Genomic DNA, 71,293 nt, shown 5'->3' with positions numbered 1-71,293 from the left:
TAGTTTCTTCATCTCTTTCTCCAGTTCTCTTCTTCTTCTTTTACTTCTTAAAAAAGGTAATACAATGACAACACCAAATGTTGGTGGGGAAGTGGAGCAACAGGAGCTCTCATTCACTGCCTGAGGGAATGCGGATTGGTACAGCTATTCTGGAAAACAGTTTAGCAGTTTCTTATCAAGGTAAACGTAGTCTTACAGTATGATCCACCAATTGTGTTTCTTGGTATTTATGCAAAGGAGCTGAAAACACATCTACATGAAATCTGCACATGATGTTCATGGCATTTTCATTCATAGTTGCCCAAATTTGAAAGCAATCAAGATTTCCTTCAGTAGGTCAATGGATAAAGAAACTGTGGTACCTTGAGACAATGGAGTATAGTTCTAACATTCTATGCAATTGATCTTTTAAAGAAGAGTTATAAGCCATGCAAAGGCATGAAAGAACCTTACATAAATATTACCAAATAAGAGAAGCCAACCTGAAGAGCTGCGTAGTGTAGGATTACAAGTCTATGACATCCTGGGAAGGCAAAATTATGGAGACAATAAAATATCAGTGGTTTCTGTTGGTTGGGGAGGAAATAAGGATGTATGTGCAGAGTGCAGAGGATTTGCAGGCTGGCAACACTACTCTGTATGAGACTATGATGTTGGATTCACGATCTATTTGTCAAAACCCATCCGATGTACGACCTGAGTGAAATCTAATGTAAATTCCTGACCTTGAGTGATAAGGTTGTGTCAGGATAGGTTCAGCAATTTTGAGAAATGTATCATCAGGTGTGGCATGATATTGGTAAGGGGGACTGTGCACATGTGGGGGTGAGGGACACATTGGAACTCTGTATGTTCTGCTTGATTTTTCTGTTAACCTAATACTTCCCTAAAACAATAAGGGCTATTAAAAAAAAAAGAAAACATCTTGTTAAAACATTCTCTTTCAGCAAGAGACAATCAGAAAAACATGAATCAAAGGAATTGTCACCACATATAGATAATTGATCAAGGCAAGAAAATATGATCTACTGAAAAAGTATTAGAACTGACAAAAGTTCATTATGGAGCTGAATATAAGATCAGCTTGTAAACACCAATGACTTTCCTATAAACCTGCTCATACCATTCAACATCATGGAAAAAATGATGCCGTTGGCAACAGAATAACAGCAACAAAAACAGGTTGGAATAACCTCAGTGGAAATATGCAAAATCTTATGAATCGAATCATGAAATTTTACTTGCAGATATAAAAAGGAAACTTAAAAACCAGAGGCACACACTTGGCTCTTGAAGGAAATAGTAGAACATTTAAGGTAGTCTACTCTTCTCAAAGTAGAGTTTACATGTCCAACCCAGCCCACATCAGAATCCTCATTGGGTAGTTTTACACTGCGTGTTGAACTCTGAAGTGCTGGATCTGTCAAAGGAGAATGTGTTTGTTCATTGAGCAGTGTGAGCAGTGTGTAAGGGCCCACCTGTAGGGCTGGACTACTGGGTTCAAGCTCAGCTGTTGCACTTTCTACCTGTGGGCACATCGGCGAGATGCTGACCCTCTTAGCCTGGTGCCTCACCTGCAAAATAAAGTGATAACAGTAGTGCTTACGTCATAGGATTTGTGTTAGGATAAATGAATTAATACAGGAAAAATGCTCAGCACAGATTCTGGCAGTAATGTCCGCTATCACGCTTAGATAACAGAAAGGAAAATATACAAGTACAATGTCAAACAAAATAAATCCACTCGCTCCCAAGTCAAATCTCAACCCGAATGTAATTGACTCCACCAACGAGGAATGTTTATTTATCCTAAATGTGAACGAAGTGTGCTTTAGAATTTGGCTTTGGTTCCTTTGGGATTTCTCTCACATTAAAATGGGGTTTCTCTCAGTTAAAGTTTTTCCTATAGTACTTTTCCATCACTTAGTTTGTTGCATATGATCACACTGAAATAGCTGTTGTGATTTTAAATTCCTAAACACTGAGTACAGAACTGAAGGTATAGGAGAGTGGTGTGTAGGGATAGATATTAGTTATCCCCAAGCCACACAGGGTCTCTGGGCTCCTGTTCACAGCAGGAGACACTGGTCACACATGTCCTTTTGGGTGAAGTTGAAATCCCAGGGTTTCTCTAAGGCTTAACATATACATGGGGCATGGAAAGATTAAGAGAGGACTTCTGGATCATAAGGTCCACAAATAGCGTTACAAAGTTTACATCACGTGGTCACGCTGGCTGTCATGTCCCATTTCCACTGCAATGAACATTCTTGTTCCAATTTATAAACACGGAGGCATGCATGTCACCCATCAGATATTACACAGTGTTGACCCTGTGTACAAATATCCTGACTCAAAAAAGAATAATTGAATGTTATATTTCGTGGTACACACATTTTTTTCACAAGAATGGTTTCTGATTCCTTGCTTTGGATAGCATCAAAGGGCCTAATTTAGCTGGGGATGACAAATCAACTTGAAGTGACAGATCACTATGTCATTTTTAGCTGTTACCTAAGGGAATTCAAAGAATCGAGTCACATTGCTGCCATAGACTCACTCTTTTCCCAACTGTACATTCATGTGACCAGGATTTTCAGGGTTTACATCTATAGAGATGCAGAATATGAATAAACCTGCCCCATTGTAGCAATAAATGATATTCATGGACATATAAAACCAAAAAGGGCCTCATTCAGCTCTTTAAGAAATGTATTTATCAATAACATTTTACATCATAGATTTAAAAAGTATCAAAAATTGAAATATATCTGTCTTTTATCCAAAGCTGCAAGAATGTTTGATGGCACCCAAATCACCACTGGACCTTATCTTACGCACTCCACAAAGCCATTTTATGATTTCCCAATTTGTCATTGTACACTCTTGAGCCTCAGATTTGTACCCTGAGGTTCCTCAGGGAAATGTGTGAGCTGACCAATCCATCTACTACTCCCACAGATCATCTGCCACAACCCTCAAACGCCTAAGGCATGCTCAAACTATCTTGCTACAAGCTGTGAGTGGCTAAAGGAGCACTTGTCATGGCAAAGGTCATTGGGCATTAGAGATTGTTTCCTTCACCTGTTTGCCAACTCCTGCCATAACACAATGGTACTATGGTGTCTAAATCTCTTTCCTGTGTCATACACAGGGAAAAGAATGAAGAAAAATTCAGAAATACTTGGTTGCTCCAGAACTTTCCATAACAGTTTCTCATGGTGTTCACTGCTCTACTTGTGCGTTTGATAATGCAGGGAATCCAGTCCAGGTGCTATTTCAGTCACAACCTGGAGTTTGAGGAGCCTTCATCTAACAGCACATTGAGTCATACGCCTGGGGTCTTCCCATGGCCCTGCTGTATCAGATACTTCCTTCCTGGGAAGGTGAAGTTTGTTTACACCATTTTGTTTGAGCAATACTGTTGTTAACTTTGTATTTGAAAATAACTAAACACTTATAGGAATTATGCAATGTTAAATACCCTAGAAGAACATATGTTCACGTTTACCCAGATCCACCTATTATTGATGAGTTATCCATTTGCTCTTCGATAGACTCTTTTTGGGAATTCTGTTCAGAAAAAAAAATTAGACAAAGAATCTCAATTTATGAGACAAATTTTCCCACAGATTTGCATGGGTTTAAACACTAAATTACAGCCACATCTTATACTCTAATCGTAGAGCTCTGGCAAGGTTGTATGTAAATCAGTGACAAACTACAGACCACATAAATCACAAGTAAAAAGCCTACAGTCGCCTGAAGCCCTCTCGATGATACAAAAAACATACAGTGTGCATTTAAATGAGCTGCTGAGCACTGCACATATGAAATTGTCATGGGCCCAGGAGATTTCCAGGTAGAGCTCCAGCCGTTTTCTTCTGCCGTAAGAACACACTTGAATGTCATTCCAAGCTCCTTTTAAATTGGAGTCATGGCTACCAGACCAAGGCGAGACTCTGTCACAATTGATGGGTTCTGTCCGAGTAACATGTTACAGAGAGCAATTCCAGAGGGGCTGCCAGGTGCTAACAACTCCTCTTGACCATCTCTACACTCTGGCAGGTGTGCAGCTCCATCCCTGAGGTACATGCTCCTTATTATAAGTTGGCCTTACGTGCGAACGAGAACCTTGAGGACAGCAAGTCACAAGCTCATCAGAGGTTCCTCCCAAACAGGGGGAGTTTTTGTGCTTCACAAACACATAAGGAAATGGCACTCAGATGCCACTTTGATTTTCTCCATCTTTAGCCTAGCGAGGAAAGCAGTTACACTGTGGCATCAACAACAGGTTGAGTAAAGTTGTTTCTAGTTTTGGAAGAGCTGCATAAGGAAGAGGCCAAATAACCTCAAGACTTGTGAGATGTGCCAGGAAACGGATGAACTAATATTCGCTAGAGGATTCTGAAGACCTTTTAGTTGTTGATATTTATACTTTGCTTACCACAAAGACCTTTCTTCTTGAATGGTCTTTTGTAGTGAAGTGGACAATAAAGGTTACTTATGCCTTGTGGGTATTGAGCCTCTTTAATCTCCATTCTGCCCTAATATTTATGTACATGTACTTTAGGATCTTCCCTAATCTCTCATCATAGATCTGATGATGAGCATAAAACATAAGACCTCAAGGGACCTTTCTTATCCCAGCATTACCTAGTACACGGGTATTGTCCAATAAAGCTTATAGGTGCATTACCTGATGTATGTATTATGCAAATAGTTGTGTTTATGATGTTGTAGGGAACAAATTTACCACCTTTTAACTTTTCTACAGGTCAGACAATTTGTCTCCATCAGGCTGAAAAATAACACCCAGGCTCTGTAGATTAAATCACTGTGTGCCAGATAGGCTCTATGTTTTCTCAGCTCCAGAGTTGCTTTGTCCTACTCATGTCTCTATTTCTAGAACTGAGGGCCTGAGAGTTACATATCCCAGACTTTCTTGCCAGTGCTGCCTTGTGTGCTGTTCCAATGGAATTCACTGATGGGAGTTTAAAGGTGGGAAGAAGGCAGAAGTCATGTTTTCTCAGCTTTTGATGTCACCCCTTGCAGCGGTTGTAAAAGTAGTGTCTCCAGGACCCACAGAAGCCCAGCAAGGGCAGCGCTTTAAGAATTATGGGAACATGGATGATGACCCCCTAACCAGGGGACATTCAGGGAGGCTTCTTGGAGGCTATGACATGAAGATAGAGAAAGAACCCATGCTAGAGTAACAGTCAACCTTCAACAACTTTGCACAGGGTCAAAACAGAGGAAGACCTTGTCTCACTGCATGCTGGAAACCGAGCAACATGAACAACATGGACTTCTGGGCAGGGGGTGAAATTGCAACCAGGAGAAATCCAGGACGGCTGAAGCTATTTGCAGGTGCTCTGGACCAGTTCCTTCCACTCCAACCCCTGGTTCCTTCAACCCATGAATAGGAATCCGCTCTGGAAGTGACCTCAAAGTGTCTTTCGGCATTTTTTATTCCACTCCTCACTTATCTCATTCCCTGGGTAGGAGATGCAGGGATCAGAGTCCCAGTTTTTATTGAATGTCTAGGAACAAGCAGTCAGTGAGAGAGATGAGCTATCCCCTCCTCAGTTTGTACTAACAGAACTGGTTCTGCAAATTGAGTCTATTAATTTATCATGATTGAGCACATAATTTATGTTGACTTCGGTCAATTAAAAAAATGTATGAAAATATTAAGCATCCTACACTCAAGGTGTGCAGAGTGGGATGATTGAGAGAGACAAACAGACAGAAGCTTGTGAGAACTAGATCCATTTTAGTAACATAAATGAGATTTAATCCAGCACTAAGTCATTTGTTTGGAAGGGACGGCTAACAGGGCCTCAAAAAATGTCTTCCTTCTCAGCTGGGCAAACACACTGTGAATGGGAGACAATGATCGATGAATGCTTTGCTGAGGTTTGAATGTGGTGATGTTTTAGGTGTTTTCTTTGGTCCATTCAGTTTCTGCAAACACAGCCTTGGAACATCTCCCACGAACACTTAGGGTTTATATAAACATTGTGAGAGCCAACATAACTCTCCTTATTTAACCTCCTGTTGCTTCATTTCTTGGGGGCTTTGAAACCAAAATTGTGTCTGCATCCTTCTTCACCTGTCACATTTTCTAGTAAACACCATGATTCAGCAAGGAGAGAGAGTTGGAGAGAGAGAGTGACTTTACTAATGTTTGTAAGAAGGTCAATCCTGGGTTCCTAAACAATGTGTCAGGTGATCAATTGAACTTTAAGGATCAACAGGAGTTGTCAGTGTGATCAAGGTGGATGCAATTATCCAGAAAAAGAATGTGGAGCTTAGGTCATTGTCACTGGAAGGGAGACATCTTTTGGTCCTCTCTAGGAATCACACCCATTCCATGAAAGCCGAGCATCCACCTCTGTCTTACTCCTCTGTGCCCATAACCCTAAACCTGAGGAAAACACTTGCTTGTCTGTGTTCCCATCAGTATGCTCATTTATGTGCCAACTGATGAACAGGACTCTCTTCATCGATTGGTAGAAGCATCTATTTCATCCCTTTGATATCCCCACCTCTATCACATCTCCACCCATGTTGTCTTTTAAGTGAAATTTCATAATTCCTTTATCATAAGCCCTGGAGAATCTCCATCCCCAGTGGGACACAGGTTCTTCTTGGAGTGATATTGCTAAGAGTCTCGGGTGCAGTGGGATTGTTAGGTCCCGTCAGAAAGAGGGCTTGCTTCTCCATTGAGGGGAATCATTTACATGCTTCCAGCCTCAGTGTTTCTGATTGCCACCCCACCCCCACATTTCACAGTAATCTTCTTAACCCAAGAGAGTAAGTAAATGATGCAATGCAAGTCAGATCATGCTGGAGACTCCATTTCTTTGCCAATCACCATGAATGAGCTAGTTTTTCTAGACAATATCACAGATAACATACCTCTCCTTGCTGGACATTTTAAATAATTGTTACATTATCTGGGAGCAGTGCTCTCCAGTGGCCTGTTCATGACACATCCTGACCACATCCAGTCATTCAGGAGCCCAGGCTTCTCCCATTGAGTTGTCTGGTGTCTAAAAGAGGCTTAGGGCTCTACTGGATCTCTGCATTCAGTAGCAGACATTCTGGAAAAGTTAAAACTATGGGGACATTGAAAAGAATAATTGTTGTCAGGGGTTGCAGAGAGGAAGGAACCAATAGATAGAGCTCAGATAATTTTTTTTAATTTTTTTTAAAGATTTTGTTTATTCATTTGACAGAAAGAGAGACAGCCAGCGAGAGAGGGAACACAAGCAGGGGGAGTGGGAGAGGAAGAAGCAGGCTCATAGCGGAGGAGCCTGACGTGGGGCTTGATCCCATGACCCTGGGATCACGCCCCAAGCCGAAGGCAGATGCTTAACGACTGACCACCCAGGCGCCCCGAGCTCAGATAATTTCAAGGGTGTGAAACTTTTCTGTACTATGAGTTGGGTGGGGGCACATCACAAAGATTTCACAAAAGGCATAAACTATACAAATGCAAGAACAAAACCTAATGTGAACGATGGACTTTGGGTGATAAGGATATGTCCATAGAGGTTCATCAAAGGTAACAAATGTACCACTTGGTGGGCGACGTTAATAGTGGGGGAGGCTGTGCATGTGTGTGAGGGGATATATGGGGACTCTCTGCACTTTCTGCTCAATTTTCCTGTGACCTTAAAACTAATCTTAAAAAAAAAAAAACCTCTAACAAAAAGAAGGAAAACTCCTTGAGAATATTTTCCTGGACACCATAAAAATCAAATAATCCTATTAAAAGTTGGACAGTAGACGTGCTGGCCAGCAGACACATGAAAAGATGTTCAACAACACTTATCATCAGGGACATGAATAAAGAGGCTGTGTTCAGCACAAACCCTTTTTGCCTCAAGAATACAGATTTTAACTTTGTACTTGGTAATGCCTTCGCAGTCACAGAAATGGATGGAAATAGGGGATATTATGCTAAGCAAAATAAGTCAATTAGAGAAAGACAAATACCATATGATTTCACCCATGAGTTCTTAACATGTAAATGTGTGTGTGTGTGTGTGTGTGTGTGTGTGTGTGTGTGTGTGTGTGATAGGGGGGAACTTTTAAGATGTGGGTCCTGCGCAAGAGTCATTTTGCTTGGGCCTAATGGTGTCACAGACCCTAAGGTGTTTGGGAGAAGGTAAGTGGGGAACTCCTTATGACTGCTGTGAGTCTTAGGAATTGGGGGCCAGTTTCTATAAAAAAAATATTAAATACCATATCTTATACTGTATCGGTATAAGATGAATATACTCCACTCTGGTTCATTGGCATGTATTCACTATTACTATAGTCATTTTTGATTAATATTTTTAAGGAAATTATAATATTTGTGGAATCCTGAAAGTATTGTCAGCCTAATTCCGTGTATGTGTTTTGCCTGGTGGAAGTCAGCCCTGGCTCAAGTGAGAAACAGTCCTGAGGAAGGGTCCAGGGTCTCCTGGGACGACAGGATAGCCCATGAAGGAAGAGGGATATCATGAGTTGTGAGTAGAAGGGGTGGGAATAACTTATCCTTGGGGACAGGAATGTGGGGACAGGTAGAAGTAAGAAGAGCTATGGTTCAGTGTAAAAACTGCTGGCTTTGCCTTATTCCTACAGAACACACACATTTCTCTCAACCTACCTGGCCTTTTAGGTCATCGTGGTGGAGAGCCTGGACCACATGGCCACTTGCAGACACAGGACTAGGGGCACCCATAGAATTTCAGGGGGGCCACCCCAATCTCAGTAATTAGGGTAAATCACATTTTAATGAAATGTTTCAAAAATCAAAATGAATGTCTCATATTAAAATTTAAAATGAAGACAGGACTCGCCCTTGTTTGTAAGACTCACGTCTCTCCCTGGCTCTAGGCCTGGACCTGCTCTCTCGGTCAGGGGCAGCAGCTGAGACAGGCCGAGCCATGGCGAGCTGGGCTCACAGCACAGACAAAGACTGACTGCAGTGTCTCAGGGACCTGCACGTGTCCCAAACACTAGAACCGCAGTCTCGAGATCTTCCCACATGGTACCAAGGGAAATGGGGGCCAGGAGTGTGGAAGAGCTCATTTTCAGAGGGGACCCTGTTGGGCTACAGATGGGGAGGAGCAAAGTGCTTTTCACATTCCTAAGTCCTTCACCCACCTGCTGTCCAATGAAGAATTACATATGGGTGTGTGTGTGCCTGTGCGTGCGCGTGCGCACAGGGGCACAACCACCTGTGGGAGAAGAGGCTCTCTAAAGCGTCCATTTTGAATAGGTAACGTAAGAACTTTCCATTTGCAGATACTTTATTGAAATGAAAATGTACTTAATGTTTCAACAATTAATTGTCCTGCAGTTAATAGATCAAAAGACAAAAAGGAAAGGAAACTTGTGGTTCATATTAATCAGCAGTCAGTTTCTGTCCATTCTTTGTAGTCTTCAGTGCCCCAAGTCATGTGGAATGTTAAAACGCAGCGCATGACCTACTTTCATATAACATGGGCTGGAAAACAAAGACAGAGACATCACTCAGATTTTCAGCTCTCTGTTAGAAAGGAAAGTGTTGAAAAATAAACATTTCTTCTCCTTGGCTTCCTGGATTTGTCCACAGACATCTGTTTTCCAAGAAAGTCGGTGTTTGAATTAAGATCAGAATTATCTTGTCTCTCATTCAAAGGATCAGGAGACTTTATTAATGCCAGAGAGGTGCTGGTGTGTCTAGATCTCTTCCTTATCAGGGATCCCTGTACTAATGTTTTCTCAAAGTTTCCTGTTCCTAAACATAGCGTATCCCATAAATAGGCTGTGTGTATTATCAGTTTTCAACAAAGAGTTGTTAAGTCTCAGCTCAAATACAAGGAAGTGTGAAGTTTTTGAGCTCTGGCGTGTCCTTATGTGTTAGAAATACCGAAAATAAGGAATCATGGAACATTACATCAAAAACTAAGGATATACTGTATGGTGACTAACATAACATAATAAAAAATTATTATTAAAAAAAAAAGAAATACCGAAAACAGTCTGAAACAGAAACTATTAAAAGAATGGAGATGTGCACTCCAAGTGATCAGTCTAATCAAGGTTTTTAAAGAAATATTCCATTATTTTTGGTTGCAGGCATTTTCAGGCTTTAAAATGTTTACTGACGGTAGATACACAGAAGATCAAATTGACCATTTTCATCTTCTTAAGTATACAGTTCAGCAGTGTTAAGTATGTTCAGATTGTGGTGCAACCAATCTCCAGAACATTTTCATCTTGCTATGGTGAAAGTCTATAGCCACTGAACAATCCCCGTTTCCCATACCGCCCAACCCCTAGGAAGCACTCTTCTACCTTCTGTTACTAGGAGATTGGCTGCTCTAGAAAATGGATGTCAATGACCTCATGCCATAGTTGTCTTTTTTCCTGGCTTGTTTCCTTTGTCATGTTGTGCTCAAAGTTCATCCATGTTGTACCCTGTGTCAGCAGCTTCTCAGTGAAGGGCACGTTTACCTTTTGCTTTGGCAATATCTCTACATTGTCTACCCTGGAAGGCTTTCAATGGCATATTAGGATAGGGAATAAAATATAGAGAACAAACACACTACTGATTGGGCTTTATGCAATTCTAGCCCCCCATGGCAGATTCATACCCGTGATCTCTACTTGTCATCCATGGGTTCTATAATTAATGGTCAAGGTATGCAATCATTTATACTAACATACTGGGATTGCTTGAAAGTGCATTTTAAATTCTATTAATAAGATACAGAGAATCTTCTTCGAGTGGGTGCTTCGGATAGACTGTGGAGGAAGGGAGCCTCTGTCAGCAGGCTACTGGCAAGTAACAGAGCAGGGGAGCACAAAATCCAAACTTTTAGAAGTCTGCTCTGGTGAGAAATGCGGCTCAGGGAGCTAAGCGGGGATGAAACCTAGCTGGCGCAGTGTGGTCTCAGATCCCTGGGGTCACAGAAAGACTGGGGGTGCCTGAATGCAGCAGAACTCCCAGGTATCAGAGCCATGAAGCAGGCTGCAAAGAGTGAGCCCAGGAGTGGGCTCTCAGCTCAGGGTTGCCATTTACCATGATCCGAGGCATAGTCGGGCCACTGCTCTTCGAACAGGGGCCCAACAGGTGACAGAACCAGGGAAACCCCCTCCTTCCTCCCCCGGGGAGAAGTGCTGAGGGAGTGCACTGCAGGAGTCTACTGGGTTTGGATCCTGTAAAGGGCGTCGCATGCCTGAAATAGAAACGTTCAGTAGGTCACAGGCCCAGTGAGCACAGAGTGCGGCGGCTGGAGACCAGGGAGACAGGAATGATTGACTGACAGGGCTCACTGAGGAGTGGGGCCCTGAGCTTTAGGCTCTGGGGAGGAGATTTCCAGGGAAGCCACCATTTCCATTCTCATCCTCTAAAGCTGCTAGGAAAGCCTTCAGGGACCAAAAGCCACAAAGAGCAACTGGGAGATTACTTAGCCTGGCCCCTGGTAGGGGAGGTGCAATTCCACCTGAGCCAAAGACCTTTGAGAATCAATGCAATAGGCCCCTCCCCCAGAAGATTAGCAAAAAAATCCAGCCAAGACTAACTTTACCAATCAAGGAGAACTGCAGAACTCCAGCGGTAGGGGTATAGAGCAAATAGAACTTTAGCCCCATGATTCTTTCGTCTTCCGTCTTCCAACTTTAATTTTTTAAATTTTCTTTATGTTTTTTCTTTTTTAAAAAATTGTTTTCTTCCTTCCTTTTTCAACCACCTTCTTATTTCATCAAGTCCTTTTTTAAAATGTTTTTTTAATTTTCATTTTTACAGTCGCATCCTATCCCTTCATAGTATTTAATCTTATTTTTGTATGTATATAAGTTTTTCTTTCTTAAAAATTTTGGGATGGAGTTTCTTCTAACAGACCAAAATACACCCAACGTCTATTCACCTGCCTAATCATATTCTCTTTTTGTTGTTGTTGTTTTGTTTTGTATTTTGTTTTGTTAAAGTCTTTTTTAATTTTCATCTTTACATCTTTCAATGTATTTAATTTTATTTTTGTATGTGTAAGTCTTTCTTCCTTTACAATTTTGAGGTGTAGTTTCCTCCAATAAACTGACCAAAATACACTCAGGAGATAGTGTATTGCTCTGTTCTGTTCACCTGTCTGTTTATATCCCTTACTTCTTTCGTTGTTGTTTTTCTTTCTCTTTTGTTTTTTCTCGTCTTTTAAAAAATTCTTATGAACATTTTCCTCTTTGTTTCAATGAAGAAGGGATCTTTTTTGTTGACCACTTCTACAAGTGAAGGACTTCTTAAGAATCAGATGTTTTATACCTTGATAGAAAGTGTGTGGTGTGTGTGTGTATGTGTGTGGGTGTGTGTATTCTTTTCCCTCTTTGGCCTTTTTAAGTTACATTCCCTAAAGATTCCACAAAGTGAAGAGTCAAGTCAGCACTGGGACCTTGGCTGGCTCTCTGGATATCAAAAGATTCACATGCACCCACAATTAAATTCACTGAAATAAAATAAGTCATGTGTAACCCCTGCTGTGGCACAATGAGTGACAAACTTAGAGCCTGCTTGTCCTTGTCCAGTGGTTTGAGAGCTCAACATAAGAAACCATAGTTACCATCATTGCTGCAGCATTGCGCAGAGTTTCATTTGACTGGCTGAGAAAACACTGCTTCAGTTCTGCTATGGCCTGCTCAGATTCAGGACCAGATGAGAAAGGTTTAAGGAAGTTTTGGTATTCATCCATGCTCACTTGAGGATCAATTGTTTTGTTAACCACTTCTTCTAGAAATGAGCATCCAGAACCTGGAAGAAAACATACGGAAGTGGTCTCAATTATGTAGGTATGAAGCCCTTTTTGGGAGTCCCTAGGATATGGTCATCTTCTTACATCCCAGTAGACACATACATTCAGAGAGATTATGATGAATGGTCTTGAGTTCTCCATTCTAACAGAGTAAGCTCGGGATCTAGGATTTCCTATAAGCCTGAAAACATGTGTGCCCCCTCCACACCCCCACACTACCCCCATAGCCCAGAGAAGCCAAACGCTAGTAACCAGGAAACACGAAGACACTGGAGAAATGAAATGCTCTGCACTGGAGTTTGGGGAACAGGAGGTCTTCCAGAGGGACCTGACATGACCCAAAGGCCATCTTCCCCACACAGAACTCACCTGCAAAGCAGGAAAGGGGGAGGGCAACCAGCACAAGAATTCTCAGCAGCTTCATGGTTGAGGGCAGCTCTGGTTGTCTGATCTGCCGGGGAGGAAGGAACTCACTTTGGAGGTGAGTGCCTAGGAGTCCTCCTTTTATTCTCCTGTTCACCATTTTAATCCCTCCCATAAATGAGAGAATGAGTCACATGACGAAGCTGGCTTTGGACCAGGAAGTGACAGCAAGAGTCAACTGCAACCCAGCCAGCCTGTGCTCTGTTTTTAGAAACCAAGGAGACAGAGCTTGTTGGATCCAAAACAATTTTGGAACTGCAATAATCATGCATGACTTTAGATGAAATTAATGCAAAAGTGCTTGCTAACTAATCAGATTACAGCAAAGTGAGCCTGTGTTATCATCCTCGTTGTTTTATTACTAGTGTGGTCTTCATATCCTCTTGCACCCCACCCTCCTCCTTCTTCAAGGTCCATACAGCTTCCTATCTTGTGTGTCTGCTCAGTTGGTTTACCACCCATTTGGGTTCAGTGCAATACCACATACTTTCTCTTGGGGGCAGACTGCCCTGGCCCATAGACACTTTAGTAAGGTACTTGATATTTGGGAAATAATCACAATGTCTCATTCTCTCTGAAGGCTCTTTTACAAAGAATATATCATTTAACTAACTCAATATCATTAATTCAGTCTATTATAAATCTGAATTTTTTTTTAGCTGTTTAGGATTTTTTCTCCACTGATTCAGAGGATGGCGTGAAGCAGTAGAGCAAGTGGTTGCTCAGAAGAGGCAGGTGCTGAGTGGAGGAATGGTGACCAGGTCTGGGCTCAAGCAGATATGGATTTAAATCTCGGATGCAACACCTAGTCACGGAGTGTCCTTGGGCAAGTGAAACTGTTGGTCATTTCAAGCTTCCTTTTCCTCATTTCTAAAATGAGCAAGAATAAATCCAGGCCTGGTTTTGCAAGGACGACAGACACTCTTTGAAGAGCTTATCCAAGGCTTCAAACAAGGTAATCACGAATAAATGGGTCATTCCATCTATCCACCCATCCATCCATCCATCCACTGTTCAACGGTAACCATGGACCTCCCCCATGACTGGGGCCTGTGCTGTGTGACCAGGATTCAGTTGTTCCACCAGGACTTCAACCTTGAAAAGCTTACTTGTCACAAGGAAGACAACAAACATGCCCAAAGGGTTGGGAGGCATCAGAAAGTGATTGCTACAGAACCACAAAACAATCATGTGGGGCAGCGTCCTGTACAGAGGTACAGGCAAGCTACAGGAGGATGGACTTTAAATCCTGGACAACTAGACAATGATATCAAAGGGAAGCGTGTTCTTGGCAGAGGGAATACCGCATACAGAGGCTCTGGAGCGTTTGGTATTTGGCAAGACAAGGAAAGCAAACATATTGTGCTTCTTGGTATCAAGAGAGACAAGGACAGCCTCATTCTATACAAATAGAAAAACCACATCGGTTTAAGCAGGGACAATACGAAGGTAATAGGAAAAAGAGAAACAGTGTTGGCTCAAGTTAAGCAAATGAAAATGAAATTGATGGGAGAGCCAGGGACATGAGTTAATTACTCACGAATGCAGCATTTGCTCTTTGGATTATTTAGGTCATTTATTCCCATCATTCAGCTCCAGCATAAGTAACCAAGATCAAAACTAATTTAGGGAGAGGCTAGAAATAAGGAAGAAGGTGATGTCCTTATTTGTGTACTTTCCCTCAGTTTACCATTGCTGCCAATCTCCATTTCAAAGGCAAATGAAGGACTTTAGTGATGAAATGAGAGACTTTTTGGCTAGGTGTTGATGGGGAGTCCCCCTGGTGCCCAGAATATTATGGAATTGCCCTGTTACCTGCTGGGAAACAGGTCCCTGTAGAGGTTTCTTACTCAGTAAAAAATAAAATTAAATGATATAAAATAAATAAAGTATAATACAATGAAATAAATGAATTAAAATAAAGTCCCACATCATGTACATGGTGCCCACAGTAAGAGGTATATTATTTTTTTTTTTACTTTCATGTTTTCTCCATTGAGGATGATGATCATTTTCAGGTGAATTAACAAACAATAAACTCAGTCCACAGAGGACACACTGGCAAGCCAGTGTTGACAAGGAGAAATAGAAGAAACCAAAAGGTCAGAATGCATGTGTACCTAGCCTTTTGTTTTCCCTTCTAAAAAAGGGCTTTAAGTCAGGTCCCCAAATGATGGTAAGAAACTAGATGAATGAAGGAGACTTCAGTTTGGGTATTTGTAAGACAGATACTCATTTGCTATTAAGACAAACCATGGTGTATGGGTGAATTTGTATAGGTACAGATTTTGCCCTGAATACTTTTTTCATGTAAGAGGAAGAAAGTATGAGGCAAAAGAGAGTTATATTTGGCCTGTCCTCTGGCTCATGCAAGACCTATGATAAACCCGCACCATTATTTTGGTCATATCAGACCTTGCCACACTTCATAAAAGTAATAATATTCAGTGAGAGCCACCTTTTCTCATTGTTTCATGCATTAGCGCAAAAGCCTATGAAGAAATTACTTTAAAATTTAGATGATCTTTAAATGGTTTTAAATTATAAGTTACTGGTATGAATCAAATTTGCAGTATTTGAGGAGAAGATATCTCACATTTTTTTCACTCATTCTATAAAACCGGTTCTGCCCCTCACCTGCAGGGCTGTTGGGACATAACCTCAGGCATGTTCTTTGGAAGTGAACCTCTTCCTCATTATGATCATGTCAATGTCTAGAAATTAGCGAGAGAGGGACATACCTAGACCAGAAATGATAGGAGAGGCCATGGCCTTGGAGACATCTTGAAGGCAGTGAGAGGTTTGTTTTTCACAGTATCTAGGCCATTCCTAGACCAGGAAAGTCCCTTGCTGTGTGCCAAGCCTGGTATGGAGATTTCACGGCTGCGTCTCTATGTACACTAGGAATAGTCCTGGGATTTTCATAAGTCTTCAAAACAGGGCTGGGGACAGAGCAGATGCTATGAACATGTCAGCTGCCAGTGATTCATTTTACAAAATTGAGAAAGCTCTTATAATAAACCTTGAAGGACTACTAGGACAGTCAGAGACCACTATCAAGTTGGTTGAACTTCACATTCTCTGAAAGACCTAGAGAAGGTCATGTTGAGATCCGAGGTAAAAGTCCTGTGTTTGAATAAAAAGCACTGTATTTTGATCCATGCTATGTGGTACTGCTTTGACTTCTTTTGGAAGAGTTTTACTGATATAATTTACACAGAACTTCTCTGTCAAACATATCCCACATACTGTTGGTTTTATTAATCTTCTCAAAACCCAGCAGCAGTGGGTGTTTACCTATTTTCAAAATTCAATAAAACGTGAATGGCAAACAATAACAGAGTGTTCACTCAAGGCAAAGCACTAAAGCAAACCTTCTTTAATCTTGACAACAACAAATGAATGTGAAGGATGGTGATGACATTTATTGGCCCAAAGAGGGTACTTTAGAGCGTGAGAGAGATCACAAAATGGATGGCGTGCCAGGAGAGCAGTATAAACCATGATTCTTCTGAGAAAACTGAGATGTGTGGTCACCCCCCTTGGTTGGCAACTTCCTCTGCATCATCCTGATGTAATCTGAAGGCAGCCCCTATACATAGAGGATAGGGAGAAACCAAAGAAAAGACCAGCCACTCCAGATTGGTATGTGACAGGTTTCATGAGCAAGGGAGCTTGTATACAAGGCTTGTCTTGGGTAGCTGCAAGATGGGTCGATTTCTATACTGATGCCAGAATCAGAAAGTTTACAGAGAGACTTTAAGCGGGTTCAGTCACATACCCAGTTCAGATGGTCTCAACACCACATCACTCTCTCACAGCATTGTGCTTGGGGCAGCATCTGGGAGTAGAGCAGGGAAGTGGAACTTACCTTCCAAGGACAGGAGAGGTGGGTGAGGAGACTCCAATTGCCTGGGTCCAGCTATGGGTCAACTGGGGGTCATGTCCTCTCCTGCAACACCTCCCCATGAGGTGGGCATATCATTTCTTCCCATCTTCAGACAATGCAAGAGAGGTCAAGTAAGTTGACCATCACCCTACACTTGTGGGTGGCAGCCAGGATAAGGGCCCAATTGTTCTGTCTGAGAAACAGTTCTCAACACTATTGACCTCCCTACTTTGAGCCTTATGGACTTTCATCTTATGACTCAAATGGATTCTTGTGATCTCGACTCACATGACTGCCCTATATGAACTCCAGGTCGATTTCTATGTAGGCCCACCAGTTTTCTGTTGAGGACTTTGCTCCCTGTGGACTCCCCTCACCACCGTCCTTGCCTCAGTTCCACTGGGTTGAAATCCTATTCCTTCCCAATGTCACAGCAAAGACAGCCTTCTTCATGTGCCCTTCCCTGGCTCCAAATCTCTAAGGATCTCCCTTGCCAAGACTCCTTGGCTCTGTGTGTGCAGCTCTCTCCTGACATCTTCAGGCTCCTGATCCCATGGTCCTTCCTCCCTGTTATGCTCCTACAAGGTACTGCCTGTTCATCTCTGGTCTTTGTGTGATGGCAGTGGCACAGTAGGTGCTTAATTAATTATTGTGTAACTTTTTTGGGACAGATTTTGTATTTATACAAAGATTTTAGTGATTATATTGCATGTTTTATTATTAGGTCTATTTATAAAGTGAAGCGCATTTAAATTTGAATCTTTAGTGAAATCGGGGATCAAACACCACACAAAAAAACAGGTCACACCCTGTCATTGTGGTGTTAACATCACCTTGTTTATGTTTCTGGATGAGGACTTTAGTGTCGCAACAGGGAGAGGGCTAGCGGAAGTAACCATTACCTTGAGCCAGTGTAACTTTAATCCAATCTCTCCCGGATCCATCTGATGACTTGGGGCACAAGACAGATTTGGAAGCCACGCCAGGATCAGGTTTTGCCTCCAGTGAATTCTCATTGGCTTATTCACCAAAATTGTGAACTTTATCCAATGTAGCAGTGCCACAAAATTTGCATTTAGGTATTTAATCCCCATAGACATGTGACAGTTTCTTATGATCATTAGATATCTGCACCATTATCTTCTATATTTAGTTAGTCATTTTCCCTCCACTATGTGCCCAAATTTTTCTGCTACCTGTAGGCATACACAGTTGTCAACCTCTGGTCCTCAAGGGTATTACAAGGAGTATATGGGAGAACTGATATAAAGTAATTGCACTGTGAGATTAGTGATTTTCTACTGAAGCTGACTGACTCCTTCCACCTATACCTGTAGGCACTTGTCACTGTCTATTAGCAATAAGTGGTGTGCTATTAGCAATAAGTGGGTAGAGACTAGGGCTGTTCTTAAACAACCTGAAATGATTAAGACATCTACTCAAAAACGACTTTTCAACCTCAAATGTCAATAAAGGCTTGTTTGAGAAACTCAGGCTAGAGAAATCACTAAAATCATTTGCCCTGTGGCAAAAGATCAGTAGTGCTAGGTAGCCTCCCACTAAGTGAACAGCGAGTGGAGCCCCAGTGCAGACAGATGCAGGCAGGAGTGTGGGCATCTGTGTCATTTGGTGCACAGAGCTCATCTTGTTTTTGTTCACAGAGGGCCTTGGTTGCTCCGTTCTGTCATCCACATCCTCTTTGTCCTTCAAAACCCAACTCAGTCATCGTGTCCTCCCAAAGTCTTCCTTCAAAGAGAATGCACAGCTCATAAGCCTTTGTTCTTGGTCAAATGTCTTATGGCCTTTGAATTCTATGGTAGAATCTCATTCTCAGGGATATATTGATATCTTTTTCACTTCTCTTATGTCCTGTAATTTGACATGATTCCACTATATTAGTATGTTCACAGTGTTACTGTGGTTACCCATTTCCAGAACAGATTCTCTTCACCCAGTAACCAATCACTCTATAAACTTCTCTCCTCCCAGCCCCTACTTTTACAGTCCTGCTTTATGTTCCCTCCCACTCTCTAGCGCAGCTCATGAAGGAAAATGGTCCCATATGAGACCCTGAGTTTATTAGTTTTACAGTGGTGAACCTCATGAATATCCCTGACAAAACCAGGCTTGAGGGTTTACAGAAGTAGCTAAGAAAAGGCCTCAAGGCAGGAGGTGGCTGGCCAGCTGAGTGGGAGGGAATGGGACTCTTGATCCCAGGGTCATGAATTCAAGGACCATGTTCTGTATAGAGATTACTTAAATAATAATAAAACTTAAATAAAAACCAAAAGGTCTCAAGGCGACTAGCATGATGATGCTGGAGGTTCTCTATCATGAAGATTCTTGTCCTTCTCCCCCATCAATAGGTGGCATCTGCCTCCCCAGTCACTGGACCACTGGAACCTAAAGGAGATGGAGATGAAGAAATGAGGACTTCATGGGTTCTACCTACAGAGATGTCTATATGTTGGTCCTGGCAGGGAAGGGAGCAGTCTGGGCATCAGTTGCTTTTGAAATCTTCGCAGTTGATTCCAACACAGAGCCAGAGTTGAGGAACACTTGAGGAAGACATTCTTCATCTCCACATTCAGTGGTGGTAATAATCTTTTACCTTCCTGACTACTAGTAGGTAGTAAATGAGACAGAACATGTTAATCTACCAGGATGATGACTAGCCCTTAAGAGTGCTCAAAGAATGTAAGTGCTTAGTATTTTAGAAACCACAATAGTGAGAGATATAAGTCAATTAGAGAAATACAATTATCATATGTTTTCACTCATATGTGGAACATAAGAAACAGTGCAGAAGATCATAGGGGAAGGGAGGGAAAACTGAGTCAGAAATCATCAGAGAGGGAGACAAACCATGAGAGATTCTTAAGCACAGGAAAAAAACTGAGGGTTGCTGGAGGAGAGGTAGGTGGGCTAATGAGGTAGTTGGGTGATGGACACTAAGGAGGGTATGTAATGTGATGACCTCTGCGTGTTATTTGCAACTGATGAATTACTGAACTCTACATCTGAAATTAATGATGTATGATATATTGGCTCATTGAATTAAAAAAAAACAATAGTGATTGATAAAATCTCTTGTTTTATTATATTAATTTACCCAAAACAACTCTGGGTGTGATATGAATATTCTATCACAGAAAGGCAAAATGATAATGGACGGATGTGTGTGTGTATGTGTGAGAGTGTGATGTGTGTTTCTGGGTTTGTCTGTGTGTGATTGTAAAACTGTGTATCTGTGTGTGTGTTGTTGAGTGTGAAATGTGTGTCTGTGTATAAAGATTTGTTTTAGGGTGTGTAACTCAGAGAGAATTTCACAGAGGAGGAGACGTGAAATGGACCTTACAGGTGAGGTTGTAGTCTGTCCTATTCAGAGAGGATATAGAGGCAAAGACAACCCCACCTGCCCTGGTAAAATGGTGTGACTCAGCACGATACGTAAGTGAATGGTATGTAGACACTTATGACTGAGCATATTGTCCTGGCTTATCAGGGATAGAGGCTAAGGGGTACCCAGGGATGGAGCCATGCATGTCCTCCTGTGCAGTGCAGATGGTGGGCACTGATTCCCCCCCCCCAACAGTGTGTCTGCAGTCTGGGTATCTCAGAGTTTGCAAGAGCTCCATAATCCTTGAGTCCACTGAGCATAAGTGTATAAGATGAATATGAAATGTATTTCACAAAAGGGGACCAATTTGAGTGTACATATTTCCTGATGTGTTAAAAATACACATTTGTTATAAAGGTATTGCTAACAATTGATAATAGTACATAGCTGTTACTTTCTATTTCTCAGTTGAGAGGTAGTATCAATTGCCGACTATAATTTGAGGGTTGGGTTTAATATTCAAAAAGTCTTCTTATTCAAAAGTATGGACGCACATAACATTTAGTAATTCATGGTGCTAGGAGTGAGATAAGATTTACAGTTTAGTGGGAGGGTCACTTTGGCATGGATGAGGAGGATATGTTGCAGGTAAGGTATCACAGAGCCCAGGAAACCACATAGGAGACATTGACGCAAGCCGGGCAGGATGAGACTGGACTGTGATGTTGCCTGTGGGGATGGCAAGGAGTGGAAGCTCAGAAGTGAGACTGTGGGAGCAGAGGGGACAATTTCACTCAGTGAAATTTGGGATGCTGGGGAGGGGGTGAATGTAGTAAACTTATAAAACTCTCCAAAAGATACCCACACCTTAATCCCTGCAACTTGCAATGTTACCCTTCGTGGTAGAAAAGGACTTTGTCAATGTGATAAAACTAGATTCTGATATGGGCAGATTGTCCTGAATTTTTGGGATTGTCCTCTAAATACAACCCCATATATTTTGAAGATTTTTTAATTAATTAAAAAGGGAGAAGATATTTGCAAATGACACTACAGATAAAGGGCTGGTATCCAAGATCTACAAAGAACTTCTCAAACTCAATACCCAAAAAACAAATAATCCAGTCAAGAGATGGGCAGAAGACATGAACAGACACTTCTCCCAAGAAGACATATGAGTGGCTAACAGACACATGAAGAAATGTTCAACATCACCAGCCATCAGGGAAATACAAATCAAAACCACAATGAGATACCACTTTATACCAGCTAGAAAGGCAAAAATTAACAAGACAAGAAACAACAATTCTTGGCAAGGATGTGGAGACAGGGGAACCCTCTTATACTGTTGGTGGGAATGCAAGCTGGTACAGCCACTCTTGAAAACAGTATGGAGATTCCTCAAGACATTAAAAATAGAGCTACCCTAGGACCCAGTAACTGCCCTACTGGGTATTTACCCCAAAGACACAGATGTAGTGAAAAGAAGGGGCACATGTACCCCCAATGTTCATAGCAACTATGTCCACAATAGCCAAACTGTGGAAGGAGTCAAGATGCTCTTCAACCGATGAATGGATAAAGAAGATGTGGTTCATATATATAATGGAATATTACTCAGCCATCAGAAAGGTTGAATACCCATCATTTGCATCAACATGGGTGGAACTGGAGGGGATTATGCTAAGTGAAATAAGTCAAACAGAGAAAGACCATTATCATATGGTTTCACTCATATGTGGAACACAACGATTAGAGCAGAAGAACATAGGGAAGGGAGGAAAAACTGAATAGGAAGAAATCAGAGAGGGAAACAAACCATGAAAGACTCTGGACTCAGGGAAACAAACTGAGGGTTACAGAAGGGAGGGGAATTGGGAGATGGGGTAATAGGGTGATGGGTATTAATGAGGGCACGTGTGGTGATGAGCACTGGCTGTTACGCGCAACTAACAAATCATTGAACATACATCAAAAACTAATGATATACTATATGTGGGCTAATTGAACATAATAAAAAGAAAGAAAGAAAGAGACAAACGGAGAGGAGCTTGTGAAAATTAGATCCACTTTAGTAAGATAAATGAGGTTTAAACCAGCACTAGGTGATTTTTTTGAAATGGAGGGCTGACAGGGCCTTTAAAAAAACATTTTCCCTGTCAGCTGTGCAAACACACATGGAATGAGAGAGAATGTTTGACAAATGTTTTGCTGAGGTTCAAATGTGGTGATGTTTTTAGGTGTTTTCTTTGGTCCATTCAATTTCTCCAAGCACAGCCTTGGAGCATCTCCCATGGACCCTTAAAGCTTAGAGTAAACACTGTGAAAGTAACCATAACTCTCCTCATTTAACCTCCCGTTGCTTCATCTTGAGGGCTTTGATACCAAAATTGTGTCTGCATCCTCCTCTACCTGTCACATTCTCTAGTAAACACAGGATTCAGCAAGGAGAGGGAGCTGGAGAGAGAGAGTGACTTTACTAATGTTTGCAGGAAGGTGGATCCCAGGTTCCTAAACAAGGTGTCAGGTGATAGATTGAGTCTTGAAGGATCAGCAGGAGTTGCCCAGGTGATCAAACTGGATGCAGTTATCCAGAGCAAGGATGTGGAGCTTAGATCATTGCCACTGGAAGGGAGACATCTTGTGGTCCTCTCTAGAAATCGCATCTATTCCAGGAAAGCCGAGCATCCGTATCTGCCCTACTCTTCTTGTCCATAACCCTAAACCTGAGGAAAACACTTGCTTGTCTGTGTTCCCATCAGTATGCTCATTTATGTGCCAACCAATAAACAGGGTTAATAAGCATCTGTTTCATCCCTTTGACATCCTCACATATCACATCTCCACTCATGTTGTCTTTTAAGTGAAATTCCATAATTCTTCTATCATAAGCCCTGGAGAATCTCCATCCCCAGTGGGACACAGGTTCTTCTTGGAGTGATATTGCTTAGAGCTCGGGTGCAGTGGGATTGTTAGGTCCCTTCAGAAAGAGGGCTTGCTGCTCCATTGAGGGGAATCATTTACATGCCTCCAGCCTCGGTGTTTGATTGCCACCCCACCCCCACATTTCACAGTAATCTCCTTAACCCAAGACGGTAAGTAAATGATGCAATGCAAGTCAGATCATGCTGGAGACTCCATTTCTTTGCTGGTGGTTCTTTTTTGTACTGTTGTCTGGAGTGGTCTTTTCTTCAATTCCATTGCGACTTTCTCATCCTTCTCAGAGCTGAATTTGCCTGGCACCCGTTTCTCTCATGATCATCCCTTGACTGAGTCCTTCCACTGACTGATTCTTACATCAGGGTCATTCACTCAGAAACCTCTTGTTGAACTTGCCTTTTGTAGAGACCAAGGGCAGGCTGCCCCCAAATGTGCCGCTTTGGCTTGTGGATGATGTTCAATAAAATTGATTTAAGAAGCAATCAGTTTATAAGGACACTCAGACCATCTTCTGTTGCCTATGAAAGCAGGAAATAAATCTCCTCATATAAGTTACCCTTCCTCTATCAGGAGGTAGGTTTCCTTATCACAAGAGACAGAAAATGCCAAACCATAAAGGCTGTATAAACAATCCTTGTTACTTTTTACTAATTTACTACCCCAGATCAATTAGAATTCCTTTCTAATTATAGCCCCCAAAGTTAAGTTTTCTTTGTCCTGTCAATTCCTCAGTGATTTATTGTCTTTTTGTCTAAAAAGTATAAAAACTGCCTGTCTTGGTCTTCTCTTTAGGTCTCAATTTAATATTAGGTGCTGTTTATTATGCATATATTATAAAACTTTGTGTTTTCACTCTTGTTAAGCTCTCTTAAGTAAATTTAATTATCAGCTAAAAGACCTTGAAGGATAGAGGAAAAATTTTTCCTTCCCTTCAGTTTCATGTCAAGACAGTTTCTGGCACTGGGGAAATTTCAGTGAAGAAAATAAGCAATAATCTGTGCTGTGATTAAGCTTATATTTTATCAAGGGGAGAGAAGGATAAGTAAAATATGGAGGCAAAATCGTTGCTATATTAGAAAGCAGTAAGTGCCATGGAATAAGATTAAAGTCCATGGAGAAAAACTAAAGGGGTTGATGATTTTAAGTAGGGTGGACAGGAAAGGATTCACTGATGAGATAACCTTACAGTCCAGCTCTGAAGAGGGGAGGGAGAGAGGGTGAGGTGTCTAGGAGATGAGCATTTCTGGCGGAATTACTCCCCAGTGTCTGGCCAGACCATTCTCTTGGATATTATGTAAACAGGAATTGTTCTTAATAATTCTAGGGAACAATAACCCAGGAAACAACACAACTGTTCTGCTCTGTTGATCAACGTATGGAAAAACTATCACAAGACCCTGGGGAGTGACTGTTCATTTTTTTACCTTCTATTCACTCCTCATCCAGAAGCAATCTGGCTTCCACTCCAAGGATTTAGCTGAAGTTCCTAAGTTCTTACATTTTAATTTTAAAGCCAGTTTCAATTTTCAAAATATCATTAGATGTAGAAGTCATGTTTTCTTTCTTCCAGATGCTTATTAGCAATGTCTGCCCAAAAAACAGTTTCTTTAACTACTGAATGCAATTGTTTATGCTATATATTCTCTTCCTGATACACATGGGTCCATTTTGTTTGTACATTGATCAAACTATAAATCAGTGGGTTGACATTCTACCTAAATTGGTTTTCATATTTGATGAAATGACACAAAGTTCCTCAAGAAGAATATGGAAGTGAAAAATGCCATGGCATTTTGCAAAAAGTAGAATGCATGAAATAAAAGCAGCCTTATCTAGTATAAAAACCACTAATGGAACTGCATTCACTAAAACAGCTTAAAAATAGAGAACCAATAGCTTATAAGAGGACGTCCCCAAATTCTCCAGATCAGAAATAATGGTGACATTTAAATCATTGGCAAAAGAGAGCTTATTCACTAGGTGATGTTGGGTTATGTAGATCCATTTTTGAGCTCTCCATTATGTTCCACGTTATGGTTGTCTATTTCTGTGCCAACACTAATCTGGATTGAGGTGAATTATTTTTCAGTAAGTTTCAGTATCAGAGCAAGTCACCATTCAGTGTTCTTTTTAATCTACTTGGCCATTTTCGGACGTGAATTCTTCCATATGAATGTTAAAATATTTTGTCTAGTTCTTACTATTGTTCCAAGGGGATCCAGCCTTAAAGTCCATTACATTTATATATCAGTTTTTGAAAGCTTGGCATCTGTATACTACTGTCCAGAGACATGGTATGTATCTTACTTATTAGATTTGTTCTTAGGTATTTTATGATTTTGTTACTTTTGCAAATGGGGTATCTTTACTCATGTACAAATCTCGCTGGCTCTCCCATACAGCATATAAACTGTTGTATTCGTATCAATGCAGCAAGTATCCGGCCACCTACGAAGTATCTCATCTTATTATTTTAGTACTTCCAGTGGTACTTGGTGAGCATGTCTCATGTCTCCTGGTGAAAGAATTGCACTGTCTGCAAATGAAAGTATTTTATCTCCTTGGAAATATTTATTGATCATTTCATCTTCTTATTTTAAGGTGACACATAGGACTTACAATCAATGTTAACTAACAATGAATAGATCAGGCATTTTTGTTTCCCTGATTTTCATGGAAGTATCTTTCACACTCATTATTTTGAAGTGATGTTTGCTGTTGACTTTGAAAATGGCTTTTTTTTTGTTCTAAATGGTTTTATTCTTTCTTTACCTAGAATTTTTACTAAGAGTTATTACCAGATTTTATCAAATAACTTTATTCATGTAACTATGAGGTTTTCTCTATTCATTTGCTGAGGTAATAATAATAATGTTAATGCAATAATTTTTGATGTTCTTTCTGGTAACCCCTAGATGTGCTTAACCCTTGAAAGTAAGAGTCCTCTCTGGCTTTCATCTTTCTGATATGCAGAGGAGAAATTTTACTATATATGCAGACATGTTTACATACTGCAGTGCCTCCAGGGACTGCTGAGGGGACTCCAACTCTTCCAGGGGTCCTGGGAGGGAAAAAGATTTTAATAATAACATTAAGATTTCTTTTTTTTTAAAGATTTTATTTATTTATTTGACAGAGATAGACAGCCAGCGAGAGAAGGAACACAAGCAGGGGAAGTTGGAGAGGAAGAAGCAGGCTCATAGTGGAGGAGCCTGATGTGGGGCTCGATCCCATAACGCCGGGATCACGCCCTGAGCCGAAGGCAGACGCTTAACCGCTGTGCCACCCAGGCGCCCCAGCATTAAGATTTCTTAATTACTCTCAGATTACTCTCATTCTCTCACAAATGTACAGTGGAATTTTTCAAAGGCTATATGACGTGTGATGTTGCAACATATAAGACTGAAACAGCACACATTGCATGGTACGCTGGGTGTTATATGCAAATAATGAATCATGGAACATTACATCAAAAACTAAGGATATACTGTATGGTGACTAACATAACACAATAAAAAATTACTATGAAAAAATAAATACCATATGTCATAATTAAAAACAAACAAACAAACAAAAGAAACAAATACGTAACACCAGTTGTCTTCCATTGAGTCAGACATTGAGACTTGGAAAAACCTAAAAACTCTACTCTTCTCAGTGAGAAAGAAACCCTTTGAGTAGAGACCCAAGAGGTGAGAGAAACTGGAGAGAGAGGAAAACAGGATTTAAGAATTGCCGCACACTGCATATGCCTATATGTTAAAAATGCAATAAAAAATAATACTTTGAGAACCATTATTCAGTTGGAGGACTGTGCATTTTTGGAAAATACTGCTCAGAGATAGGGCCAAGTGGCAAATCTATTCCATTTGGTTGCAGAAGTCATTTCGGAGACTCTGATCTTCTCCCTTTACCTTCAAAACACACATATATCTTTAATTTTCTTCTATATCTATATCTTTATTTTTCATTATTTCAGTGGATTAAAAAATAATGGCTTATTATTAGTATATCTCAGTGCAATGGAGTTGGCCAGGACAGGAGAGATGCTCCTTAATGTGCTGGAAGTTGAGGGGGCTGGTGTACGGCTGGGGGCGGGGGGTGCAGGGTGTGTTCCCACGGAGTATGGGCAATGAATGGGCCTGTTTGTGGAGGATTTAAAAATGACAACAAAATGAAATAAAGTATTTCAACACAATGAAAAAAATCAACTGCTTTGATCACCATGAGCTAGTTTTTCTAGACAATATCATAGATAACATGCCCCTCCTTCCTGGATATTTTTAAAAAATTGTTACATTGACCTGGAGCAGGGTGCTCCCAGTGGCCTGTCCATGACACATCCTGACCACATCCAGTCATTCAGGAGCCCAGGCTTCTCCCATTGAGTGGTTCAGCAACTCGAAGGGACTTGGGGCTCTACTGGATCTTTACATTCTGTGGCAAGCATTCTGGAAAAGTCAAAATAATGAGGACATTAAAAAGAGCATTGGTTGTTGACAAAACCGAAAGACAACCAACACAATAAGAGAAGATATTTGCAAATGACATATCAGATAAAGGGCTAGTATCCAAAATTTATAAAGAACTTATCAAACTCAACACCCAAAGAACAAATAATCCAATCAAAAAATGGGCAGAAGACATGAACAGACATTTCTCCAAAGAGGGCAGCCAAATACCCCTCTCAAAATCAATAAAACTAGGTCAACTCCCCGAATGTAATAGTGAAACTTGCAAATCTCAGAGACAAAGAGAAAGTCCTGAAAGCAGCTCAGGACAAGAGGTCTGTAACCTACAAGGGTAAAACATTAGATTGTCAGAAGACCTATCCATGGAGACCTGGAAGGCCAAAAATAACTGACAAGATATATTCAAGGTGATAAAGAAGAAAAATATGCAGCCCTGAATACTTTATCCAGCTAGGATGTCATTCAAAATAGATGGAGTGATAAAAAGCTTCCAGGAAAAACAGCAACTAAAAGAATTTGTGATCACCAAACCAGCCCTACAAGAAATATTAAAAGGGGTCCTCTAAGCAAAGAGAGAGCCCAAAAGTAACATAGACGAGAAATGAACAGAGATAATATACAGTAACAGTCACTTTACAAGCAATACAGTGGCACTAAATTTGTATCTTTCAATAGTTACTCTGAATGTAAATGGGCTAAATGGCCCAATCGAAAGACACAGGGTATCAGATTGGATTAAAAAAAAAAAAAAAGCAAGATCCATGGATATGTTGTCTGCAAGAGACTCATTTTAGACCCAACTCGATTGTCAACTAATCTTCAACAAAGCATGAAAGGATAGCCAATTGGAAAAAGAGAGTCTCTTCAAAAAATGGTGTTGAGAAAATTGGACAGCCACATGCAGAAGGATGAAACTGGTCCATTTCCTTATACCATACACAAAAATAGACTCAGAATGGATGAAAGACCTCAATATGAGACAGGAATCCATCAAAATCCTAGTGGAGAATACAGGCAGCAACCTCTTTGACTTTGGCCACAGAAACTTCTTGCTAGATACATCTCCAAAGGCAAGGGAAACAAAGGCAAAAAAAGAGCTATTGGATCTGGATTGAGATAAAAAGCTTCTACACAGCAAAGGAAATAGTCTGCAAAACCAAAAGACAACCAACAGAATGGGAGAAGATACTTGCAACCGACATATCAGATAAAGGGCTAGTATCCAAAATCTATAAAGAACTTATCAAACTCAACACCCAAAGAAAAATAATCCAATCAAGAAATGGGCAGAAGAGATGGACAGACATTTCTCCAAAGAAGACATACAGATGGCCAACAGACACATGAAGGTGCTCAATATCACTCAGCATCAGGTAAATACAAATCAAAACCACAATGAGATACCACCTCACACCAGTCAGAATGGCTAAAATTAACAAATCGGGAAATAACAGATGTTGGCGAGGATGTGGAGAAAGGGGAACCCTCTCACACTGTTGGTGGGAATGCAAACTGTGTAGCCACTCTGGAAAACAGTATGGAGTTTCCTCAAAAAGTTGAAAATAGAGCTACCCTGTGACCCAGAAATTACAATACTGGGTTATTACCCCAAAGATACAAATGTAGTGATCCAAAGGGGCACATGCACCCCAATGCTCATAACAGCACTGTCCACAATAGCCAAACTTTGGAATGAGCCCCAATGTCCATCGACAGATGAATGGATAAAGAAGATGTGGAATATATGCCATGGAATATTATTCAGACATCAAAAAAAAAAAAGAAATCTTGCCATTTGCAACAAACATGGATGGAACTAGAGGGTATTATGCTAAGGGAAATAAGTCAATCAGAGAAAGTCAATTTACGTATGATCTCACTCATATGTGGAATTTAAGAAACAAGGCAGAGGATCATAGGGGAAGAGAGGAGAAAATGAAACAAGATGAAACCAGAGAGGGAGACAAACCATAAGAGACTCTCAATCATAAGAAACAAATTGAGGGTTGCTGGAGGGGAGGGTGGTGGAAGGATGGGGTAACTGGGTGATGGACACTGGGGAGGGTATTGTTGTAATGAGCACTGGGTAATATATAAGACTGATAAGTCACAGACCTGCACCCCTGAAACAAATAACACATTATATGTTAATTAATTGAATATAAATTTAAAAATAAAATAAAATTGCATTTAAAAAAGAGCATTGGTTGTCAGGGATTTGGGGAGAGAAGGGGACCAATAGATAGAGCTCAGATGATTTTAAGGGCAGTGAAACTATCCGATACTATAAGAAGGGGTGCACATCACATGGATTTCACAAAAGGCATATAGACTGTAACACACCAAGAACAAACCCTAATGTAAACTATGTACTTTGGGTGATAAGGATGTGTCCACAGAGGTTCATCCCCTGTAACTAATGTACCATCTAGTGGGGGATGTTGATAGTGGGGGAGGCTGCGTGTGTGAGTAGGAGATATGTAGGAACTCTCTGCACTTTTTCTCAATTATACCGTGAACCTGAAACTACTCTAAAAAAAAAAACTGTAGTAAAGACAAAAAAGAAGGAAAACTCATTGTTGAGAATATTCTCTTGGACACCATAAAAATCAAATAATCCAATTAAAAAATGGGCAGAAGACATCCAGATGGCCAACAGACACATGAAAAGATGCTCAACATCACTCATCATCAGGGACATGAATGAAGAAGCTCTATTCATCACAACCCATCTTTGCCTCAGGAATACAGTTTTTTACTTTGTAGCCGGAAATAATTTCAAAGTTACAGAAATGGATGGAACTAGGGTGTATTGTGCTAAATAAAATAAGTCAACTGGAGAAAAATGCCATCTGATTTCACTCATATGTAGAATTTAAGAAACAAAACGATGAACACAAGGCAGAGAAGGAAAAATTAATTAAGATAAACACAGAGAGGGAGACAAACCATAAGAGACTCTGAACTATAAAGAACAAACTGAGGGTTGCGGGAGGGGCGGTGGGTGGGGGATGGGCTAAATGGGGGATGGGCATTAAGGAGGGCACTCGTGATGCGCACTGTTACATGGAAGTGATGAATCTCTAAATTCTACTCCTGAAACAAATACTACATTATATGTTAACTATCTTGAATTTAAATAAAATCTTGGAAGAAAAAAACAGAAACCCCCCACAAAGTTACAGAAATGATGCAGTGATATGTGTAGTAGAACACCTGTATACCTTTGCTCATAGGCACTTTTGCTGATGTGCTACTCCATTTACCTTACTATACAATCTCCTTTATTTTCTCCCAGTTCTAGAGCCAGTACTGTTAGGTCTGATTTCAGACTTCTGGCCGCCAGAATGAGGAGACAAGACATTTCTGTTGTTCAAGGCACCCGGGTAATAGTACGTTGTTATGGCGGCCCTGAATCACCAGTCTTGGCAATGAGTTTTTGGATCTGACTCCAAAAATAAAGACAACAAAAGCAAAAATAAGCAGGTGGGACCACATCAAACTAAAAACTTCTGCCTAGCAAAGGAAATCATTAACAAAAGGAAAGGCAACCTGCTGAATGGGAGAAAATATTTGCAAATCACATATCTGATAAGAGATTTCATATCTAGGATATATAGTGAACTCCTACAACTCAGTGACAAAAAAACAAAATAACTTAATTAAAAAATGGACAGAAGAGGGGCGCCTGGGTGGCTCTGTCGTTAAGTGTCTGCCTTCGGCTTAGGGTGGGATCCCAGCGTCCTGGGATCGAGCCCTGCATCAGGCTCCCTGCTCCACTGGGAGCTTGTTTCTTCCTCTACCACTCCCCCTGCTTGTGTTCCCTCTCTCGCTGTGTCTATGTCAAATAAATAAAATATTTTTTAAAAAAATGGGCAGAAGACCTGAATAGACTTTTTTTTTTTCCCTGAGGAAGGCATCCAGATGGCCAACAGGATGAAAAGATGCTCAACACCACTCATCATCAGGGCAATGCACATCAAAACCACAATGATTTATCACCTCACACCTATTAGGATGGCTACTATCAAAAAGATAAGAAACAACAAGTGTTGGTGAGGATGTAGAGAAAAGGAGACCCTTGTGCACTGTTGGTGGGAATGTAAATTGGTGCAGCTCCTGTGGAAAACGGTATGGAAGTTCTTCAGAAACTTACAGGAAGAGTCACCATGTGACACAAATTTCCCACTTCTGGGTATTTGTTCAAGGAAAATGAAAACGCTGACTTGAAAAGCTATGTACATCCTTGTGTTCACTGCAGCATTTGCAGCGTTATTTACAGCAGTCAGGATCTAGAACCACCTAAGGGTCCGTCAATGGATGAATGGATCAAGAAATTGTGAGAGGTCTCTATCTATCATTTCACGTATATATATGGAATAAAAAAGAATGAAACCTTGCCATCTGCAGCAACATGGATGGATCTTTTTTTTTTTTTTTAGTTTATTTATTTATTTGACAGAGCGAGAGAGAGCACAAACAGGGGGAGCAGCAGAGGGAGAAGCAGGCTCTCCACTGAGCAGGGTGTCTGATGTGGGGCTCAGTCCCAGGACCCTGGGATCACGACCTGAGCCGAAGGCAGACGCTTAATTAACTGAGCCACCCAGGTGCCCCAACATGGATGGATCTTGAAGGCATTATGCTAAGTGAAATAAGTCATAAGTCAGACAGAAAAAGACAAATACTATATGATTTCACTTACCCGTGAATCTAAAAAACAAACAAATAAACAACAACAACAAAACACGCTCGTAGGATAGAGAACAGATTGGTAGAGGCAAGGGAAGGAGGTTGAAGGAAAAGGTGAAGAGTGTCCAAAGGTACTAACTTCCAGTTATAAAATAAATATGTCATGGGGAAGTAATGTACAGCGTGCTAACTGGCTAATAATCCAGTATTACATATTTGAAAATTGCTAAGAGAGTAGATCTTAAAAGTTCTCGCCACAAGAAAAGAAGTTTTGTAACTGTGTATGGTGACATGTTAACTAGATTGTGGTGGTCATTTTGCAATACGTACAAATCCAGAATCATTATATTGTCTGCTGAAACTAATATAATGTTAAATGTCAATTATACCTCAATTAAAAAAAATGAAATACTGATACATGCTATGACATGGATGAGTCTGGAAAACACGCCAAGTGAAAGAAGTTGGACACAAGAGACCATATAGTGTATGATTCCGTTTATATGAAATATCTGGATAGGAGACATCATAGAGACAGAAAGCAAATTAGTGGTTGCCAGAGCTTGTGGGGAGACTGATACGGGTATGAGGTTTCTTTTGGGGGCAATGAAAATGTTCTGAAACCAGAGATGGGTGATGGTTGCACAGCATTTTGAATGCACTAAAAGTCACTGAATTGCACAATTGAAATGGGTGAATTGTGGGCCACCTGGCTGGCTCAGTAAGTAGAACATGGGACTCTTGATCTCAGGATCATGAGTTCAAGCCCCACACTGGGCATAGAGCTTACTTTTTAAAAAATGGGTGAATTGTGTGGTGTGTGATCTGTATTCCCCAAAAGCTGTTAGGAATAAAGGAAGGAAGGAAGGAAGGAAGGAAGGAAGGGAGGGAGGGAGGGAGGGAGGAAGGAAGGGAGGGAGGGAGGGAGGGAGGGAGGGAGGGAGGGAGGGAGGGAGGGAGGGAGGAAGGAAGGAAGGAAGGAAGGAAGGAAGGAAGGAAGGAAGGAAGGAAGGGAGAAAGAAAGAAAGAAGAAGAGGGAAATCACAAAGAAGGGGGAGGACTAGATTTGCTACATGCCAGAACAAGTGAGGCTGGGCAGAGCCGGGATGCAGCCATGGGATGGCCTTCTTAGGGTGTGCCCCTGGTGATGGTGTCATCAAATGCTCATGGCCGCCCCACTGGATTTCATGGGCACTGGATTCTCATGCTCACCATGGCCGCCATGAATAATCATGATTGCTCTGGAATGTTCTTGTCATTCCCTGAGAATTGAAAGTCTTGGACGAGAGCATGCCGTTGGCAAACCTGGGCCACCTGCCTCATGTCTAACTAAGCACTCTACGTCAGAGAGTGGGAAACATGAGTCTGTCACCCCTCAGCTTCCAAAAGGGGAGGGTGGGGTGGGACTTGTCACCCACCTGTGTTCAGATTCCTATCAAATAGGAAGGGTCCAGAGGCTGAGAAGCCAACAAGTGACAATTATTGATTGCATGTGGATGGCCCTACTGAGACCTGGAAGTGCCCCAAACCCAGAAAGCAGGAGCCCCCACTCCTCAGATTACAGATCCATAAACATTGAATGAGCAAATTCCTTGATGCTGAGCTCTATAGAAAGCATGGTGATGGGATTTCATTTAATTCTCACTGTAAGAGCTCTATTCTTACACCCACCCTACAGATAAGGTCCACAGAGGCTGCGGGGGGGTAAGGAACCACTCCTACATCCTTCACCCAATCCGCTGTGCAGGTCAGAACCCCTGTACACACATGTGCTGCTCCCCACCTCACCTATCTAACACCCTCCAATGCATCCTTCAAGCTTCCACTCAAGTAAGCTCCCCAAAGCATGCCTTGATTTACCCAGGTAGGTTGAGGGGGAGAGAACACAGGAGGTAGGAATGGCCAACCTCACCTTTGTGCCCCCACTGAAACCTACAACTTGCCCAGGGTTTTGCACACACTGTATGACCTTGGACAAGTGACGAACGTTTTCAGTCTCACTTTCCATAAGCGTAAGAGGAAGATGAAAATAAGACGAGCCCCAACTTGGACAGCAGATGTGACTGAAGAACAGAGCCAAGGCCAAGTGCCTTGCACTGTGCCTCACACAGAGTAGGGGCTTTATTATCCATACTCCTACACTATTCCCCAGGAAGAGTTAGGTGGGATGGATGACAAACCCCATATCCTTGGCCCCGACAGAGTGAGTTTACTGGATGAGTTATTGCCACGTTGTGTTCTCTGCCTGAGTCACTCTTCTTGATCTATTGCAGCAAAACACGAGACACACCTGGTGAAGGGACAGCAGTTCCACAGAGAATGCGCTTCCCACCGGAGCTCATAGGGCTGTCCTATGCTCCCTCAAGAGCCACCATCTTCACCTGGGCCCACTTGCCTGCCAACTTTTCTTGGCTCCTCTCAATAAAAACACTGTAACTGCTTTCTTGGCAAGGCTCTTCCCTGCTGGGGTCTCCTACAGAGGTGAGGGCTGGGTGCTGTGGGTGGAAGAAGGTGGCCTGGTGGCTGAAATAATCAGGGGTACTGGGGTAAGAGGGAGAGGATTGGGGACCCACAAGTTGTCCATCCAGGGAAGATGGTAGGCACCTAGATCAAGCCAGGACTGCCCAAGTGGCTATGAAGTTGGGTCCTTTTTAGCCCTGAAGGGATCTCTGATGAAATGCTGACCGGATGAAGCTACCATCACTGCCTGACCTTGAAATTCCCTGCATCGCCTCAAACCTCTCTCCCTCGGACACGGTGCCTGCTGTCAACCACTTTAGTCCAGTGGCATCACAAACATGCAAATAACATCATGACAAGGTCCCTGGGGCGAGAGCCTTCTAAGCTGGCGTCTGTTTCCCTGTCGTTCCTGCAGGGCTGACTGCACCCTCCTGCCCCTGCTGCTGCCCCAGCCCCTCACAAGGTTTCTGAGCTCGAGCAGCTATAGGCGCCCTCACAGGTGATCCAATGCTTGTTTCGTTACAGGATCCCAGGGATCTCAGGGGCACGTGTGATAGGAGCCCCTCAGAGGGCCCCTGCCTCTGCTATTCTCAAGTTGCAATTCAGAGACACAAATACACTCCTCAAGTTCCCCTGCTGTGATTCTGGGCCCGGATTCCCCATCCCCACAGACGCCTTCAGGCCAGAGGCAGAGCTGGCAGGAACAACAGACATCCACAGAAACATCAAACTGGGGGCCTCAGAGGGGAGGGGGGTGGGGGAATGGGACAGGCTGGTGATGGGTAGTAAGGAGGGCACGTATTGCATGGTGCACTGGGTGTTATACGCAACTAATGAATCATCGAACTTTGCATCAGAAACCAGGCATGTACTGTATGGTGACTAACATAATATAATAAAAAAAACATTAAAATAAAAAAAATAATAAAGTCTTTCTACTAAATGTATAACCAAAAAAAAAAAAAAAGAAAAAAAAAGAAACATCAAAGTGCTCATGGGTCATTGACTCCTCTTCCCTGACATGTAATCCCAGAGAGGTTATCCTGAAATTAATCTGATATGATCAACTTTCCTATACCTTAATAGCAGAGGAATGGAGAATATTTAAAGAGCAAAGTAATGTAGGCAGGCGTGTGTGCGTCTGTGCGTCTGTGTGTGTGTGTGTATGCACACACATATGTGTTATCTGTGGGCAAATATTAAAGGTCCATGAATTTAGAGACCTAACTCTGAATGAAAGCATTGGCCTTCACATCCACTTTTTCAGGCTTAATAAATTGCAATTAAGGCAAGTACCAAAGGAAGGTATGACTATTTTTAAAGTTCCCAATTTCAAGAAAATTAGTTCACTTCCTCTTTCCAGCATGCAAGGCAGATTTCCTTGGTTGAGAATGTTCAAAAGAATTGGGCAGGAGTGGGGATTTGGCTAGGGATGAACATGTAAGGTACTGGCTACTTGGTTGGGGGCAACTGAGGTTGCATTTCTCATTGAGGAATACAAAACCTCAGGTCTAGAGTAACTCAGCTTTCTACGGTTCTGGGTGCTGCTATCTAGCTCTGTAGACATCCAAGCAAACCTGAGAATTAAGCTCCAAGTGGCTCAGACAAGAAAAAACTGAAGATCTGGGTAGAGATTGCAAACCTCTGTAATACAGGTCATGGCCAACTTCCCTTCTCATGCCTGCTCTTCCTTCTTTCCTAAACCTTCTGGAGGAATGTTTGCACCATGGAAGCCCAGAAGCAGCAGAAGCTGCCAGGGCTCTTGCCCAAGCCGATTCACCATTGCTCAGCAGACCAAGCTGCAGGGGGGTGTCAGTGGCACATGGGTCTTTGCAGCAGAGAGACTGAGGCCTGGGCTGTGAAGAAGCCCAGATGGAACCAGAAAGAAGCTGTACCTGGGTCTACCTGAGGCAGACAGGGAAAACCTCATGGGACAGGCAACTAGCTGGGGCCCAACAAGAGGAAGAGTACTAGGTAGACAAGGGGTGGGGTGAGGGGTAAGGTTGGCTGGGCAGGTGCTACTGAAGCAAGAGTCTACATGAACGTGTTTCATTCATCCTCACTCTGACCACGTGGTGAAGACCATTCCTAGTACTATTCCCGGGAATATGAAAGGATAGGTTATTTCCATTATCCCAATCATGGGGAGAGCAGGGGAGAGATGCTGAATAATAGTGACTTTTAAAGACGAAAAGGTTTTCAATTTTGATTGACTTTTACCTTTATACCAATCCAACATAGACTTTTTCTTTTACAGTTCATACTTGTTACATCAAGTGTAAGAAATTGGTACCAAATACAGACACTAAGATTTTGTCCGGTTTTCTTCTGGGAGTTGTACATTTAGGCCTATGATCTATCATGAATTAAATCTGATGTATGGTGTGAGGAAGGACTGCAGATTTTTTTTTAACATATCCAATTGCTCCAAGACAATTTGTTGAAAAGATTATCCTTCCCACACTGAATTGCCTTTCCACCTTTGTCAAAAACCAAGTGATTGTATGTATGTAGTTCTGTTTCTGGACTCTATAGTTCCACTGATTTGTCTATCCTTACACTAATACCATACCATTCTTACCACTGTAACCTCATTTTTCATAAACTTCTGCCAAAAAAAAAAAAGCCTATTTGCACTTTGAGATTGCATTGCATTAAATCTGTAGATCAAACTGGAGGAAACTGACATCTTAAGAAAATTGTTTCCAATCCATGAACAATATGTATGTCCCATTTAGGTCTCCATTAACTGCTCTCAGAAATGTTTTGTTTTAATGTAAGATCTTTCACATCTCTTGTCAAATTTATTCCTAAGATGTTGTTAATTCCTGATAGTCATAAATTGCAAAGTCTCTTAATATTGATTTCTGATTGTGCAAGGTAATTATATAGAAATACATGTGATTGATTCAGTAAATGTTTTAAAACATCATTAATTTTGTTTTTATATTATGAAAAATATTTGCAAAAATACTACTACATAGTTTAGAAAAAATGTTTGACAATAGACTCCCTGTACTTCTTATTTTGTAATATGCTTTTTCCTTTTCAAATACCTAGGATATCTTTTCATGTTTATTTATAGACTTCTGTGTGATATTTCATTCTGTTTATTGCACTTTGCTTATCTGAGCTTCCACTGAATGCGCCATATGAACTGTTTCCAATTAAAATGTTAAACTTAAAAGAAATACATGTGATTTTGTATATTAATTTTGTATCCTACAACCACGCTAAAACTCCCTTATTAATCCTGGTAGACACTACCAGATTTTCCACAAATCATCTCTGAATATAGCTGTAATCCTTTCTCTCTCCTGCCTTTTTTCCATCCTATTGCACTGGCTAGAACCTCCAGTAAAATGTTCAGAAGTAATGACAGTGGGGGCGCCAGGGTGGCGCAGTTGTTAAGCGTCTGCCTTCGGCTCAGGGCGTGATCCCGGTGTTCTGGGATCGAGCCCCACATCAGGCTCCCCTGCTGGGAGCCTGCTTCTTCCTCTCCCACTCCCCCTGCTTGTGCTCCCTCTCTCACTGGCTGTCTCTGTCAAATAAATAAAATAAAATCTTAAAAAAAAAAAAAAGTAGTAATGACAGTGGACATCTTTGCATTGGACCTGTTAGGAAGACATTCACCATGATATTTGCTGAAGGATTTTTTTTTTTTTTTTGTAGATGTTGTTTATCAAACCGAGGAAATTCCTTTTAGAGTCTAATTTGCATGCTATAATTCATTCACTCATTTATTTTTTGATACTTATTTAAGTCATATTATTGACCATACCTTCAGCTTGGTGGGAGAAGCAAAGTTAAATATGAGACCAAAAAAATTCTAATTTGCTTAGTTAGAGCTTTTATCACAACTTAGCATTATCAAATGCACTTTCTGCATCTATTAATCACATGGTTTTCCTCCTGCATTAATATGGCAAACTACATTAGTTGACTTTCAAGTGTTAGACCTACTTTGCATTCTCGGGATAAACTCTATTTAGTTAAGATGTATTATCCTCTTTATAGAACTTGTTGGATTTAATTTACCATAATTTTGTTAAGAATTTTTGTGTTGAGGTTTATGAGGGATAGGCGTCTAATTTTCCCTTCTTGCAGTGTCTTTGTTTGGTTTTGGGATCAGGGCAATGTTGGCCTCATTGATGGAGGGGTAAAGCATTCTTTCCTCTTTAATTTCGAAAGAGGTTCCGTAGAATCAGTAGCATATCTTTCTTGAATGTGTGGTTGCACTTACGACTAAAGTGATCTAGGCCTAGGGTATTCTTTGTGAGATTTTATTTTATTTTATTAAGATTTTATTTATTTATTAGAGAGAGAGAGAGAACATGAATGCAGGGGAGGGGAGAGGGAGGGCAAAGCATACTTCCCACTAAGCAGGAAGCCCAATGTGGGGCTCGATCCCAGGACCCCAGAATCATGACCTGAGCTGAAGGCAGCCGTTCAACAGACTGAGCCACCCAGGCGCCCTTTTTTGTGAGATTTTAAATAACAAATTCAATTTTTTTCATAATTAGGACTATTAAGATTTTCTATTTCTTCTTGAGTGAACTAAGTTAATTTGGATCTTCCAAGGAATTTATGTTCATCTAAATTGTCCAATTTATTATAAGTAGCTCATAATATTCTGTTGGTTTAATATCTACAGAATCTATAGTGGTTGTACCTCTCTCATTCCTGACACTGGCCATTTGTTTCTTCTCTCTTTTTCTCCCGATCAATCTAGTTAGAGGTTTATAAATTTTTTTTTTTTTGAGCTTCTCAAAGACTCAGCTTTTGGTTTAGTTAAAATTTCTCTATTATTTTTCTCTCTCCAATGTCATAGATTTCTGCTCTACCTTCGTGATTTCCCTTCTTCTGTGTACACTTTTATTTGCTCTTCTTTTTCTAATTTCTTAAAGTGGAAGCTAAAGTCATTGGTTCAACACCCTTTATCTAACACAGACACTTTAGTGCTATGAATGTCCCTCTACATACTGCTTTAGTTGCATCACAAGATACAAGGTCAACACACAAAAATCAGTTCTATTTCTATATACCAGCAATGAACAACTGGGAACCAAAATTAGAAAAACAATACCATTTAAGAAAATAAAATACTTAGTTATAAGTCCAACAAAACTTGTACAGGATCTGTAAGCTGAGACTATGAAATGCTAATGACAGAAGCCACAGATGCAAATAAATGGAGAGACAAGACATGTGTCTGTTTAGAAGACTCACTAACATATGTGAATTCTCCCCCAACTTATCTACAGATTTAATGTAATTCCAATCAAAATCCCAGCAACGCTTTTGTATAAATAAGCTAGTTCTAAAATTTATATGGAGAGGCAAAATTGATGGAAAAGTCAAAATAATTTTGAAAAGAAAGAATAAAGTTAGAGGAATCACACTAACAGATTTTTAAGATGGATACAAGCTACAGGAACTTTGATGATGTGGTACTGGAAATAGGAGACTCACAGATCAATGGAAGAGAATGTAAAGTCCAAAGATAGACCCATACAAATATGGCTAATTGATTCTTGACAAAGATGCAGAAAAAAGTCAGTGGAAAACAAACAACAGCCTTTTCAACAAATGGTCCTGGAACAACTGGACATAAAACCATATGCCCCCCAAAACCAAATAAATCAAAAACAAACCTCACACCTTGAAAAAATTAACTCAAAAGTCGATTACAAACCCAAATGTAATATTTGTAAAACTATAAAACACTTAAAAGAAAATATAAGAGGAAGGCTTTGAGAACTGGGGCTAGACCAAGAGGTCTTAGACGTGACACCAAACAGTACAGTCCATAAAAGAAAAAAATTCATCAATTCTGGGCAAAAACACGCTCGCCAATGGACCCCACACAACAGTTTCTAGTCCAAGAGCATATGGAACCAATTTGAATTGTGCACCACATTTGAATAAACCATTAACTTTTTCTTTTAAACAGGTGGATTCCTCTAAACTTCAGTCTATTGTGTATGTTTGCTATTTCCTCATTTTCGAGCACTCTTGAATTTAGCCTTCATTTTGTCCTAAAGCAGGGGTCAGCAAACTTTCGGTAAAGGGTCACGGTATTTTCAGCTTGGTAGGCCATCAGGCCTCTGTCACAACTACTTAACTCTGCCCTCGGCAGAACAGCCAGAGACAGCAGGCATTTGTTTCTACTGGGTAGGTTCCAGTAAAACTTTATAAGGGTTTCATTTGGCCCCTGAGGCCATACTTCGCCAACCCCTGTTCTAGGGCCTGGAGCAGCAGATGAGAAGGAGCCGGCCACTGCACATTTAGAACACAGCAGGCAGCTATGGGGCAGGACCAGGGCCAGCTTCCACTGACACGAAGCATTCAATGAGCGGCTGCCTGGATTTGCTGGAGAAACATCTCAACTGCTTGCAAGCACTGTCCCAACGTGGTTTCAGGAGATATCTTTCTAATCAGAGCTCCTGCTTTAGCAGTGTGCACACCTTGTCAAGTCCTTTGACCATCCGTGCAGCAAGGGTGGAGCCTGTGGGGCTGAGGGGCTGTTCTAGGTGGCAGAGCTGTGTCAAGGGCCCAGTCCTCCCGACCTCAATCTCCTGTCTTCCCCACAGAACAAGCCCCCCTTTACAAACAGGGAGCTCCCCAGAAAATCAGAAAGTAGCTTCACCTGCCCCATCGTGCAAGTAATTGCTTTGTGTCTCAGCACTGCCCAAGGACAGAATCAGAATCACCCACTGCATCAGCATCTTGACGTGAGACCCAGGTGACCTGGAAGCACACCTCAGGAAAAGGAAAAGTCCCTTGGTCCCCCCGCCCATCGGTGGCCTGAGACACGCGGCTGCAGGGCCAGGGTCCAGGGCATTCTTCCAAGGCCCCCTATCTCCACGATACCCACAGCAGGCTTGAAGGAACAGACTTTATTAATCTAGAGCTCGAACACTAGAGGCTAAAATTCAGCTGAGTCATAAGAATCTATTTACAGAGTGCTGTCTGCAGGCCAGGTGGGGCTGGGCTGGTTCTCCCCCAACCACCCACCGAGTGCAGCCTCCAAACGGGCCTGGGCCACGTTCTACCTGCAGCACACAGAGGACATTTATATACACACGGCAAACCCCCAGAGCCAGAACACCGGGCAGGCTGGCACCAGACCGACAGAGGGGCGGACAGACAGACACACACAGGGGCTGAGACCGCTGAGCAAGCCCAGGGGCTTCAGTACTTCTTCAGGCTGTAGGCCAGGCTGCCGGGGACCCTGGCGCCCAGCAGGGGCGGCGAGTTCCAGACCGCAGAGCTGGTGCGTTTGTGGTAGCGGGGCTTACTCTTCTTGAAGATGTCCTCCAGGTCCAGTGGGAGAATGGTTCCAAAGAGTTCCAGTAGGTTCGGGGGGTGGTAGTACTGGTGGATGATGGCATGGCTTAGCTGAGTGCCTGCGGGGGACACGGAGGGTCAGGTCACTGCCTCAGGGCACCTCCTGAGCCTCCCCATCCCCCGGCCCCTTGTCACCCTCTCCACCCCAGCATGCCCCCACCTCTGCCACATCAGCTCCTCTCTCGGAGCCCTCTTCCCGGAAAGTGATCTTACTGCCTGTCCCCATGGCCATGCTCTGGCACAGGTCCTCAGGGGCTCACAGGGGCCGGGCCCTGCGGGGGGCCCTCCCTGTAGGACCTCATTATCCCCACAACCGCCAGGGAGGCAGCTCCTTTATTCTCCTCACTTTATAACAGTGAGATGGGCCCAAAGGCACACGGCTAGTGACTGGGGGAGCTGGGCTCTGGAGACCAGCCTAGCTCTAGAACGGAAGCATCCGTGGCCGTCCCTGACTGCTGTGGTCGGCTGTTTCTTTCCCCAGCCCCCAGGTCCCACGGCGCAGGGTCTTACTGAGGGGGCCTCTGGGGGGTCAGGAGGTGGAACCTCTGCCTGGCACTTACAAACACTAACTCACTTCGTCCTAAATAACCCTTCTCAGATGGTATCACCCCCATTTCACAGATGAGAAAACTGAGCCACTGTAAGTAAGCTGGTGAAGGTCAACCCCCATTAGGTGGCTCTGCCAGCGATCTGGCTTCTTGGCCATGTGGACCCCTGCCTGCTGCCACCTGCCAAATGACCTGATGTCAGAAGTTAAGGAGACTAAACCAGATTCTGGCTAATGTGGAGTTTAAATGAGGTGACACCAAAGCAACGTGTCTTCTGTAGAGAGCCGACCCCCTATGGGGCTCTGGGCCCTTCTCTCTGGGGAGTAAGACTGCATCCCACCCTGACTCCCAGCTCAGCACACTCTTATAAAGTGCCCACTGTATGCACAGGCCCCGCCCCTTTCCCAGGAGGCCTTGCACCCCCGGTTGGCGGTGGCCTGGTCACCCTCACCTGCACTCCTGTTTAAACACTGGGGCTTATAAAGTCGGGGATCAAACCCTGCTCAAGCACCCCTGCCTCAGGCCTTCCCCAGCTGCCTGGAACCCCCAGCTCTAGCTCTTGGTGCGCTAAAACCTCTTGGCGGTATTCCCACCCTAAGCCGCTTATTTGGGTCCAACTCTCAGCTGGCCCATTGGGTGGGGCTCCAAGGAAGGGCACAGAGCCTGAGCTGGAACACCCAGCACCGTGCCCGCCTGCAGCCAGCCACAATTTAACCCATTTGTTGAGGACAGCGGTGCCCAACACTGGCCACAGAGTGCCCACCGTTCCCTGGGCACATCCCAAGGCCCAACGCAGGCTTATTGGGCCACTGCTTCAAGCTGCCAGCCCGTGGGTACGACAGCCTCCTGACACCCACAGCTGCCGAGCCACTACCTCCAGGGTCCCAGATGTCAGAAGTGAGGACCCAGGTGTCCTGGGGAACTCTGGGCCCTGCCTACCTCTGGCCCAGGTGGGGATGGGCTTCCGGGGATGGGCCTCGTCATCGGTGGAGTCATCGCTGTTCAGATCCATCCCATAGTTATCTGGGTTGATCTTCGGGGGGGCCCTGTGGCCCTGCGGAGTCATCTGATACGAGGTACAAGCTGGAGACTGGAGAAGACAAACGTGGCTGTCAGCTCCCCCTCCCCACCTTCTGGCATCTCTCACCGCTGAGGAACACTGGGGCTCTAGTCACCACCCCTCATTTCATGGGGAATAAAAAAGGTTCAGGGATTCACCTTTTAATTTAAAAAAGTCATACCACATACATGACAGCCCAGGACACTCCCCTGGGAACCTCATGATTGGTACTTTTTTTAACCATTTGTGATAGATGTATATTCAGCTAATTTCCGAGTTTTTGTTATCATAAACTATGCTGCCATGAAAACCCTTCCACGTACATTTTGTCTATAAGAGCAATACGCTGTTATAAGGGCTTGTTAAAAAAATTCTAGTACACGGGCACCTGGGTGGGTCAGTCCATTGAGTGTCCGACTCTTGATTTCGGCTCAAGTCATGATTTCAGGTTCCTAAGATCGAGCCTCGTGTCGGGGTCCACGCTCAGCACGGGGTCTGCTTGAGATGCCCTCTCTCCCTCTCCCTGTGCCCCTCCCCCTGCTCACACTCTAAGTAAATAAATAAATAAAATCTTCAGGAAAAAAAAAGAAATTCTGGTACAAGCAACTGGCACACGGCTGTCAAATAGGAGATTTACAAGTGCTGAAACACACAGATGTCTACAACATACTAAATGAAACAGAAATAAAGGGGAGAGGGACTCAAGCTGCCAAGTGGTATATGGTATAGACTAAATGCTGTTTGTGCTCCCCACACCCCCCAAATTCTTCTGTTAAATCCTCACCCCCGTGTGATGCACTGGGAGGTGGGGCCTTTGGAGGTGATTAGGTCGTGAGGATGGAGGCCTCCTGAGTGAGATCGGTGCCCTTAGAACACAGACCCCAGAGAGCCCCTGCTCCCCTTCAGCCTGGGAGGACGCAGGGAGAAGACAGCCGTCTGTGAGCCCGGAAGAGGGCTCTCACCAGACACTGAAGCCGCTGGTGCCTTGACCTTGGACTTCCAGCCTCCGGAACTGTTGTTTAAGCCACCCAGTGTGGCAGTTTGTGACAGGAGCCTGAGCAGACTAAGACGGCACGGCAGACGGTGCCCATTTAAAACTCTGTGTGTGTGAGTGTGTGTGTGTGAATGTGTGTGTGAGTGTATGACAGTGTGTATGTGAGTGTATGAGAGAATGTGTGTCTATGTGAGTGTGCATGTGTGAGTGACAGAGTGTGAGTACAGTGTGCGTGTACGACAGTGTGTATGTGAGAGTGTGTGTGAGAATGAGTGTGTGAGTGTATGAGTGACAGAGTGTGAGTACGGTGTGCGTGTATGACAGTGTGTATGTGAGAGTGTGTGTGAGAGGATGAGGATGAGTGTGCGTGTGTGTGTGTGTGTTTAGAGAAGGTTTATATGTGCAAACTATACAAAGATACACACCGAACTTTTCCTGTAAGGGTACTTTCTTTCACTTTATATTTTTTTAAAAAGTTTAGTTTCTTCTTTTTCTTTTTTCTAAAAAATTCTACTTTTTTTTTTTTTTTAAAGATTTTATTTATTTATTCGACAGAGATAGAGACAGCCAGGGAGAGAGGGAACACAAGCAGGGGGAGTGGGAGAGGAAGAAGCAGGCTCATAGCAGAGGAGCCTGATGTGGGGCTCGATCCCAGAACGCCGGGATCACGCCCTGAGCCGAAGGCAGACGCTTAACCGCTGTGCCACCCAGGCGCCCCTAAAAAATTCTACTTTTAAGAGTAAGAAAATATACAGACCAAACATGGGAAAAACAATTGTGCCAACTGTCTCCTTCCTCTTTCTTCGGGTCCTAATCCACAGTCTGTGCCTCCAGCTCCCGGGAAGGGAAGAACCAGAGCCCGGGGCGGGGGAAGGGGGGCCTCCGCTCGGGGGCCCGGCCTCACCTGCACGTCCACGGTCACGTTCAGGCTTTTGCTGGCCGCCGCCGCCGCCGCCGCCTCCCCAGCTTTCCTCTGCTGCTCCTCCTGCAGCCGCTCCTCGGCCAGGCGCTGCTGCTCTTCCTGGGGCGCAGCGGAGGCCGGGGGTTAGCGACCCTGCGTGGCAGCCCCCGCACCCCCCGCCAGCCCCAAGCGGCCAGACCCCACAAGAGCCCCAGGCCCGCTCCCCTTCACCTTCTTCTTCTTCTCCTCCAGTTCCCTCTGCAGCCGCTCCTTCTGCAGCCGCAGCGCCTTCTCCCGCTCCTGCTCCTGCAGCTCCCTGGGGACCAGGCGACAGCCTGTCAGGGCAGGAAGCCGCGTCCCGGCCCAGCGCCCCCCAAGAAGGAGCCTGTCCCTTAGCAGCTCCCCCGGTGAAGGCAGGAGCCGCCTGCCGCTGAGGGCCCCTCGAGTCTGGCTTCCGCACACTCCCCGGAAAGCAGGCGGCGGGACAACTGCACGCCCCTCGGCCGTGGCAGTGGGCCCTTACCTCTCGGCCTGGAGCCGCTCCTGCTCCTTCCGGCGCTCCTGCTCCCGCTCCTGCTCCTTCCGCCGCTCCTGCTCCCGCTCCTGCTCCTTCCGCCGCTCCTGCTCCCGCTGCTGCGCCAGCTGCCGCTCCTGCTCCCGCTGCTCCGCCAGCCTCTTGGCCTCGGCCGCCTTGCGCAGCCGCTCCTGCTCCTCCTCCTTCTTCTTCTGCAGCAGCTCCTGGTGCCGCCGCTCTTCCTCCTCCTGGGAACAGACGGCAAGGTCAGGGGCCTCAGGCCAGCCTGGGGTCGGCGACGCGAGGGACGGGTCCGGGAAGGAGCGCAGAGAGCCGGCCGAGAGCCCGCCGCCTCCCGGACAGAGCTGCACAAGAACCACCGAGAAGACCGCTTTCAGGCAGCAGCCGCGTCAGTAGTTAAGGGTAGGGACGGGAGCCGGACTCAGCAGCTGTGTGACCCTGGCAACTGGCTGAAGCTCTCTGGCCTCGGTTTCCTCACTGATAGAGGGAACGACAATACCTACAGCCTCATGAAGTTGCTGAGTTCGTACACCGAATAAACTTCCAACAGTGTCTGGCACGCAGCAAATACTAACTACACGGTAGTTTTTAGTACGAGAAGCCCCTGGTGACGGATTTGTGTTCCCTATCGTCCCAAGACTGACACTTCCCAAGAAGAAGTAAACCCCTACTCTTCGAGGCAAAACGTCCAATCCTCACACCAACCCTAGCAAGTAGATACCACCGTTAGCTGAAGGAACTGAAGCCCAGCAAGGTCGAGTGACCTGCCCAGGGTCACACAGCGACTGAGTGGCAGAGCTGAGACTGGAAATCTGGCTCCCGAGTCTCTATACTTACCCCCCAAACTGTCACCTCTAGAGAAAACGGGAGGCAAGTTACTGTCACCGTCCATGTCTTCAAAGCATTTGTGGAACCTCCTCCGGGCTTGAAGCCACAAGGGCCGCCAAGACCAACCCCGGGACTGAGGCACATCCAGGCCCTCCCCACCCTTCCCAACGCCCGAGCCTCGCCCACCTGTCCTCGTACCTGTTGGAGCCGCCGCAGCCGCCGCGCCTCCTCCTCCTGCTTCCGACGAGCCTCCACCTCCTCCATCTTCTTGGCTGCTGCCTTCTTCTTGGCTTTCTCCTCAGCCAGCCGCTCCTCCTTGGCCTGCAGAGCCCCCCGCCCCGTATGTGCCCATTACAGCACACCCCTCCTCACTCAGCCCTGCAGAATGGGCCCAGAACTCTGCACCCCGTGCCCCTGCAAACCCAGCTTATTCCCCACAGCCCAGGGGAGGGGCGCCCAGAAACCACGGCCCCAAATCTGACCTGCTTGGGGCCCACCAGGGTATGCCCCCGCACCCCCCCCCCCGGAGCATGGCTGCCCACCAGCCTGAGGCTCGCACCTTCTCGGTCTTCTCGTCGATCTGAGCAAACTTCTGCTCGATCTGCTTCTTCTTCTCCTCCTTCATCTGCTCCACCCGCTCCCGGGCCTGCAGCACCTTGCGGAGGCGCTCCTCACGCTTCCTGCGGGCACAGGGCAGTCGTGGGGAACCAAGCCGAGGCCGGGGCAGGCCGGGGTCAGGAGCCCGAGCACTTACAGCTTCACCTCCTCCAGCCGCCGTCGCTTGTCCTCTTCCACCTTCTGCCTGCGGAGCAGCTCGGCCTCCTCTTTCCGCCGCAGGTTCTCTAGGCGCTGCCGCTCCTTCTCCTGGGGTGGGGGTGGGGGGTGTTGAACAAGGCCCTGGTGCAGCAGGGAACCCCCGGCCCCGGCCAGACTGCTTGAGAGGCAGAGTCACCCCCAAACATGCCTCCCTCCCCAACCAGATTGAGGCCTGGGGCTGCAGTCCTTCTGGGGGGACCCGAAGGCCTCCCAAGTGCCCTGGACTGAACCCTGCTAAGTCGCAGCAGCACAAAAGTCAGGCTCAAAATTGGATATATGTTCTGATTGTAACTATGTTAAAGTGCACTTGGGAACAGAAGGAAGGAGGAGACCGGGAAGGGACAGACGGCTGTAGAAGTTACAGTTAACATTCCACACGGGGGGTGGTGGGTACATAAGTGTTCATCTATTAGTACTATGCTCTGTCACTTTTATACTATGTGTACACACACGCACACTCTTTTGTGTTTCTCGATATTTGAAAAAAATGAAGGATGGCCAAATGCTAACAGATTACTACAGGCTGGGGAGATATATTAAGGATGGCCTCTTTTCCAAACTCCCTGTGATAACAGGTACATGATGATTTTTACGACTTTTTTAAAGTACTAGTTGGTTGTGGAGCAGATCAATGATGGAGCCCTTCTCCTCCGCATGCCCAGAAAGCCGCAGAGGCACAGCGGTGGGCAACTAGAGGGCATAGGTGGGGGCTCCGAGCCCTCCCTGGCCAAGGACAAGACTGGTCCTTGCCCCCTGATGGCCAAGGGCATGAGGGTGGGGGCTGGGACCTGGACCAGAGCCACCCTGCATTGCCCTCTCCTGGCTCCCATCAGACCCTCACCTCTGGGCTCGGGCACCCACAGGCCCCTCTCCCTGCATGAGTGACTGTCCATTTCCCCTTAGCCTCTGACCTTGACCGCAGATTTCCCACCTAGAAATCTGGCCCCAAGGCAATACGACCCTAAAGATGGAGAGCAGGGCTCCTCTGGGTTGAGGGTAGATACAACCTGGTACACACGGCCTCCCCACTGAATGTGGCCATAAAACCTGAGTGCACGGAGCAGCTATGTGAGGCCTGTGTGAGCAGACAGATGGAGAAGATCAGGCTTTGAGGCATCACTAAACCCTCAGGAAGTTTACCACTATGTTTCCTCTCCTCTAAACTCAATAAGATCTGAAACCCCAGAGGGACCCGTGGGGCGCAGACAGACAAAATCTGGGAGAGGCCCTCTCGTTCCGACTCAGGGAGTGGAAAGGGAACATCTAATGCGCAGAGTATGCAGAAACCCCAATTTCAGTTTGTCCTTTTCTTCCTCCTCTCGTGCCGCAGGCCACAAGCAACCCTGTGGCAGTGGGGACAGCAGCAGTTATAGGAACTGAAGAGTCACACTGCGGAGCTGTGATCCCAGAAGGCTGTGACAAGGCTTTTGGTCTTCTCTGTCCCCCCCAACCAGGTGACTCTGGATGTAGGCGTGGACGCACGCAGCACACCAGGGTAACTAAAGGCCCAGCTTCCTGGAGGGAGGATGGAGAGGGGGATCCCCAGAGAAGGGAAATGTACGAGACAGACGGAGAAAACGACACTGTAAGGCTGTTTGTGAATGCCAGGGCTCAGCCACGAGCTGCAGATACGTAGGTCTGACCCTATTACACCAAGAACTTTGGAGAATTAAACTCACAGACCACCTGCCAGATCCTATCCTGACCACCGACCAGCACACCCAGGACAGATCCAAAGAGCATGGCAGAGGCTTTGAAATCTGAACATAGGAACCATATCCCTGCCTGCAGCCTGAACCAAACCAGGTGGGTCGCTGGCAGAGCAAAATACCAACATTCTTTATAAGATTTCAATAACACGCAGCCTCATAACATGATACGCAAAATGGCCAGGATATAATCCACAATTCCTAGTACACAGAGAACCAGCGAAATCTCAGCTCCCACGTGAACACAATCAGAAGCCACCAATGCCAAGATGACAGATGTTAGACTTCTCTGACAAAGACATCACAGCCGCTATTATGGCTGTGTTTTGACAGTAATCATTTTCTTAAGACAACTGGCAAAACAGAGAAATCTCAGCAAAGAGAAGATCTAGAAAAAGGCAAATTGGAAATTTTAGAGCTCAAAATACAGAAACGGAGATTAAAAAATTCAGAGCCAAGGTCCAAGAGCAGAATGGGAAAGACAGGCACATGTCAGTAAACATGAAGACAAATCCACAAAGTGTGTCTGATCCAGAGAGAAAACTGCTGAAGAGAAATGAACCGAGCCTGAAGGACTGCAAGACACACAGGGAGGCCCGCCGCAGGCATGGGTGTTGTTGCCATCCACGATGGAGAGGCAAGAACGCAGTACTGAAGCAGAACTTCTTAGCAATAGTGGCTGCGAACACTCCACATTTGGTAAAAGGTGTAACTCTGCAGGTTCAAGGTCACCCAAGCAGGAGAAATCAGAAGTCGACTCCCACCCCCTGCTCTCTCGTGAGGAAAGCACCTGGGAGGCAAAGGTCACATAGTACCTGGAGGGCCCACTCCCCTCTCTTCCTGCCCCAAGTGCCAACCAGACTCCAGCTTCCTACAGGGCTCAGCAAAACCGGTTTTACTCTCGAAGTTTGAGTCCTAAAATCTCCCAACACAGGTCAGGGAAACTATCCTGAGCATTGCGAATTTTATAGAAGAAAGCAAGAGTTGTCCGTGTCATAGAATCCACGTTCGCCCTCTGCCCCAAGCCTCCAAGGTGGGCTGGGCTGTCCCTGCTCCCCAGAGGTCACCATTGAGGCCAAAGTAGCAGGTGAGAAAACCAAAAGCTTGTGGAGCCCCTTCTGCCTCCAGGGACCTCAACTGAGCAGGCTCTCTGCCTCTTACCAAAAACCACTTCATACCAAGCCCTGTGCTGGGTGCTTGGAACACAGGATTCTGGCTCATCCATTTCTATGAAGCGACCTCGATCTCCTTTTGTAGACAAAGGACACTCAGCCAAAGGTTAGGAAACTAGTCCAAGGCCCCGAGGTCCCTATGACCCACTTAGGCCCCCTGTCTCCTGAGAACAGGTCCACCACCCCCAGATGCCCGGTGAGGGATCTGGGCTCCCCAAAGCAGGAAAGGGCAGCTCCCTGGACCTCGCAGTCATCCCCACGAGGCCTGTCAGGTTCCAAACCGTCTGTGTGGGGCATGGGAGTTCTCTATAGGAAGAGCGAGGCCAAGTCCAGTTCGCTGCTGTGGGCCCAGGTGCCTAGCAGGGGTCTGGCACACAACAGGAGTGGAAGGCCACATAGCCTGCTCGCCTGCACATTAGAAGGCATGCCATCGCCTCGTTCAACCAAAGGGGACCGGAGGAAAGTTCAGGGCCTACCTGTCTAGCTGCTGAGAAGCCCCTTGACCTACCAAGCCCCAGGCCCTCAGCTAGAGGCAGAAGCCCTCCTAGTAGGAGGCCCTTCAAAGCGCCAGCGGGAACAAAGGAAACCCCAGGAAGCCAAGACTCCAGGATGAGCCGATCCCGGCTATCTGGGGCTCCTTCCTCAGGGCCCGTGGCCCAGCTCAGCTCTGAGGTATCTGAGAAGAGAACAGCTTCTGTGGCCTTCTCTCCAGAGGCCGCTGTTGACAGTTCCACCGCCACCCCCACCAGACCCAGCCTTCAACCCTGGTATCCCCCCACTGCTCCGCCTCTCAAGGCAAGTAGCTCAGGTCTGTGACCCCATCAATCTCAGTGGCTCTGGGGATCAGAGACAACTTATCTGTTCTCTTCGCAGCCCCAGACCCCGAGGGGGAGCCCGGTGCTGGGGAGCAGGGCGGGAGGTGCTATGGGGAAATTCAAGCTGTGACCCCCATAAGTAGCCACAGGCCCCACCCCCTCTGCCTCCTCTGGCTTCAGGGAGGCTCTGAGATCAACACTCGTCCTCCTGGAAGCAGAGACAAGGGCAGAGAGGACAGACCCTGCAGGGGGAGGACACCGGAAGGGCTGGACGTCTCCAGGCAGCCACCCAGCGCCTCCGGCTTCTCCACCCCCTCGGCCGTTCCCCCTCCACTTCCCATGTTAGTGCTTCTACAGGCGCTGGTGGGTTTGCAGGAGCAGGGCTACCGCTGGTAAGTGCTAGTGGGAGCTAGGTTACCGGGACAGGAAAAGGCTTTACTTACAACGAAGCTGCACTGTGGGGGAGAGGAGACAAGGAAAAAGCCAGGAGTTAATGCCAGGCTGGGGGACGCCCTGAAAGCAGGCCACCCTCTTGGCCATGCCAGCATCGGCGTGGGGCCCGCAGCCTCTCATCAGCAGCCCCCTGCCTCCTCCCATCTCACCAGCCGTCCTCCCCAGTGAGCACAGCGTCCACGTGTGTCCCTCACCTTAGCTACTCCAGCCCCCAGAGGGTTGCGGGGAGCATGGGGATGGATGGCCATGGCACCGGTCAGCTATGCCATTTCTACCACTTCCCAGCTCAGCAGCCGAGGCCCAGGCGTCACGCTGAGCCGCGAAGCCTCTGAGCCGCTGAGCCTCTAAGCCGCAGTGCAGAGCCCAGGGAGCCAGGACAGTCCTCCGATGCTGAGGCAGCCCATGGCCATAGAGGATGCAGCTGGCTCTTGACCAGGGCCAGGTCACAGCCGCCTTGGCCCAGATCCACGCTACTCCCAGCAGCCGAGGGGACAGACTGGAGCCTGCAGCCGCGCTGGCCCGGCTCCAGCAAAGCTCGGCCAGGCGGACGGGCTCCCTCACCTTCGGGTCCACGCGCAGGGGAGTGTTGCGCTTGATGAAGGATTTCATGACACTGCTGCGGGGGGCCGAGGTCGGGGTCATGAGCATCTGGTTCCTCTGCACAGTGTGCAGGAAGGTCCGGAGGGGCCGCACCACCTGTGGATGAGGACCGGGGTAAGGCCATGCGTGTGCGCATGCTGGGCACCAAGGGAGGGCAGATGCCCACTCACCTTGCTGGCTGGACAGGGCGGGGAAGGGGTCTTGCTCCTGGGGGCTTGCAGCTCCTCCTCCTCCAGCTGCTGCTCCTCGTCCAGCTCACTCACCGCCTGCTTGTAGCTGCGCTTCCTCCTGCCCCAGCGTGGCGAGAGCCGCATCACAGGGCTGAGCCCGGACCCTCCCCAGAGCCCCAGCCACACCCCATACAAGGTCACCCTGTGAACAAAATGGGCCGAGCACAGGGCCCCAGACTAAACAGCACTGCTGAGGTGGCATCTCCCTGACCAACGCTGTGCTGCCCTGTCCTGGTCATGCAGCCAGGAGGATGCAGACGACGGGGTCTAGGATCCGGTCACCCACTCCCAGACCGGGTTTGTCTCATAGCGGGGGGCCAGCTCCTTCGCTGAGCCGGAGCACTAGGCCCCACTGCTGTCGAGAAGAAACAGAGGCCCCCGACCACAGGCCCACCCTCCCCGAACAAGGACTCAAGGTTCACGCCCCACTGGGCCCCTCAGGATCGTTGCTGGCACGCCCCTGCCAAGACGCAAACCTGACACTCTGGGGTGGCTCCTTGGGGCCATCTGCTTGGTCAGTCCTGGGCTCTGTGAAGACAGCAATTTCAGTGAGGCTGCAGGGACAGCTTGGAGGGGTCAGCCAGCCCCCCCCCACCAGGAGCAGCCATGGCAGGGGCTAGGCTCTCTTCCTGGCAGAACCCAGGGTGGCCACTGGCAGAAGCCATCAGCCTCAGCACCGACTGGCCTTGAGAAATGTGGGGACATCCAGAGCCCAGCATGCTATGCCCAGCCCGTGGACCCCTCACCCCCCATGCCTGGCCCCTGTGACAAGAATGGCAGGACAATCCTATTGAGGTGACCCCAACCATGTCTCATCCACCTCTAACACTGAGAGCTGGGGGATGGGTAACTTCCAGGAGCTGAAGCCTATGGAAATTGTAAACTCTAACAGACCTGTTACCCAGCCTCAAAACCCCACTCCTCCAGGCCTATTAGCTGGGGTCAGCATGATAGGAGGAAGGAAGGGCTCCTGTGCAGGGTCCCCACGTGGGGAGTGGGGTCAGTACATTTTGTTTCACTGCTCAGGAAAAGAGCCAATCTCCCCTTCCCGTTTAACACTCTCCTCCAAAGGGACCTCGCAGCTTGCCTGTGGGCTACAGGGCTGGCTTGGCCCTTGTCCCTGACCCCCTCATAGAGCTGGGAAGCCTTGTTCAAAGACCTCGCAGCTATCGTGCTCTTCCCACTAAGGAGACATGAGCCAGGCCTCTGGCAGCCTGGGGCTGCCTGAGCCCAAAGCTCTCCTGTCCTCTGCACACAGGGGACCCACAAAGGTGAGAAGTGAGCCCATGGCAGAGACACAACAAGGCCAGGTGTTCACACCCCAGCGCAGAGTTCCTTCCACTGCCCCCAGGAGAGGGGTTCAAGTCTCTGACCTGCACGTTCACAGTCAATGTCCCAATTCAGGCCCCCCACCCCCACCCGGCTTCATACACCGGCCAACCGTGGCCACTCACATGGCCCTTGGAGCAGCTCTAGCCAAAAGCTGGGCGATGAAACCTGCGGACCCAAAGGAGATCTACACACCCCTGGGTCTCATTTACCTTTGGCCGATAGTGCAGGATATGGGCTTCCCTCTCCCCAGACAGAAAGTCAGGCCAAGGCCACTAAGGCCAGCACGGCCCTGGTCTCTGTACATGGCAGGTCAGAGACACTCACCTTGCTGCCCTTCAGAGGGCGTTTCCTGGCCACCAGCCACAGGCCGCGAGCCAGGTGTGCTAATGGCGATCTTGGTGGCACTGCGGGGCACGTTCTTGGGGACCTGGGGGAGGAACCGAGGCTTTGGGGTCTCACCTGGGACTCCCAGGCCCCTGAGCCCTCCTCTCCCCGGCCTGCTGCCTTACCTCTGGCTCATCTGACTCCACAGGCTCAGCCTCCTCACTGGGCTTCTGTTCAGGGCTGAAAACAGAGCAAGAGGCATATGGGACCCGCTCAGCCGGCCTGAGTCCTCCTCACAGGAGCCCTTCCCCAACCCATCGGATGCCCTGGCCTGGGTCACAAACCCACACTGCCAGGCAGGCCAGGAGGACAGCAGCCAGAGCCCGGGGCTCCCTGGAGTGTCTGCCGCCTGGGCAGGCAAGGGCGGTCAGCTTCTGAATTCGGTGCACTCACTGCATCAGGGCCTGATTGGGGACCCCGGCTCCACCCCAACCCCGCGTGCCGGATGAGCCACTGTCTGTCTCTTGTCTCTTGTGAGGCCAGCAGGCCCTTTGAATTTGACAACCCATGGAGCCCACGCCCCAGGGTAAGGCTTGGAGGAGTCAAGGCCAGGCCAGGGATGATACCTGCCTGATTTGCTGCCTGGTTAGAACGGGGTGGGGCTGCAGCAGTAGGCAGTCCTCCCCAGGAGGGAAAGCTCAGCACAGGAAATGCTTCCAGCCCTGGGGCTCACCTGCACAGGAATCCGTGTGCCCTGCCCAGCCCTGGAAAGGTCCCCAAGCCCTGGAATTGAACTCACCCAACTTTCTGGGGCACCTCAACATTCAGGAGCCTCTCCAGGTAACTGTGACCTGAGGGGAAAACAAATGAATAAATGATGCCTCAGAAACTGGCCAGGCGCCACTCCAAAAGGCCCAGAGAGCCAGGTGCTGGTTGGGGCTTGGCCACTCTTCACCTGCAGCCAGACCCTCTCCACCTCAGAGACCTCCCTTCACTAGACCCAGGCCCTCTCCACCCCAGAGACCCCTCTTCACTAGACCCAGGCCCTCTCCACCTGAGACCCCCTCCCTTCACTGGACCCAGGCCCTCTCCACCTCAGAGACCTCCCTTTACTGGACCCAGGCCCTCTCCACCCCAGGGACCCCTGTTCACTAGACCCAGACCCTCTCCACCTGAGACTCCTCCCTTCACTGGACCCAGGCCCTCTCCACCCCAGGGACCCCTCTTCACTAGACCCAGGCCCTTTCCACCTGAGACCCCTCCCTTCACTAGACCCAGGCCCTCTCCAGCCCAGAGACCCCTCTTCACTAGACCCAGGCCCTTTCCACCTGAGACCCCTCCCTTCACTAGACCCAGGCCCTCTCCATCCCAGAAACCCCTCCCTTCACCACGTACAGAGGCCCTGAGCACATTCTCTCTGCTCCTAGCAGCCTCAGTAGAGTTGCTGCTTTATGTCTCCTACTGCTCCCTAGCTGGCAACCTGCCCATCTGAGGGCACGTCTTGGCTCCTTCACCAGCCTGGGAGTATCTTGGGAATGTCTGATTCCAGGCCCCCAACATCCAGCATGGGGCCCAACAAAAAGCAGCTAATTCATTCCACAATTATTCTTTGAGGGCCTACTATGTACCAGGCCCTGAGCCAGGCCCCGGAGACCCAATGGTGAGCAAAACAGAGCCAGTATCCGGTCTGTATTACCATCAAATAATCCTGCGGAAGACATGTGGTATGTGTGATGACAAGACAGAGCAGAGGATTTTGAAAGACCATAAGGGGGATGGGACCTGAGCTGGTCTAGAGGCTGCGACGTGAAGGAAAAGAAGGTCACGAAGGGGCAGGGTTGGCAGGGAGAAGGATGCCCAGGGCAGAGGTTCTCAAAGCGCACTCTCGGACTTCTGGAAGTCAAGTGCCCAAGAAGACCCTTTCCGGCAGGATCCGTGAAGTCCTGTTTCCATCATAACACAAAAACATAATTTTCCCTTTTCACTGTGCTGGGATTTGCCCCAAAAGTGCAAAAGCAATGCTAGGTGAGACTGCTGGAGCCTGAGCGCCAGATGGAAGTCGTGAAACCAAACTGTTCGCCACGCTCAGCACAGAAATGTCCAGTTTCACTTAAGAATGTCCTTGATGAAGGAGTAAAAACAATGAATTTTATCAAATCTAAACTTAAATACATGCCTTTGGAATCCTCCATATGAAAGTTTGAGAGTGGAAAGTTTGCGTGGTGCCCTCTGCTGCCCACCCGTGTCTCTGCAGAAAGAGCCCATATTTGAGTACCCAGCCCAACTAACCACTTTTCATGGAAATATTTTTAATTGAAAAGGCAACTGGCAAACCATGGCTATTCCATCTTGGATACTTGGCAGACATTTTCTTAAAAAATGAAGTCAGTCTGTCACTTAATATAAGACAATAAATAATATTTGCTGCCAACAATTAAAAAATGAGGCCCCTCCAAGAAAAGGCAAAAAATAAAATTTAAAAAAATATGTGTGCACTACCATGAGCTTCATAGCTTCCCAATACCTACAGACTTTTCCCATGAGATCAGAAAACAAATGTGTGTTTTTTTAAAAAACAGATGAGGAAGGGTGTCAACAACCTGGAAGGTGCACATAACTCAGTAACATAGTATTTTTCCAAATGACCAATGCACAAGGCTACAAAATCAGACGTGGCTAAAAGTTCCATTCAAAGTGCAAGACAGACCAAGGCGGGATCAAGGATAGTTTTGGATTTCACACTGCAAGGAGCATCTAAGAAGCCACTTGTTTTGGGTTATGCCCAAATTATCAAAAAAAAAAAAAAGAATGTGCACAATTATCTGAAAAGACTCTTTAAAGTACTCCACTCTTTTCCAACTACGTATCTGCGTGAGGCCAACTTGTCTTCATATGCTTTACCCCAAACAACACAAGGCAACAGACGGAGCACAGAACCCGCTGCTTTCTTTTGAGCCACACGTTCAAAAGATCTGCAAGATGTCGAAGTGTGCCAGTGTCCTCATTACTGTTTTGTTTCGGAGAAGAGTTATTTATTTTATTCATTAAAAAAAAGAAATCTAATGTTAATAGATAATGGGCTTTTTTTAATATCAAAGTATTAAATAATTTTCTTCATCTTCAGTATCACCGTAATAGGACTACAGAGAATAAAATATTAAATAATACTGAAACATTTTCAATCCTGCAGTTTTAGTTTCTAATACAGTAACTATCAGTGGACGGAACCCTCATAATCAGAAGCTCTTGGGGTCCTCCGTAATTTTTAAGACTGAAAGCAGGTGCTTAGCCTGAAAGTTGAGAGCTGCTGGTCCAGGCAAAAGGCACAGCACCTGCAAAGGCCGTGAGGCAGGTAAGGGCAGGCTTTTCTGAAGGGAAGCTCAGAGACAGCTTGGGTGAAGCCAGGCGGTGCCCATGGGAGGAAGGGAAGGAGGGGAAAAGAACAAAGGGCTGGAGCAGCAAACTGTGAGGCAGAGAGAGAAGAACAGCAGGACCCTGCTTCCGGGGGTGTAGTGGGGCCTGGGGCAGCAGGAGGGAGCGCTACAGAGCCCGGCCTGCTCCCACCTGCGGGGTCCAGGAGCCAAAATGGCTCCCCTTGTTTCCCATCCCAGCTCAGGGCTCAGTGAGAGAGCAGAGGGATGAGGAGAGGCCACGTGACTGCACAACTCTTCTGCCAGCACAAGGACTCCTCTGGAATGTTCAGTGCCATCTCTATGCCATTTGGGTCTCAGGCCTGGTGTGGTGGCAGGGAGATGGCATCAGTCCTGGCAGAGGGACAGATCGGTGGTTCCCCAATGCAGAGGTGGCTGGGGGACCCCAAAGAGCAGGACCCTCCAAAAACTTTGAAGTGGCCTCTGCCTAACGGCTTTAGAGCCCACCCACCCGTCGTCAACTGCTGTAACATTTCTTTGCCCAACAGCTCGATCTGGCCAAAGTGCGCCAGGCCAGGAGCGCAGGGGATGAAAGCCCCTGCCCGGCAGCCCCTCGCCTCAGTGTTCCACCTGACTTCCAGGGGCTCCCCCACAGCACCAGGCCCCTTCACTGGCAGGCCTTCCTGTCTCACTTCCCCACGACCCCGCTGCAGGCGTTTCCCGCGCCTCCAAAGTTAACAAGTTGCACTCAAATCCTGACATCAAGGCTGCTTCTGAGGGACCCAAACTAAGACACCCCCCTCCCCCTTCACTCCAAGTTGCCTGGCCAGCCAAGCCCGAGCCTGGGCATCAGGAAGGTCTCCAGGAAGCCTCTCCCCTCACTGTTCCACACTCTCGCAGCCCAGTTCAGGTCAGGGTCAGCCTGGCCACACCCAGACTGAGCATCAGGAACACAGGCCTTCTTGGGTTTTATGGCGAAGACTGACTGAGCCGGTACCATACCCAAGCATTAAGATGGGGTCTCTATCTACATTCAAAGGCAGGTGTTGTCACCATTTAACAGATGGGAAAACTGAGGTCCTGAGAAGGATGTGCCCAAGGTTACCATTGCCACGTTTTACTGTCTCCCTCCTTTCCCTCCTCCTTCCACTTCCAGGTGGATGAGCCCTGCGCTCAGAGTGAGACAGACTTGTCTAGTCTCTCCCCCGCCCTCCCTCTGGAGCTCCAGGCTCACCTGCTCCATCAGACCCCTTCCAAGGATCAGATTCAGGCCTGAGGTAACCACCAAGGCAAGTCAGACACATCTCAGCCGTTCTGACAATCCAAAAACGGACAGTGTGCCAGGCGCCCGGACTACTTGTCCTCAGGCCCCAGGACCCGGAGCAAGTCCTTCCCCAAGTGGGGAAAAGACCTGGCAAGGTGAGGCGCCCTTACCTGCCGGACCGAACCCCACTCCAGGGCTCTCCATAAGGCCTCCACAGCAAGCAGCCCACCATCCCAGGAAGGCCGAAACGTGGGGCTCAAGCCCGCTTCCCAATTTTATAGATTCGGTGGCCACCATAAGCTTCAGGTTCCTCCTCTGTAAAGTGGCCGGGAATTCTAACAGGCTAGCAGTGTTGCTGTTAGCAAATGAGAATCTAGTGTTTCGTACATCTGGAAGTGCCAGGCAGGCAGTGACCCCAATTTTAAGACAAAGTCACTTAAAACCTGGCCCTTCTCCATCAACCCCACTGCCTCGCCGTCCTCTGGCTGGACCCTGGCAGCAGCCTCTTCCCTGGTCTCCCTGCCTCCTTCGCTCCCTTCCTTTTGGCCATTTTCACACAGTGCCAGGGACCTTTCAACAACCATCAAGGAACCACATCCTCCGCGTGAGTGGAGTCAAGCCCAAGCCCCTTGTGTGGCACATGAGCCCAAGATACCCCATCACTTGCCAAGTTATTCCTCTGGGTCCTCGTACAGGCTGTTCCCTCTGCCAGGGATACCTTTCCTCCCATTTTTTCCCACCTGCCAAAAGCCTGGGCATCCTTCAAAACCCTCCCAGCTCAGATCCCACCTCCTCCAGGCTGCCAGCCCTGACTCTTACAGCTGCCTATCCTCCTCTGTGGCTCATAACAGCTACTCCCACCAGAACAATGGTCCCCTGAGCTGGGACCAGATACTGATAAAGTGGCTAACGTGAGAGGCGCCTGAGTGACGCGGTGAGTTAAGGTTAAGCCTCTGACTTTTGGTTTCGGCTCAGGTCGTGATCTGGGGATTGTGGGATGAGCTCCATACTCAGCAGGGGGTCTGCTTAAGCCTCTCTCCCTCTCTCAGCCCTTCCCCCCTTGTGTGCACACTGTCTCTCTCAAATAAATAAATCTTAAAAAAAAAAAAAAAAGAAGAAGGCTAACATTAACAGCTGAGGCCCACGAAGTTTCTGTAACCTGCTCACGGGGCAGGTAAATGGCTGAGTTCTCTGTCCCTCCAGAATGAGCCTGCTGCAGTGAGCACCCCCATCTCTTTCCCTCAGTATCTGCAGACCAGCAGTTGCGCTACCAGGAGGCGGCCTACAAACATGGGCAATCTACGTGAGCCTCTGTGGCAAGAAAGTGGAACACACCGGCCCCGGGGAAAAGGCCTAGGTTTGAGCCTCAACGTGGCCATTAATCACAGGGACACTGTGGCCAACCTTCCTGGACCTTAGTTTCCTCATTTGTAAAATAAGAGGGTTGGACTACATTTGCGCTGTCCAATATGACAGCCACTAGTTTAAATATAAGTTAAGTAAAATGTAATAAAACTAAAAATTCAGTTCCTCGATCACACTAGCCACTTTCTGAGGGCTCAACAGCCACATGTGGCTAGCAGTGGCTATGGTAGGGGACAGCACGGACAGGGAACATTCACACCGTTGCAGAAAGTTCTAGAGACAGCTCCTTGCTAGATGGTTCCCCAGAGCTCCTCTGGCTGAGCCAAGCACCAAGGACCCTCCACAGTGCCCCCACCGACTGCTGAGCCCCACCTCCCAGACTCACAGATGATGCGGGCGGAGGCAGCTGGCTTTTCGGTGGCTTTCTTGCCAATCCTGCTTGACCTGCGGACATAATTCTCCTGTTTGGCCACCAGGGAGTACTTCTGGGCCAGCGAGACCTGGCGGCCAGGGGAGGACGGCGCAATCAGGCTGCGCCGCACTGACTGCGGGTCTACGCGGGTACCCGTGGGCGTTGAGCAGTTATCCGGCAGGATGGGAGCCAGCACCCGCTCCTGCCACGGGGAGGCGGGAGAGCCCGACAGGTCCTGCAGGCCAGGGGAAGCCTGCGCGATCCTGAGCTTGGAGGCTGACCGGCTTGCTCTGACCCCTCGGCCCTTGGGGTCCTGGGGTGTGGCCATCAGAGAGCTCACAGTGACAGATTCCAGTCTCCCAGCCTCTGGCTTCTTGGGGGTTGATTCCTCCTCCGATATCGAGATGCTGTGGTCGGTGGGAGCTGCGGCTGGAGGGGACGGAGCCAGAGAAGGCGTCTGGGCGGACTGGAGCCGGCAGAGGTGTTGCTCGGCACTGCGGCGCTCCCTGACGCTGATCTCCACCATGGGCACCAGCGGGCCCTGGGCCAGGCTATTCTCAAGCTTCTTGGTCAGGGCTGTGGGAGACTCAGGGCTGGGCGAAGGGGCGGCTAATGCCGCAGTGGCCGCCGCAGCTGCAGCCGCAGCGCGGGTCATCCGCCGCAGGACAGAGCCGTTCTCCCCGACCACCGTGGCCAGCTTCTCCGCCTTGTCCTTGCTACGGAGGTGCCGGGAGCTCAGCTGGCTGCTCCGGGTTTTTCTGCGGGACAACCTGCTGGAGGCAGCAGAGCAGAAGCTGAGACAACCCGACAGGGCAAGGGGCACCCCTAAAATCGAGCAGGCGGCACCGATCTCCCCAGGAGCCACCGATCTCCCCAGAAGCCACTAGGTCACATGGAGTATGGATCAGAGGGCTTGGAGGCGGAAGACCAAGGCTCTAGTCCAGGCTGGGCCAACCCCCAGCCGAGACCCCTGGCTGTTCCTCTTTGAGCCTCAGCCTCCTTACCTATAAATCGGGATAATGCCAGACCTCGCAGAACTGCCAGGAAGATTAAATTCACACAAACTTCCCGCTGAGATCACACTGCGCCAAGCATCTTGCTGAAGGCTCTACTCATGCTGTCACTTCATCTACAAGGCGGCCCTGAGAGGCAGGGACCACCCTTGTCACCTTAGAGATGAGCACACTGAGGCTCAAAGGTAGAAAATTAACCCAAGGACACCCAGCCACAACGGGGCAGAGCGATGGTGCATGAGCTAGGGACTACCTGACCCCAAGACCCAGCCTCTTTCCCCTAGGACCCTGCAGCCCATGGTCATTTCCACGGGGAATTATCAAGTATGGCAACAGGGGGAACCCTGGTCCAGAACTCTGGTTCAGTTCACCGAGCAGAAGGTTGTATTCTTTTTCTTCTCCCACCTCTAGAAATCCTTCCCATCCTCCAAGACGTAGAACAAACACAAACACACACACACACACACACACACACACACACACACACACACACTGGACTCCATGGTATTGGGTCGTGCTTTATTTCCCTGGGACATTTTACCCCTCAACACAGCCCACATGGCATCCACCACTACTCCTGCCGGCCTCCGCTCCCCGTGAACACCTGCAAATCAAAGTCTCCTGGTGGGGAACCAGGCCTCCAGAGACCCCACCTGCCCAGCTGACCATCCTCCCACCTTTTCCGGATGGGGTCTCTGTTTTCATCCTGAATATAAGAAACCCGTCTCTTCTTCCGCCGGTTCTTCTGAGAAGGTGTTTTGGGCATCAGCTCGGGCTCCTTGCTGAATTCTCTGTTTGGTACAAGGAGGGTGATGATCAAAGCTGCTCCAGAACCGCCAGCCCATTCCCCGACCCAGCCTGCCCCACCCCTTTCCTGGCTGTGACAAGCTGAGCTGGGATGACTTGCAGGCCATGAGCAAGGCCCCTGCCAGGCACTTGGGGCTTCCTCGCAGAGACACAGAGCAGAGCAAGGCTACCAGGCAAGCCTCCGCAGCCCCACCCCGAGGGCCAGCCCAGCACCACCTCCCCTCCTTCCCATGATCCAAGGGCAGCCCCCAGCACACCGGGCACCCTGGAGGGATGCCTGGCAGCCTGTCTTGTGGGTCAGGTAGGGATGTAGGCTGCTGTGCCCCCAAAGCACCTCCTGCCAGCACGCCCCTGCCTTTACCTGGTGAACATGCGCTCGGCCTCCTCCTCGATCTCTTCGAGCCACACCATGTCCTTATTGTCCACGTTGCAGATAAACTCCATGAGCTTCTGGTCACACAGCTCCAGCAGGTGAATGGGCCCTGGGGCTGTCGACCCCATGGTGACTCTATCTGGTGAAAGCAGACAAGAGGCACAAGGGCTCAGGGTTGGGGGCTGGGACCTCCTCCAGGGGAAGACCCTGCCAGGGCACAGCACCCATCCCCCCAGCCACAACCACCCAGTACCTGAATCAGAGCCTCTTCCTGCTCGCAGCCACCCCCACAGGTGCAAAATCCCAAATGCCAATCCACTAGCCTCATTTTTGCAAAAAGAAGGGCCCACCCTTCTTGCTCTTCAAACGCCTTCCCAATCGACCGCCCCGATGCCACCCACAGCCCACTGTTCCCTTAAGTCCACACTTCCCAGCCAATTCTGGTAGCAACGGCCCTTACAGATGGCCTTTTCCAGGTCTTAAAATGACCAGGCATGGCCAACCACTTTCCTGGATCAGGGAGAAACTGCAGCCAGCACAGGACCCCTCTCTACCTGCCCAATCACAGGCCTGTGGGTTCCCCTCTTACTACCTGTGGGTGAGCAAGGGCTAGACACAGCCACCCTGAGCTACACACAAGTTGACCCCTGGCATCGGGCCAAAGAACATCAGCTCCAACTGCTTCTTCCAAAGGCCAGTGAACAGAGGGTTCTGCATTCCAAAGGAGTTGGTAAGTAAGCAGGGATTCAGAGACAAGCTCCTCTCCAAAGAGCTCCCTACCGCCTTCTCCCTTAAACTGAAATGATGAGAGAGCAGAAGGGGAGTGGATAAGCAATGTCTTATTTTTAAGAAATACAAAAAGAAATTTGTATTAAAAAATACAAAAAATACAAAACCAATGGCTCTTAATTTCTAAAAAACCCAGCAACTCACCTATCCTCAAGGCTCAATTATAAAATCACCATCAAAGCCCCAGGCCAGGAAGAAGTGCTCATTTAGTCACAGCAGGAGCTCAGTAAATATCCCTACGGGGGAATGAATGAGTGATGGACATCAGCCATCATAACAAACTGTGTGTCTCATGCCACGGCAGTGACCCGCCACTCTGATCTACACCCGTAGATTCGAGAACCATGCAGAGCTCAGCCTCCCACAGAAGACGGATGCTCCTAGTTGGGGCGCCTGGGTGGCGCAGTCAGTTAAACAGCCAGCTCTTGGTTTTGGCTTGGGTCATGACCTCAAGGTCGCAGAATCGAGCCCCAAGCCAGAGCCCTACATCTGCTTGAGTTTCTCTCTCCCTCTGCCCCTCCCCACTGTGCATGCTCTCATTCGCTCTCTCTCTTCCTAAAATAAATAAATCTTAAAAAAAAAAAAAAAAAAAAAAGGATGGAACCTCCTGGAAGGAGGGACTAAGTCACTGATCCCTTATAGAGCTTGAAATCAGGTCCTGTTGCAGCTTCACAAGACTTCCTGAGGCCTGATCTCCAGGGTACCCTAGCCTTTGTTCCTCCAGCAAGATCTGCCCTCTATCTGGAAACTTCTGCCTCCTATTTGTACCTGGATCTCAGCAACTCACGAAGGACCTGACCACCACCTACGATCCCATCCATCAATTTCAATTCTCCGCATGGCACTTGGGTAACTATATATCTAACTTATTGCCTGTCTCTGCCCACTAAACATTTGCTTCCTCGGGACAAGCCCCTGTCTGTCTTGCTTGCGGATGAAAAAGCCCAGAGCCTGGCACAGTGCCTGGCATAAAAGGAATACTTATTGAATGAATTAATTCATCTGTCAGTTCTATGCCTAGAAATAAACATTCTACAGGTACTTTCCCCCCCAGGCAACACACAGGGATACCATTCTACACAGGTTAGGGCACGCCATACACAGGTTAGGCCCCTGCTCCTAGATGCCCACTAATCAGGGTAGGGCCCGTTGAGCAGGATGGCAGAAGCTTTGGGCAGAGACAGCACTAAAGCCAGCCAATCGCAGGCATGGCCTCTCTGCTGCCATCCCTCGCCCCAGACCCTCTGTCCCAGAGCTCAGCTCTGGCAAAGTGTGGGACTCCAGTTCCAGGCCAGGAAAGAGAAAATTGTTTAAGGAAGCCAAAACCAAAACAAAGGTTCACTGAAGAGCTACAGCAAGCAACAATTTACTATCTTTTTTTTCTAAGTATTTGTTCAAAACAACAGAGTTGGTGAGAATTTCTTTCACAAAGTGCGAATAACTGCTTATTTAGGCTTCTTCCATGGAAAAGTTTTTTGGGTTTTTTTTTTTTTTTTTTGAGACCTCAGCTTGGCTACTTAAAAAGTCTCACTGTAAGTAAGAACAGAGGTGACACTGAGAAAGAAAGATCAGTGTACCACAGAGGCTCCTGGAAAGAATAGCAGAAAATCTCTTCCGCGGGTGTAAGAACCTGTGTGCACAAACCCAGGGCACCCAACATCCCACCCAGGGAGAAGTGAACTCACCTTCCTCTCCCAGTACCTCCCTCACACCACACACCAGACCAGAGCCGCCTCCTCACCCCACCCCCGGCCTCCTGTGCTGTGCCTTTTTTTTGAGGTGCAGGAAGTGGGGCACTTAACCGACTACGACACCTCAGTGAAGGCCGGTCGCGATCATAAATAGCTGCTCCCACTTACTCAGTCCTGCCTCGATGCTAAGGTGGAGCACCGTCCCATTTAACTCTCACCACGATCTCAAGGATACCCGCGTGCAAATGAGGAAACTGAGGCAAAGAGAAGTTAAGTCAAAGTCACCCAGTAAATCAGGGGCGGGGTCTGGATTTAAACTGCGCTGGTAACCACAAGCTACGCCGCCGGCTGGATTTCTGTCCCTGAAAGGCAGGCGCCAAATTTAGGCTCTGGGCACCCGCAGGGAAAGCCACGGGCGGCGGGATGGAATTGAACCGCTGACTGCGAACGTCCTTGGGAAGGGACAAAATGAGAAGCAGCACTGGCCTCCGGAAATGGTCAATTTAAAATGTTGCTCAGCTGGTGGGGGAGGTGTTGAGCGAGGATTAACTGTACAGAAATGCCATCTGGCGTAATCCCGGGTTGGTGTGCGCTTCCTGTGCCTCCAGGTCAACAAAGGGCCTCCTAGCACAAAACAGGGTGCTAGGCACCCGAGCAGGGGCGGGGGGGAGAGGGTTATTATTCTTTCGGAATCTGGTGATCTAGGTGGAGGGTAAGGGGCCATCTCAGGCGCCAGGACCAAGGCAGATCACCTCGCCACTTGGAAGAGGTGGCGCCCGTCCATTTCCAGGCCGCGGGGCGAAGCGGGGGGGGTGTCACGCCCCCGGTCTGAAGTTGGAGGCTATAGAATCGCCAACCACCCCCAGCCCCGCCGGACGCCCCGCGCACTCACTCGACTGCACCGCGTCTCCTAAGTGCTGCTCCGATCCAAGTCCGGCGGCCTCCCTAGCAGAGCCCCCGGCCGGCCCAAACCCTCAGCTCCGGGTCTCCAGGGCTCACGGCTTCGGAGAAGCAATGGGGCGGTGCAGCGCGGCGAAACCTCCGAAATTTCAAAACTGAAGATTCGACCAATCTCCGGTAAGTTTGTCTGGACGCTGCAAGACTCTAGACCAATCAGGTAAGAGAAAGCGCCAGCCCGGCCGCCTATTAGCTACGTGGGTTGGCCGTCTGCGGAACTAAGAGGCGGGGAAAGGAAGGGCTGAAACTTTAACCTGCTCAGCTTCCGGGAGCGGCGGCAAGCTGCCGAGGGAGGAAGTCGTGCTCTGTGAGGAATGCGCGCGCAGGGCGTCTCGCGCCGGAACTGCAAGCCCCAGCATGCACTGCGAGGCCCCGCAGGGTAGGGAGGCGTGCGGGGCCGGGAGGGCCGGGCATCTGTGGGGCAGGACTTCGGAACCGTGTGTGTCGGTGGAGCTTTACACTTTGCAGTTTCCTAGTCTGGCTTTCTTCTCGATACTGGATAACATCCATCTGCCCTCTTTAAAAGAAATTAAAAAGAGAATTTAAAGAAATTAAAAAGAAAATGCTTTGTTAAGCGCGCCAAACTTTGTGTTTCTCCAGAGCCCTCTGTCATTTTGGGTGGCGGAAGCCTGGGTCCCACCCATACTGGCCCCCGAGTGTTTCTTTGGAACAGTGTAATCAACCCCGGGCACCTTTGCCCACCCCCATTTGGTACAAATATGCTTTCTTGGGCAGGGGGGAGCGTGGAACCACCGGCGTCGGCTGGGTAGAGGCTAGCCATGCTAAACACCCTGTAATGCATAGGACAGGTGCGCCATTCCCATTCCCCACAAAAAAGTTATCCAGCCCCAAATGGCAATATCACCACTGTTGAGAAACTGCTTTAGTCAGGCACTTTACTCTGTGAGTCAGGATTGCCGTTACCTGTAAAAGAAAGTAATTAAATGTGAAGAGGTATTCATACACCAGGGTTCATTGCTGCAGCATTATTCACAACAGCCAAGAGCTGGAGGCAGTCTAAATGTTCATCAATTGATGACTCGATAAAGAAAATGTGGTATAGGTTACACTGGAATATTATTCAGCCTTGAAGAAAAAAATGCTGTCCTCTGCTACAACATGGGTGACCCCGAAGGACATTATGCCAAGTGAAATGAGCCAGTCACAAAAAGACCAGTACTTCATGATTTTGCTTCTAAGAGGGATCTAAAGCAGTCAAACTCTTAGACACAGAAAGTACAGTATGGTTGCCAAGGGCTGGGGGAGAGGAGGGAAAAGGGGAATTATTCAATATAGTGTCTGTTTTGAAGCTGTTGCACAACCATGTGCTTATAGTTAATATACTGTAATGTCCATTTAAAAATGGTAGATGGTAAATTTTATACATTTTGGCCAAGATTGAAAAAATAAAAAAGATTGTTAAGCTGGATCATCTTTCCAGTTCCTACGCTTCTGTGGCATTGCTTTCTTCTGAACCTCCCCCTACCCAGTCTAGTTCCACTGCCTCCTTTCACTGGGGAATAACAATGACCTTCACCCCCGGATGCTTTGTTGGCCCCCATGTTTCTCTTACTTAGCCTCCTTCAGAGATGTCCTGCACTGCCCCCGTTTCAACCCCCGAATCATGTTAAAGCAAACTGAGAGGTGGGAATGTGGAAGGAAAAGTGTGTGAACGGAGGAGAGAAATCTTGTTCTACTGCTCCCAGCCCTAGAGGCCTGTGTCTACCCTGGAACACTGCCCCGTGGAGCACAGGCAGGAGCGGCCAGAATGGCAACAAAAGAACCGTACCTCCAAGCTACCATTTCCTGAACGCCCACTCTGTGACCGTGTTTGTTCCGGGCACTCTTCCCAGCATTATCTCCTCACAACAGGCTACGAGAGTTTTATCTCCATTTTAACTGGGGAAAAAAAGAGTATAAGTAACCCGTCGAGATACCATAGCTAAAGAACTGGAACCAAACCTCGCATCTCCAGAAGAGCTTGCCTCCTCTTCAGGAAGAATTATTTAAGGGCAGATGTGAGAGAAAAGAGATTTATTTAAATGCCTTCAAATCACAGAGACTACCCTGCCAAAAAAAAAAAAAAAAGAATTAATTAGACTTACTGGGTTTTTTTAAAGATTTGATTGATTGATTGATTGGGGGGGCACACACGAGTGGGGAGGAAGAGAGAATCTGAAGCAGACTCCATGCTGAGCGCAGAGCCGGACAACAGGTTTGATTCATGACCCAAACCAAAATCACAAGTAGGACACCTAACCTACTGAGCAACTCAGGCACCGCAAATTAGGTAGACTTACTCTTGGGTTTTACCTGAGTTATCAGCCCATATCTCCAACTCTATTCATCCAAAATAACAATTCCCCGGGCACCTGGCTGGCTCAGTCAGTGGAGTATGTGACTCTTAATCTTGGGGTCCTGAGTTTGAGCCCCAGTAGAGATTACTTAAATAAATAAACTTAAAAAAAATTCCCCTACAGAATCAGCTGCCCCTCTTAATTCGATTCAATAACTTTTTGCATGTCCACTGTATTCCAGACACTGTGCTGAGGACACAGCAGTGAGCCTCGCAGATGTGGCCCTGGTCTCATGGAGTTTACAGCATGGTGGACTATATTTATATCATTAGAATGTTGGGATATTAGATTGGATTTCTGACTGTGAAATAAAGTAGAAGTCACAGGTAGAGATTAGCATATAGAAGCCTGTAATGGAAAATATTCTGGAAACAATGAGGAAGCCTCCTCCCAGAAGAGCACTGGAGCCCTCCACAGCCAGATCCTGTGCAGACAAAGGTGGTGCCTGAAATGTGGATTCCCTGTGAGATAAGCAAACCCTCTTAACATCTGCCCCACAGGGGAGACTGGTAGTTTCAGGTCTCTACAGCAGACACAGAGAGTCCAGAGGTTTGCAACAATGGTCTTCAAATAGTTTTGTTCTAGCATCCACTAAGACAATTTTAAAACCACATACGCATTTTTTTAAATTGACCTTCAAGTTATTTTCATCATTTAAATGGTTGTAGAAGATGTAATTTTCTAAAACTCACGCGTTGCTCTTTCGAACGTATCTAATGACATCAAAATGCCATAGCAATTTAATATCCGCCATGATCCATTTTTCTGTGTATCTCTTTTCTGTATCGAGGTATTATTAAGAAATAAAAATTATATATATTTGAGGTGTTCGGCATGACATTTTGATCTATTTACACGTTGTGAAATAATCACTACAACCAAGCTAATTAACATAAGCCTCACCTCACATAGTTACTTTTTCTTTTGTTCTTTTTTTCTTTCCCTTTTTTTTTTTTTTGGATGGTAAGGACACTTAAGATCCACCCTCTTAGCAAATTTCAAGCACACTACACAGTAGTGCTACCTATATTCACATAGCTGTACATTAGATCTCCAGAACTTAATCATCCGGCATAACCGAAACTTTGTGCTCCTTGAACAACACCTCACCCTTCCCCCTCCACAACCCCTAGTAACAACCGTCCTGCTCTCTACTTCCACGAGTTTGCCTATTTTAGATTCCGTATATAAGTGAGATCATGCAGAGTTTGTCCTTCTATGTCCTTCTTATTTCATTTAGTGTAATGTCCTCCAGGTTCGTCCGTGTTGTTAGAAATGCCTGGACTTTTATAAGGCTACGTAATATTCCATTCTCTCTATATACCACATTTTCTTTCTTTTTTTTTTTTTAAGTATTTATTTTTTTGAGAGAGAGAAAGAACAAGTGGAGGGAGGAGCCGAGGTAGAGGGACAAGCAGACTCCCAGCTGAGCACGGAGCCCCCTATACAGGGCTCAACCCATGACCCTGAGACCATGACCCGAGCTGAACTCAACAGTCAGACACTTAAGTGACTGAGCCACCCAGGTGCCCCACCACATTTTCTTTTTTTAAAAAATGTTATTTATATGTTTTTATTAATTTTTTTAAGTAGGCTCTGCACCCAAAGTGAGGCTTGATCTCACGACCCCAAGATCAAGAGTTGCATGCTCTACCAACTGAGCCCGCCAGGCATCCCTATAGATACTACATTTTCTTTATCCATTCAATCATCAACAGACATTTAGGTTGTTTCCATGTCTTTGCTAAAATTAACTCATAAAGGGGCACCTTTATGAGTTAATTTTTAAGATAGGGGCCCAGTTTCGGGGCACTGGGGTGGCTCAGTGAGTTAAGCATCAGACTCCTGATTTTAGTTCAGGTCATGATCTCAGGGTCCTGAGACTGAGCCCTAAGTTGGGCTCCCTGCTCAGTGGGGAGCCTGCTTCCCTCTCTCCCTCTCCCCCCCCCCCCATGCTCAAGCTCTCTCTCTCTCTCAAATAAATAAAATCTTTTTTAAAAAAGATAGGGGCCCAGTTTTGTTCTTTTGCATGTGAATATCCAGTTTTCCCAACACCTTTTATTGAGGAAACCATCCTGTCCCTGTTGTGCATTCCTGGTGCCTTCCTCAAAGATTAGTTGACCATATTTGTGTGGGCTTATTTCTGGGCTCTCTATTCTGTTGCATTGGTCTGTGTGTCTGTTTTCATGCCAGTACCATAGTTTTTGATTACTATGGCTCTGTGAT

At 46.7% G+C, this 71,293-nt stretch overlaps 2 protein-coding genes across 4 annotated transcripts; both read right to left on the bottom strand.

The window, feature by feature from the left end:
• Nucleotides 1-12,524: 12,524 nt before the first annotated feature.
• Nucleotides 12,525-13,286, bottom strand: LOC123789843 (mammaglobin-A-like). The gene is made up of 2 exons (XM_045793796.2): nucleotides 13,158-13,286; nucleotides 12,525-12,787 (listed from the first exon to the last, which is right to left on the bottom strand). Exons 1-2 carry the CDS (start codon nucleotides 13,210-13,212, stop codon nucleotides 12,540-12,542), a joined length of 303 nt encoding a protein of 100 aa, XP_045649752.2. The 5' UTR covers nucleotides 13,213-13,286; the 3' UTR covers nucleotides 12,525-12,539.
• Nucleotides 13,287-37,614: 24,328 nt separating this feature from the next.
• Nucleotides 37,615-66,805, bottom strand: INCENP (inner centromere protein). Of its 3 annotated transcripts, none has more exons than XM_045793792.2 (18): nucleotides 66,646-66,805; nucleotides 63,262-63,412; nucleotides 62,771-62,884; nucleotides 61,054-61,853; nucleotides 55,468-55,519; nucleotides 54,854-54,908; nucleotides 54,669-54,771; nucleotides 53,489-53,540; nucleotides 52,953-53,070; nucleotides 52,744-52,878; nucleotides 47,972-48,081; nucleotides 47,777-47,897; nucleotides 47,416-47,538; nucleotides 46,378-46,616; nucleotides 46,086-46,170; nucleotides 45,858-45,974; nucleotides 43,839-43,989; nucleotides 37,615-42,410 (listed from the first exon to the last, which is right to left on the bottom strand). In XM_045793792.2, the coding sequence occupies exons 2-18, from the start codon at nucleotides 63,399-63,401 to the stop codon at nucleotides 42,196-42,198; spliced, it is 2,730 nt and encodes a 909-aa protein (XP_045649748.2). In that variant the 5' UTR covers nucleotides 63,402-63,412; nucleotides 66,646-66,805; the 3' UTR covers nucleotides 37,615-42,195. The 3 variants fall into 3 exon arrangements, with proteins under 3 accessions (XP_045649748.2, XP_045649749.2, XP_087711078.1); XM_045793793.2 differs by having other exon boundaries at nucleotides 61,054-61,850; XM_087854952.1 differs by having other exon boundaries at nucleotides 63,262-63,408; nucleotides 66,646-66,795.
• Nucleotides 66,806-71,293: the final 4,488 nt, after the last annotated feature.

Source organism: Ursus americanus, chromosome 24 (assembly GCF_024610735.1).
Source record: "Ursus americanus isolate L20-20 chromosome 24, mUrsAme1.1.p, whole genome shotgun sequence".
In the NCBI taxonomy this organism is placed as follows: Eukaryota; Metazoa; Chordata; class Mammalia; order Carnivora; family Ursidae; genus Ursus; species Ursus americanus.
The sequence above is the reverse complement of the archived record's forward strand: the minus strand, read 5'-3'. Positions and strand labels throughout refer to the sequence as shown.

Bases quoted from the DNA above. Each gene is read 5' to 3' on its own strand.
- LOC123789843 (XM_045793796.2), bottom strand. From the start codon at position 13,212: ATGAAGCTGCTGAGAATTCTTGTGCTGGTTGCCCTCCCCCTTTCCTGC. The intron at 12,788-13,157 runs GTGAGTTCTGTG...GTTTTCTTCCAG, and splicing joins CCCCCTTTCCTGCTTTGCAG to GTTCTGGATGCTCATTTCTA.
- INCENP (XM_045793792.2), bottom strand. From the start codon at position 63,401: ATGGGGTCGACAGCCCCAGGGCCCATTCACCTGCTGGAGCTGTGTGAC. The intron at 47,898-47,971 runs GTAAGTGCTCGG...CTGTGCCCGCAG, and splicing joins CGGCTGGAGGAGGTGAAGCT to GAAGCGTGAGGAGCGCCTCC. The intron at 42,411-43,838 runs GTAGGCAGGGCC...TGTCCCCCGCAG, and splicing joins CATCCCCACCTGGGCCAGAG to GCACTCAGCTAAGCCATGCC.